The sequence below is a fragment of the Pelodiscus sinensis genome, chromosome 9 (assembly GCF_049634645.1).
Source record: "Pelodiscus sinensis isolate JC-2024 chromosome 9, ASM4963464v1, whole genome shotgun sequence".
Taxonomy (NCBI): domain Eukaryota; kingdom Metazoa; phylum Chordata; order Testudines; family Trionychidae; genus Pelodiscus; species Pelodiscus sinensis.
Window position 1 is genome coordinate 55982931 of NC_134719.1, and position 72089 is coordinate 56055019.

Consider the following 72089-nt stretch of genomic DNA (forward strand, 5'->3'; position numbering starts at 1 on the left):
GTCACAAAAGTCTGAATGTCTTACCTCCCTTATTTCATAGATATGTCACATGAGTAAGGGAAGGCTTTGTAGAGCAGCACTTAACTAGTGATTGAAGCATGTATTCAGCTTAGAAATCAACCTGAAGGAACCTAGTCCTTTAAACAAAAGGTTCTCCTTTGTGGTGTCCTAACACTGCACTGAATTGCACATCCAAAATGTGACCCGCATGCTCTTTCCCCAGAGGGAAGGAGGGGCTTTGGGACACAGAGTAATGTGATCATGTCACTCTGTTGTCCCTTTTGTAAATATATAGAGAGAAATATTCAGAAGTTTTCCCAATCAGGCCTCTGTTTTTGCATTTTTAAAAACTATTTGTATATGCATTTGTAACCTAAGTAAGGAAATGCTAGGAAGAATTTAGAAAATTTGGGGAAAGGTATGATTCATTAATGGCTAAGTAAAGAGAAAAAGCTTGTCATATATGAGCACCAGTATTCTTTATTGCAAGGAAGGTATAGTGAGTACTTTATGTAATGGAAGAGGTGGAGCTTTGAAACGTGGTATCCAGCTCATCTTTCTCCCAATTTCTTAAAACTGATGGAATTTATATGTCCAGTCTTACCTTAAAATACAACAGTGGAAACAATATTTTCCTTATGTAAACAGGCTTGGACAGATTGCAGAAACTGCTACGTATTTTTTGGTTAAGGCTGAGCTTCAAATTAAATTAGTATCAATTATATGTAAAAGGGTATTATGGATTGATTGAAAGTGTATTGAAATTGATCATAAATGCCATTTTAAACATTACATTGAAGTTTATGTATACTTCAGTGCAGTAGAAATATACACTCGTGAGAAAAAATATATGCTGTTCTAAGGGAAATAGAGTTTCCCTAAAACATCCCTTAAAATAAAATATCCTTTTTCATGTAGTTTTCTCTTATTTTCATTCCTTAATGGTGATCAACTTACAATAGCCACCATGTGACTATTGAGATTTACAGGGAGGCCAACAGAATTGCCAGGCCCCACAGAGCAAAATTGATCCTACCCACAAGCAAAATTTCTAGTAAATATGTATATATATAATGCTCATGAAATGCCTGAGCATTTGTCCTAACACTGCACTGCATTCCCAGAAAGGTCAGGGCCTCAGCAGAAGGGGTGGAGATGGAGCTAGCCTGCTTCTCCTCCACCTACCAGCCATTCGGTGCTGCCTGGAGTGTGAAGTGTGAGGCTCTGGTGGCGATTTAAAGTGCCTGGGGTAATTGTTCTTTTCTCTTTCCCATTGGCAGACCTCAGTATGTAGATTATAATGCTTAGCATCTATTTCACGCTTTGAAAGTTGGCTCAACTGAGTCAAGGGAGCAGTGATTTCCACAAGGTCTCAGTGTTAATGCTGGACACAGAGTTCATCAAGATTTCAAGAAAATTCAGCAAAACCGTATAAGACCTTCTTCACTGTTGTATTAATGCATCAGGCTTAAGGTTAAAAAAAGTCAGGGCTCAGAAATCATGAATTTCTTTGTTAGGGGCACGGAGGGGAATTGGGCGTGAGGTATGTATGTGCCTTTTAAATTATGGGCTTGAGGAGCTACATGCAGATGCTAATGTGAGGCGTTGTGGTGAATGCTGCAAACGTTTTGTTTGCATTAAAGCTGCTTTTCTCACAAACTCGTATGAGTTCAGCACCTGGAGCTTTCAGCGAAACCATGTAGCCCCGGACTGCTGCCAAGTTGTGACCGCTGGGAACTCTTTCCCTTAGGCAGTCTGGGCTCCTGTGCGGGCTGAGGACCTTGTGACAGGCAGCAGGAGCAATGGGGGTCAGAGCCCAGCAGAACAGCTTCCCCCACTCCTGCACTGGAGGGTAGCACTGCAGCCACCCTGACTGCCTAGAAGTAGGGCCCTTTACAGAACGCTCGGTCAGGACAACTCAAAAACGACAGGTTCCAGTGCGCAAGGCTCCCCGAGCAGCCAGCCGGCTCAGACCAATTCAGACTACAGCTCCCAGAAGGCCGTGCTCCCCCTAGATCTTAGCAGCCGGTCCGAGCTGGAGCGTTGCATGATGGAACTTGTAGTCCTCCGCACGCCATCTGCCTCATAGACTCATAGACTCATAGACTTTAAGGTCAGAAGGGACCATTATGATCATCTAGTCTGACCCCCTGCACAGTGCAGGCCACAGAATCTCGCCCACCCCTCTTAGAATAATCCTCTCACCTATGTCTCAGATATTGAAGCCTTCCAATACTTTGAAGGCCCCAACATGCAGAGAGTCCTTCAGCTGTGATCTGTGCCCAATGCTACAGAGGAAGGCGAAAAACCTCCAGGGCCTCTGCCAATCTACCCTGGAGGAAAATTCCTTCCTGACCCCAAATATGGCGATCAGCTAAACCCTGAGCATGTGGGCAAGACTCACCAGCCAGCCACCCAGAAAGTTCCCTATAGCAACTCCTATCATCCCTCCATTGACCTATTTCCAACTGGAAATGAATGGTCAATTAGTTACCAAGATCATGTTATTTCATCCAACCATCCCCTTATCATAGAATCAGAACTGGAAGAGACCTCAGAAGGTCGTCAAGTCCAGCCCTCCGCTCTAGGCAGGACCAATCCCATCTAAATCAACCCGGCCAGGGCTTTGTCAAGCCGAGACTTAAACACCTCTAGGGATGGAGACTCCACTACTTCCCTAGGTAACCCATTCCAATGCTTCACTACCCTCCTAGTAAAATAGTTTTTCCTAATATCCAATCTGGACCTCTCCCACCACAACTTGAGACCATTGCTCCTTGTTCTGCCATCTGTCACTACTGAGAACAGCCTCTCTCCATCCTCTTTGGAACCTCCCTTCAGGAAGTTGAAGGCTGCTATCAAGTCCCCCCTCACTCTTCGCTTCTGCAGACTAAACAGACCCAAGTCCCTCAGCCTCTCCTCGTAGGTCATATGCTCCAGACCCCTAATCATTTTGGTTGCCCTCCGCTGGACCCTCTCCAATGCGTCCGCATCCTTTTTGTAGTGGGGGGCCCAGAACTGGACACAGTACTCCAGATGTGGCCTCACCAAAGCCGAATAAAGGGGAATAATGACATCTCTGGATCTGCTGGCAATGCTCCTCTTAATGCATCCTAATATGCCATTAGCTTTCTTGGCTACAAGGGCACACTGTTGACTCATATCTAACTTCTCATCCACTGTAACCCCCAGGTCCTTTTCTGCAGAACTACTACTTAACCGGTTGGGTCCCCAGCCTGTAACTATGCTTGCCTCGACAGGCGCTGACCCCTCCTTTTGTCCACGTCTCACTCCACTCAAGTCTTATACCGGAATCACGTGGCACAAGCCGAACCCAGCCCCTTTTGCTCCGATTGGTCCACCGCGGCGCCACGTGATGTGTTGAACCCGGAAGCCGCGGGAGGAGACTGTTTCCTTGGCTACGCCACAGGAAAGCGGAGGGCAGTTCCCTTCCGTTTTCGCGTCGGCGGCGGCGGGGAGAGCGGCAGCCGCAGCAGGCGCCGCCAGCGAGAGGGGCGGGCGGCGAGGATGGGGCTGAGGCTGAGCCGGGCCTAGCGAGGCGGCGGGCAGCTGCTGCCATGAGCGGGGCTGCGGGTGGGGCCGGGAGGAGCGGGGACCCCGCAGCCCGCTGCGGGGGATGGAAGCTGCTGGCCTTGGGCCTTCTCTCCGCCTCGTCGATGCTGGCAGCCGCCCCGGGCGCGGGAGCCATGAGCAGGGAGGAGAAGCGCCGGCTCGGGTAAGCGGGGAGGCCCGGGCGGGGCGGGTGGTGCGCGCTCACCCTTGGGGCGGGCGGGAGCGGGCTATGGCACGCCCGGGTCTGGGGCTGCCTTGCCACTGCCCCCGGCTGTCAGCTCGCTCTGCCGGAGCTCAGCCTCTGGCCCCGTGCAAGGGGCGCGGACTTCGCGGCCGCCACCTCTCCCCGGGTGGGGACGGGGAGCGCAGCCCTATGGGGCCGCCTGGCTGCCCCCCTGCTTCTACCGGGGTGTGGCCGAGCCCCCCTCCGCCCATGCACGGCTCTCGTCCGCATCGCGCTGGTCGCCAGCACCATTAGCCACCGACCTACGTGACGTTCCCAGGCTTGGCTAAATCTGAGCGTGGTGGCTCGCTCCTCGGAGACGCGCTTTGATGACCTTGGACACCTGTCTTTTTGGTATGACAGCCCCAGTCACATCTGCCTCACTGTCAGGTCGTCATGTCCCGCCGGCATTTGACACTGTGTGCTCATGTAGATTGCAGTGTCAGGGATTGTACGTAGCTGTGGGTAACAGTCAAAGGTCAAAGCCATGCCCAATAGGTCTTCAGGTATTGGTCTAATGATGGCAGTGTTTCTGGAACAAGTCAAGGTTTAGAGTAATGATAAGATCTTTCATACTGATAAGAGTTGAGATGCATCCCTGCTCAGTCACTGTGAGCAATAAAACAAATTGCTTAGGGATCCCAAGTTGCATTTATATCTAACTAGAAGATGTACCCAGCATTGCTTGGGGTCCTTCACTCAATTCATTTTTCTTCATTTAAATCGTTGCTCCGGGATGGGGTAGGGGAGGAGAACTTCAAAGTTCAGGCTGCTCCAGGAACAGAGGACTACCCCAGTCCTCTCCATAGCTGCTGCAGCTCCTATGGGCCGGGGAGGGAAGGAGTGCATGTCTCCTGGTTGGGGCAGGTCCAGGTTCATCTGCCCCTTGCTCTCCCCAGGCATAGTGAGGAATACAGAAAACTACTGTACCCATCTCTGGCCCCTGATGCCCCCTTATGGTCACTGTACAGTATAACTATCTGCTCTTCATCCCATATCCCCTTGTTGCCTCCATGTGGTCATTATGTAGCAGAGTCTTCCCTTTCCCTTTTATCAGAAATAATCCCATTCTAGGCACATCCCGTTTTCCTGGAACAGCTAAGTTTAAATTACGACAAGAAGCAGCTGAATACCAAATTTGGTGGGTCTTGCTCTTATCGTTTAGGAGGAGTTCTTGAACAGACAAACAAATGCGCACTCAGACTAACTCTCTCAAATACATAATAGATTTGCTAATTATTCTTAAAACTCTTTTTATAGGTAGAGGATAATGAGTAGGTCAGTGATGAGGTATGTATTACAGTGCATAGAGTAGGATTTTTTAAAGGCATTTCTGCATTCTGATCACGATTGCCACGTTGTCACCTTGATAATTTCAGTACCTCTTTCATGCCTACTGTAATCTTCTGTAAAAGGAAGAAAGTAATATTTCACAAAGGTGTTGTGAAACTTCATTAGAGGTTCCATTATGGAGTTACTTGAACATTAGATAAGAGACTTTATTTAATTATGATGTGTCCTTATTGGATCTTTCATAGAAAGTTCTCAAAGCAATACTTGCAGTTATATGTTGCTAACATGGCTACCCAAGTGGTTTAGACTCCTTTTCCTGGCCTGTTTACGTTTTTAGGGACATTGTTTAACTTGTTATATTCTGCGTGCCATCTGATGAATTGGTGAGGTAGGATCTGTCAGTACAGGCAGAACTGTATTTAGACATTACAAACATATACAGGCAGTCCCCGGGTTACGTACAAGATAGGGACTGTAAGTTTGTTCTTAAGTTGAATCTGTATGTAAGTCGGAACTGGCGTCCAGATTCAGCCGCTGCTGAAACTGATCAGTTTCAACAGCGGCTGAATCTGGACGCCAGTTCTGACTTACATACAGATTCAACTTAAGAACCCCAGGCATCCCCAAGTCAGCTGCTGCTGAAACTGATCAGCGGCTGATTCCAGGAAGCCCGGGGCAGGGGCTTCCTGTAGTCAGCCACTGGTCAGTTTCAGCAGCGGCTGACTTGGGGACACCTGGGGCAGAGCAGCTGGGGTGCTGCTGGGTTGGTCCAGTAGCACGGCCGCTCCTCGGCGCTACTGGACCAACCCAGCAGCAGCCAAGCTGCTCTGCCCCAGGCGTCCTGATTCAGCCGCTGCTGAATCTGACCAGCAGTGGCTGAATCAGGACGCCTGGGGCAGAACAGCTGGGATGCTGCCCGGTTGGTCCGGTAGCGGCCAGAGCGGCGCTACGGGACCAACTGACAGCGCCCCAGCTGCTGTACCACAGGTGTCCGGAGCAAAGCCATGGAGCACGGGGGCAGTGGGACAGCCCAGACAGCTCGGGCTCCGTGGCTTTGCTCTGCTTTGTTCCCCGTCCCCCTGGTCTGCAGACCAGGGGGACGGGGATCAAAGCGGCGGAACACGCGGGCAGCCCAGACGCGTCTGGGCTGTCCACTGCCCACGTGCTCCGCGGCTTTGCTCTGCTTTGCGCCCCCCCCCCCCCCCCCCGTTCCCCTGGTCTGCAGACCAGGGGGAAGGGGGGGGAGGCAAAGCAGAGCCAAGCCGCGGAGGACGCGGCCAGCTGACAGCTGTCAGCTGACCGCGCGCTCCGCGGCTTGGCTCTGCTTGGCTCTGCTTTGCCCCCCCCCTCCCGTCCCCCTGGTCTGCAGACCCGGGGGGGGGGGGGGGGCAAAGCAGAGCGAAGCAGAGCCAAGCCGCGGAGCGCGCGATCAGCTGACAGCCCAGACGCGTCTGGGCTGTCAGTTGGCCGGGCGCTCCGCGGCTTGGCTCTGCTTTGCCCCCCCCCCCCCCGGTATGCAGACCAGGGGGACGGGGGGGGCGGGCAAAGCAGAGCCAAACCTCGGAGCGCGTGGGCAGCGGACAGCCCTGTCCGCTGCCCACGTGTTCCGCCGCTTTGCTTCCTCTCCCTGGTCTGCTGGAGACCAGGGAGAGGAACGGCCCCGTTTGTAACTGCGGATCCGACATAAGTCGGATCCGCGTAACTCGGGGACTGCCTGTACATAATATTAAAACCACTTTTTCTTTCCTTAGCAAAATTTTAATTGAGGGAAAATATGATACAGAGGTAGCTTTTGATTCCACTGACATGTAAAATAGATTTGGGTGTTGATGATACCAATTATCACAGAAGGAACACAGAACTGTGTTGTGGGGTTTCACTGAGTGAGGAGTGTGCCTCTTTACTGGCTTTCAGATAGACAAAGTGAGTGAGTTAATAACTTTTATTGAACTAGCTTCTGTTGATGAAAAGACAACTGTTTCCATCTAGGGATTTTAAATATTGGTTAATTGTTTATTGGTTACTTGAGTATTCTATAGGCCCTGGGGCTGGGGTCGGCAGCCACTGTGCTCTGGCCCCACTTCCGAGGAGTCCCCTGCCACTCCGTGCTGCTGTCTCTGTATCAGGGGCAGCAACGTGGGATGTCAGGCAAGAGCTGGTCCGCAAGGGGAGCCAGTTTAAAAAACAACTCCCCTCATGGACCCACTGCCTGTCACCCCACGCTGCTGCCTCTGATACAGAGGCAGCAGTGTGGGGTGGCAGCAGCCCTTGTTCCAGGGTGGGTTCTGAACTCCCAGACATGGCATGAGCAGGGACTGAGCTGGGCTGCCTGCCTGTCTGGCTCCTAATATACTTTAAATGCAGAGCTGCTGCAGGAGTAGGTCCTGGACCTGGTGCAATCCAGGACTGAGCTGAGCTACTGACCAACCTGTTACAAAAAATTTACCGTCAAGGCAGGCAGGGGGGAAATGCATGTAGTCTATCGCATTAACCAAAAAGCTTTTGCTTATCAGTTAATTGATTAATTGACTACGCTATTACACCCATATTTCCAACTACACAGAGCTCTTCTTCAGGTCTAGGAAAGAAACTCAAGGTGTCACAGCTAAATACAAGATCAAGCAGTTAGCACTATTCTAATCTAAGAGACCATTCAAGGTGAAGTGGCCTGTTTACATCCCTATAGTCATAGGACAAAAAGGGTTGTTAATGTTTGTGGTTATTGTAAATAAGCTAGAAATTCATTGTCTTCATTATGAACATTTTTTAGCATTTAGCAAAGTTAGGGATATAAACTCCTGGGCTCTTAGGCTAGCTGTACATTGGCACTTTACTGAGGGAAGGGGTAAGTTTCTGGCTTTGAGGGGGGGGGGGGGTTAAAAAAAACACTCTCCCACCGCCCAGCACAGCAAGTTAGTGCTGTAAAGTGCTAGTGTGACTCAGATGTTAGCTACTTCCCTCATGGAAGTGGTTTATATATTGCACTGGATGGGCTCTCTCCTAGTGCATGTGCCATGGCCATACTTTAAGTTTAAAGTGCTGCTGCAGCTGTGGTTTAAACTTTTAAGTGCAGACAAATGGCAGTAATAAGTGGATAACACCAACTACTGCAGGGGGAAAATAGGACTTTGTCCTTGGCATCTTGGAATGTAAAATGCTTAATTTCACATTAACTTCAGAGGGAGTTTTCCTTTTTGCAGTGAGGAAAACTCACTGAATTGGGAGAATTTGCCCATGAAGAAAATGTAGAGTATCTAGTAACCTGTTTCATCTGTTGAGTATAATACTTGTGATTTTAAAAAACAAAACAAAACTATATTGCACTGGAAAATTGTGTTTATGATTGGAAGGTCTTTTCTCTTTGCAAATGGAGTGCTCCCAGGAACAAATCCTTGCGCAATAAATTTAGGGACATAACACATTTTATTCAGAAGAAGGCCCAGGACTGGAGTAGCACTGGTATCATGGGACTGGCCTGTTCAGAATTAGTTTGCGCACCACCTGCTACTTTCGGATTAGCTTTAGATAATGTTACATTCCACTCTTTCATGAGGTCTAAACAGACCATAAAATATCTTGCCATTGGTTGTTCTACTTCATTAGCTTTACTTGGGCAAAGTTCCACAGATGAACTGAAGGGCATCGGTTATTAATCTCCAGAAATTAAACTATATAATACTTATATTGTGTTAAAGTTTGACAAGTAGAAGAGGAAATATTAAATTGATAATTCAGCAATTTTTTCGTGTTCCTTTTCTTAGGAATCAAGTGTTGGAAATGTTTGATCATGCTTATAGCAATTACATGGTAAGTAAAATCTTTTTCTTCAATTATGCTTCCACATTAATTAACATTTGTGTTGCATTTGTCCGTAATTTTGTTATCAACCTGAAAGATTAAAAAAAAATATGCTGAAACTCTTGGGGAAAGTTGAAGTTTGTATGTGTAGCTAATATAATTTTTTCTTGAAATGTCTCATTGCAAATGTGAAACATGAATGTGGAGGTAGTTATATCTGATCACAGGTAGCTAGGAATTCTGACCGATTATTTAACCTGTGCTTGATATTTCCCTCTCTAGATCTGAAATGCAGTAGCCTCTAAGGGTATGTCTACACTACAGTGTTATTTCAAAATATCTTATTTTGAAATAGTTAATTCAAAATAGCTTATTTCAAAATACCTTATTTTGAAATAGTTAATTTGAAATAACTCATTTCGAAATAACGTGTCTACACACAAAATGCATTTCAAAATAGCACGTTCACACTGAGTGGACTCTGAATCGCATTTAAGGCTGGCCGGAACCAGTTCCAGCGCTGTCTGGGGCTGCTGCCTGAGGCTATCTGAGGTCTGTGCTTAAAGCTGCCCTCCCCCCCCAGACAGCCAGTTCTCAGGTTTCCCTGCTTGCTTGTTTACATCGATGAGAGACAGCAAAGAATTTTCTCTTGGTGTGCTCTGGTTGCCCTCACTTGGGACACCACATCACTCTGCAGCCATAGGCGTGCGCAGCACATTTCATTAGGGTGTGCACCCAAAGAATTTTTTAGGTAAGCCTCATTGGCCACACCTCTGGAGGTAACATTCTCAGGGCAAGATGGACACATGACCAGAAGTAAAAGATGTAATGTAAACCCCTCCCCTTTCCCCCCGGACTTTTCCCACCATCCTCCTACCTTTAGGGATTAATTTGGCCCCACCAACCCCCCCCTCACGCAGCTATCCTGCAATTGCATTAAACCAGCGTGAGTGACATTAACTGGGGGGCGGAGAGGCTGGGGGAAGTGTTCCCTTTAAGAGTTTCCTCCCATGAGCAGAATTAATTTTGTGTTGTGCACCAGTACTGAGTTAATGTAGCTTGTTTGGATGTGGCACCCAAGTTAATAATACATATCTCAAACCTCTACCTTTTCCCTCTGCTGCCATGTCTCCTCTGCTTGCTCCATCAGCTCCCCTGGTGCCTGCTGCCCCCCAACCCCTCACCCTCCTCTGCTGTCCTGACTCCTGCCCTTCTCACTGCCCTCAGCCTTCCTGAGACCTGCCTCCCTCCCCCAGCCCTTCTCTCCCCCCTGTGCCCACTCCTCCAGTAGCCGCACTCTGATCATGTGAGTTACCCCTCCTCATCCTCTCTCCTAACACCTCCCTCTACACACCTGCCCTGCCGCTCTCCTCTGGTGCTGGTCCCTCCTCTGCAGGTCTCTGCCCTTCTGCTTTACCCCCAGAATCCCCTGGCACCTGCACCTTCCCTTAGCCCTGCACCCTCTGGTGCCTCCCCCTTCCCTCACTGTCCGTGCCCCCTTTGCCCTCTTTTTCCCTGATGCCTTCCCCCTCACCACCCTCTGCCCCCAGACCCCTCATGCCCCTGTGCCCTCACATGACTTGCTCCATCCCTGCCTTTCTCATGCCCATCTCTTTTTTTCAAGCCTTCTCCCAGAACCTCCTCTCTCCCTTCTAACCCCCAATACCCATACACTCTCCTCTCCCAGCATCACCCTGTCCCCCCTCCCACTGATACCTCCCCTCCTACCCTTTTCCTCATTGTCTCCACTTGGCCCCGTGGCATTTGTCTCCTCTACCCTGTCCCTTGGTGCCTTCCCCTTTCTTCTCCTGACCTGCTCCCCCCTCCCTCTTCCACTCCTTCCTCTTATTTTCCTCCCCTTCCCCTCCCTTATTTTTTTCCCCCTTCCCCTCCCTTACCTTACCTTTGGCTTCTGCCTTCCAGCTTGCGGGGCTGGAGTGAGAGTCGGCCCAAACTACAGGCCGGCCAGGCCATAGCCTGGGGCGTCCCCGGGGGGGTGGGCTGCGCAGTGCTGTTGGGCCAGGCGGGGTTGTCCTCGGGGGGGGGGGGCTGCATGGTGCTGCCGGGCCGGGCGGGGATGCCCCTGGGGGGGCCATGTGGTGCTGCTGCTGGAATGGGGTGGGGGCCTGGGCTGCAAAAATGGCTCTGGCCGGTGTGTGTAGTTGGGCCCCAGCTGCCTCTGGAGCTGGGCAGCGCGGTTTTAAGGTCCCAGACGTGACATCACGCCATGCCCAGGTGTCTCCCCTCTCACCTGTTATGCGGCGTTTGAGGATGCTGCGCATGCACTCTCTCTGCCCTACAGTGCCCTGTAGATGGCTGTGGGGAATTTAAAATGAGGGGCTGTGCTGTCCCCATCACAAATCCCCCTTGTAGCTGGCCCAAGACATTAGGGTGTGCCTGGGCACACCCCGTGCGCATGCCTATGTCTGGAGCATGGAGTCAGAGCTGCCCCTGGGCACTCTGGTGCTTCTCTTGGACTGCAAGCCTGGCTGCACTTTCTGTAAGCTGCCATCCAGGTTGCCCATGGGGGGGCTGTCAGTATCCAGGAGGCCCTGCGGGAGTGATTCCACCTCGAGGAGCACTAAGAGCCTCTCTGGTTTGCCCCATTGGAGGCTTGCGCCTCATTCCTCCCTCATGTCCTTCCACTTACTCTTCCCTAGCCTCCCTTCCTGATGTCAAATAAAATACACGTATTTTCAAAAATATAAACTGTTTATTTAACAAAACGAGGGGTGGTGGCGTATGAAACTCTGGGGAGACTGGGGAAAGGAGGTGGGGGAGGGGAGGAGACAGGGTGGGAGAGGGGAGGGGGAAACTGGAAGGGGGAAGCTCAGGGTGGGGGATCTTGCTGGGCCAGCCAACTGTCTCCTAGCACTCTGGTTGCGGGGGCTTTGGCGTCCCTGGGGGAATGGGGAGGAGGGTGTGCAGATTGAGGAGGGAGAGGCAGGAGGGGGAGAAGGAGGAGTGGGAGCAGGTGCTGGAGCGGCACGAGGCAGCACACTCTGCACCAGGGTCTGCAGATAGGCACAGATGGCACGATCCTGGGCAAGCAGCTCCTGCTGGAACTCCTGTTCGTCCTGCTCTCACTGCTCCATGGGGCGGTGCGGGGCGGTGCAGGGCTTGCAGGGCCCCCAGATGCTGGTCTTGGTACCCCTGCAGTGTTGCGGTGGACCTGCTGAGCCCTCAAGTGCGGGAGAATGTCTCGGGCGGGGTGCACCCCGCACATGCAGCTGGTGCGGCTGTGGAGAAAGAAGAGAAATGGTCAGTTCTCCCTGGGGACACAATGGGTGAAGCCCAGCCCCCCTCTGCGAGGCGAGGATGGCTGTGCCCTGCACTGTCAGAGCCGTTGTCCTTACACAGAGGCCGTGGTTGGAATGTCCGGCTATCCCCGGGAGTGGGAGCTGCCCCAGGACCGCACCCATGCCCCTGTGCTGTGTATAGTGTGGCCGAGGTTGGCGGGAGATGTCCCTTACCTCTGTGTAGAGGGGGCTTGTGAAGGGAGGGTGTTCCGCCCCGGGGTCAGGAGCATGTCATGTCTCTTAGACACACATGTGTGTGATCAGGCCACAGCCCCTGTGTGGCACGCAGCTGGAGCCACCTGCCCAGGGGTGGCACAGCACATGCTCACACATGCAGAGGTTGCTGCGTGATCCGTGGTAAGCAAGGCACACACGTGCAGTCCCATGTCTCTTTCCCCTTCCGGGGGGGGAGGGGCGGCGCAGAAGTGATGGCACTTACATGATGTGGCTTCCCCGAATGACCCTAGTGACTCCACTGCTGGGACAACTTGGGGGTACGGCTGATGTGACACCCTCTGTGGTGGCTCCTCCTCTGTGCCCTGGTCAGGGTCCTGCGGGCAGGTATCTTCTCCTGCGGAGGAGCTGCCCTGAGTGGCCCTGGCGTACACCTGCCGCAGCTCCTTAATGTTCATGCGCACCTGTTCTTTTGTGCACATGTGGCCTTTGTTGGCCAGGGTGCCAGCTGTGCGTCGGTAGACGGCGGCGTTCCTCCATGTAGTGCGGAGATCATGGACGTTGGAGGCCTTTCCTTCCCCCCCCCCCCCACCCTCAATGAGGTCCATGATCTCCACACTAGTCCAGGAAGGCACCTGCTGACTCTGGCTCCTGGCTGGTTCCTGGGAGCTGGGGGACTGGGCGGGGGACAGCTGGCTGGAACTGGCTGCCCTGCTCATTCTCTGGCCACTAGGTGAGGGGTAGCGACTGCTGGCAGGCCTGGCTCTGGCATACAGTGTGGCCAGAGTCTACCCCTTTAAGGGCTCCAGGCCTGGGGGAGAGGAGTAGAGTTTTCCTGGTTTGGCCCAGAGTGGCCACCAGGGGAAACTGGGAAGGGCTGGAGGCCCCCTCTTTTGGAATAAACGTCTACACAGCGCTTATTCCAAATTAGCTATTTCGAATTTGGCATTATTCCTTGTAGAATGAGGTTTACCAAATTCGAAATAAGTGCCCTGCTATTTCGATTTTATTTCGAAATAGCGGTTTGCCTGTAGAGACGCTAGGAAAGTTAATTCGAAATAATGGCTGTTATTTCAAATTAACTTTGATGTGTAGACATACCCTTAGAATTTAAGTATTTATGAAGGTAATTGTTAAGTTATGGGATACAAACATTTTAGAGGGAAGCAGAGATTGCAATACAGCCTTAAGGTCTGATTTTTTTTTTTTTCAGTTGGATTCTTATGGATGGCCTTGGAAGCTAAAAGCTAATGGGTCTCTTTACAGGTGAAGCTGGAAGTTTCTGATTGCAGGATCGAACCTTACTACATAAACCTGCTTGAAGTCTCCTCTTATAGATTTCCCACCATATCAGGAACAGTGTTCACTTGACTTATTTGGTGGTGTGAGACCTCTGAACAAAAAATTGCAAAAAACCTACAGACCAAGAACACTTAAAGTGTTATAAAATTCTAGTGAACATAAATAATATTGTGTTAGTGCTGGTGAATATTATATAAAAAAATGTATATATAGTCCTGCAGATAACTTTAAACATTAGGCCCACAAAGTGTAATCAATTATGTAACCTCATATTTGCCTTGTGATAGATACATTTATTGTAGATCATGCAGCCTCTGCTCACAAAAGTTCCATTTCAGTTAAACAGAACTGTAGCATCAGGCCCATACTGCATACCCTGGTGCTAAATAGGTAGTTGTAATATAATTATGGGATCCACAATTGTGACTCTTTACACAATGTGTATGAGTTGTAATTTAATGTTGTCAAAATAGTTTTAGGTCTCTTTCAGTTGTCTTTACATGTTGGACATGAGACTGCTCTGTTTAGGCAATCTTGTTATATCCTATTTATTAATTTTTACTCTGGAATAGGACCAAGCTATTTCAACAGTAGAATATCTGTATTTAAAATAAGTCATTGATAAGAATACAATATTAAAAGTACACTGTAATGAGAAACATTTTAGGGGGACAGGTGATCCTGCTAAATACACATTTGAAAATCTAAGAAGATTTAAGGTTTTTTCCAAACCAGTAAACGATATGCTATACTGACAAAAGTGATAAGGTAGATCAGGCCCTTTCTACACATTATTCTTACAATACATTAATCTAGTAAAGAATACACTTTTAACAAAAACATTTTGTTTTCATCACTGTATTTTGTCTGCTGGGCAGCATTTGTAACAGCACAGATCTTTATTTCATAAGTTGCACCTGCTCACACATGGGAAGCCAGTATCCCTTGAGAGAACCTTGCCTGTATGTCTCAGTATTATGATGTAATCTTTTAACTTCCATAAAGGTTAAAAGTTAACTAGATGTGTAAATAGAGAATGTATGCACCTGAGAGTCTTTGTCATTTATAAGTAACAAAAATATTAAAGCACAGAAGAGAAGTTATTGTGAGGACTGTTTTATAAAAAAGTTGAACTATGCGGACTATGAAGTGATACAGAATTGTCTGTCTGTTTTTTTTAAGTCAAGTAGTTGTTTTTGTTGAAATTGACTCTTTTCTACATTGCATAACAGTGTGACTAACAAGTGTCTTTGGATAGAGGAAATTTCAATTTAATTGTAATCTGACTACATAAAAATGTCTGGCTTTCACTCTTCTTTGCTCTCTTTATTGCTTTTTATAATATAACCTATGTTGCCTAACATAGGACACAACCCTTCAGTCAGATATTTGTGCTTTACTTTGCATCACTGTAAATTTGAAGATGAGAGACCTCTACAGTTGTGACTAAGGTTTGGGTTAAGAGGAAGTGTGACTTCACATATCCTGGAATTATGAATGTCAAAAGAATATTTAACTTGCCACGTATTCTAGAGCATTAAACAAACAAGTCACATTTAGTGTTTGTTTAACTTGAAGAAAAGATTTCAACTTTGATTCTGATAGCAAGAAAATTAAGTGGGGGTTGGGTTGATTTTTTTTTTCAGCATTTTTTGAGACAGGGAGCTGACAGTTTTTTATTTTCTATTTCTATTAACATTTTTGCCTTGATGTTGAGTGGATTAGGCTCAAATTTCATGTTTGTGTGCAAGAGGATATCTTCTATACTTTTTCATATGCCAGTTGGGAAGGCAGAAAGTGTTTTATTCCCTTACCAACAAGTATAATAACTAGCAGCATTTCCTCATACTCTTGTAGAAGGACATGTGAAAAGCCAGTTGTTTGTCCCTTGGGTCAGTAATCTTAGTCATACAGCACTGGCAGTATTTTGCATTTTTCATAAGTAGAATGTAACAAGGCTGTTCTTAACTTGCTGTCCTGATATTGACAAACAGGACTGTTTGCGCTATCAAGACACATTCTTATAAATTAAAGACATACATGTAGTTTGTGTGCCAAATTTTGCTTTATATATCTCTTCTTTACCTCACTGATCTCAGTTGAATCAAAGGGAGTATAACTTAAGACAGCATTTTGCCCCATACCCTTAACCCGTCTTTCAGTAGATGTAGATGACTAATCTGTATTCCCTCATTTTTCAGAAACATTTTTTTGTTTTGTTTTTGTGAGTAATGTTCCTTTTTCTGCCTGTCTTTGAAAGTAGCTTTTTCAAAATTACTTGATTGGCGCTCTCCATAATTTCAGCTAGTGATCTCTTAATTTTGAATTTGCATCTACTTCATAGTTTTAGTTTTTCAGGATAATTCTACAACATATTCAAAATGAGAGCTATACCCTGGTTCTTGGAGCTGAACTCAGGAAGACTAGAAGATGGTGATAGGATCACAGTTTTCAAAGAACAATAGGACATCAGTTGAAGAACAACACATACTTTTTCCCATTCCTCCTGTGTGTGGATAAACAGTCTCACTAATCTGTCACAGCACATATTTAGTTGGTTAAATGTTTACCCAGTAAACATCTCCCTTAACAGGTAATGCTTACTGGCTGATGGTTAACTGGTACCCGGGAATAGCCCTCTGCACGCAGCCCAGCCTAGGATAGGGACTGGCAGGAAATGGCCTGCGGTGGGTCTGCTCTAGCCTGGCCCCTCACCCGCACCCAGTTAAACAGTGTCTGCAGTGTGTTTACCCATTTAAACAGGATTTTACTTCCCTAATACTGTGTGTTCCACTGCATATATTCAGTTGCTGCAGTTTTGCATCCATCATACTACTCATTAGCTTTCTACTCTATTACTAGAATTAGATACTATAATAGAGCAAACAGTTTCCCAGTAGAACTGAGGTAGATCTATTCCATCACTAATTGTTCCCTCATTCTATACATCTTCTGGGACATCAACACCTTACACAACATTCGTTTTAAGTATTTTTTTAATCTGTGTAAAGTTGTATTTTCCTTATTACATTGATGATTCTCATAAATTCCAAAAACCCTAGGTCACTGTTCTTAAATAACAGTTATTTATGTTTTTATTTCCTTGTGTGTGTCATGCTGGTAGTGGTTTAAAAATAAAACTGCTGACAATTTAATTTGCTATGGAAAAGGCACTTTATTTTATTTTAGAATGGCATCGTGAATTCATAGAATTTTGCAAGCCCTAGTACATAATTTATTTGCCTATTCTTTCCTATATTGATTACAGGTCAAACCTCTCAAGTCCCACATGCTCTGGTTGAGCAACATCTGTGGTCTGTCATGATGTTGTTAGCCGGATGTCCACTTACCATGGGTGTGGCTAAGTTTCCCAAGGTTCCATAAAGTTTTAGTCACCTGTTGTGGCTTTTAGTGTTCTGTGCTATTATTTAGCTCTGATTTCCCCCAAAGGTCTTTTAAGAGCCCAGTTAATAGTGGAAGTTTTGGTAATGCTGCTAGACAATATTGACTTCCTGTGGTTCAGCAAATTCTCTGGTTCAGCACCAGTTAGGCTCCAAGTATGCCAGACTAGAGAGAATCAAACTGTACTTAGAAAAAATCTAGCACTTTATGTGCTTCTTAAAAAAGCCAGGAGCAAATTGCTTTTCAAAATTCTATTTTAAAAATAAACTTAAAAATCAAATCTTACCAGAGAGTAGCAAAATATTTTTGTGTATCACTCTTAGGTCAGTTTTGACTCTCCAACTTCAGTACCTTTTTAGTTTGGCAGTTACCAAAATTCTGAGTTAGGGCCTTATGGCTTGTTTCTGCTCACATTGAAATCATTTATAAAATTTTCATTGTCTTCAGCGTATGTCTATTTGATTCAATATACCTGACTTGAGCTATATTGACATTGTACTCTTCTATCAATCAGAAATATCAACAAAGTAGTGTTAGAGTAAAGCTGTTTTGCTAGAACATAGGAAAGTAAACCCTCTTTCCCTCCCTTATATCTGGAAAATGGCTATCATTTTCAAAAACTACTCCAAACTTGTCATGGTCTCAGTCTTTCCTCTTGTCTATATAGTCAATTGTTTTCCTTTGTGTTGCATGCTTAGTCATTTGGTTGTATTTTTTGTTTTGTGTTCTGACTTAGTTCTTTTCTCATTTTCACGGATTCTGTGACTTTGAACAAATTACATAGGGTAAAATTTTCAAAGAATCTAGGTCCAGTTTTTAGAAGTGTCTTAGTCTCTATCCCTTCGATTTTTTTCAGTGAAATTTAGGTTCCTAAGTAATGTAAGTACTTTAAAAAAATGTTATCCTTAACCTTTAATCTTCCTTGTCCCTGTTCTATAAAATGAGGCTAATTTTCACTCTTCTCCCCCCGCCCCCCCATTAATGTTGGATGGTAGATCTTCTCTTTAATGGGGGGAGGGAGGGAGAGGAGAGACTATTCCATTCAAAGCATAGATCTTATCCACCTCAGAAATGAAATCTCCTGTGCTTTGTGTTGCAGGAAACACAGGATGTACCTCAAGTGTTTGAGTTGAGCATTTATTTCAGAGATGCCATTAAGTACTCAAACGCTTGTTACTCTGGGACAGGGGATAGGGGCATTGCACTAAAGTACTAGCAGGCAGGCATATTTATGTGGTCTAACAGTTGTCAGCCACTAACCATGAAGAGGAAGCTGCTGCTGTGTTATTTTGAATTTATCCTGATAGAAGATACCTAGATTTTCATAAGTTTACTACAATTCTGCTCCCTTGCAACAGGTTGCAATGATTTAATTAAACTGAATTGTACTCTCCTTTATCTTTTGGTTTTGTTCTTACAGGAACATGCCTACCCAGCTGATGAGCTCATGCCTTTAACTTGCCGTGGACGGGTTCGGGGTCAGGAACCAAGTCGTGGGGACGTAGATGATGCCTTGGGAAAGTTAGTATTTGAAGCAGTGATCATCTCATATGAACATGCAAATATTAACACATTTTGCTACTAATACTTTACTTGATGCACACTCAAAAAGCTTGTTTGAGTTTCTAGTTGAACAAAAATGCAGAATTGTGTAAAACTGTAAATGAGAATGTGGGTGGGAACAAAACAGTGTATAGTAATTTCTATAACCGCTTTTCCCTCTCCTGCAATGAGGTTAACTGATGGGTTAGTTATGCCTTTGTCAAGAAAAAAAAATTGACCAGTCCTCATCAAATGGTATAACAGTTTAGAATAATTTTACATAGCACATTTTTAAAGAGAAATTGCTGATGCATCAGTGCACATCTAAGGCCACCTGTGAATTCATTGGGTGAAAAAGGTGTATATGGGTTCATGATAAGCTCTTCAGAGCAATGGACTGTTGGCCACTATGCTAGTTTAATACACAACATTTTAAATGTCAAAGTTTTCAAAGGTTGCTGCGGGGGGAGGGGGGGCGAGTGAAAACAACTCCTATCATCATAAGTGTAAACTATTACGTTGCTCCCATTCTGGTCAGACGAGTCGCAAATGTCTCTTCAAAAAATAATGGATTTAATTGTTGTGAGCATTTACACTTCTTCATAATTAAAAGCTAGCATTTTTTTAATCAACAGGCAATCTGATTGCATCTCATTATTGCTAAGATTTTTGGGTTAAAAATAATATAATCTCTACCAAAAACATATACAGAATTTTAATTATACATCTGGTTTAAATTTTATTTCATAGGTTTTCACTGACACTGATTGATACCTTGGACACTCTTGTGGTACGTTTGATCTGTTTTGCAATGTTGCATCTATGAATACTGTAACTATATTTATCTAGAATTCTGTTCTTTTGAAAGAAATGTGAAGTTAGGTAAGGAAACCCAGTAAAGTCTTATTCCATCAAAAATCGTCTATATTCTGTTGTAAAGGCCTGAAAACAATGGAACCCTTGGAATAGATTGTTTTAAAAAACATACTAAATCAGTTCCTTAGCCTTGTAGTTCATCCAAATGAAATGAATGCCTATTTTGTTCTTATTACATGTTATAACTTTAAAAAAATAATCTACATTTTCTTCCCCTATTAATGTAATTGTAAGGGCTTATCCATACTTAAAATGCTGCAGCGGCACAGCTGCACTGCTTCAGTGCAGACTCTCCCTGTGCAGATTGAAGGGAAATGTTCTTCTATCAGTCTATCTTCTATAGGTACTCCATGTCCATGCCAGGTGCTCTTTACAAAAATGATACAGTCCACTTAACTCATTGTTTGTGGATGTGGGGTAGGTATTTCGCACCCCTGAGTGATGTGGGTAGGCCAGGCTCATGTTAATCTGTTGACTGCATCAAAAAATTAAAAATTCTGTTCACAATATTTTAAAGTTCTGCAAAATTCTGTTTAGTGTTATTTTGTCTAATAAAATATTTAATCATGCCAGTTTCAGTTATTTTGGTAATTCCTTTCAAAATATCTAGTAACTATGCCAGCAACAATACAGACAACAAAAAAGATTACCTGTTTACTCTTATGTTTCTCTACCTCTCACCTAGGTGCCCGCCAAGCTCAGACAGAAGGTGCTTCTCCCCCTCAGAGACCTCTAACCCAAGCATCCACATGACCTCCCACCCAAAAACAAGATGCAGGGCACCTCCTGGCCTAGACCTCCACACCCCTCTCCCACAGCTTAGCTTTAGGGACACAGCCCAGCCCTGACACCCACACCACCAGAGGCCAGCCATGAGAGAGCCACCCCACGGTTCAGAGACCTGCCTCTCCATTCAGCAGTGTCCAGTCACAAGCTGGGGAACTGGACTCTACCAGGACCAGCGGCCACCTGCAGCTCTGTAATTCCAATACTGCAGGGAAAAAAGAAATTCTGCACAGAACATTCATTCTGTGTAAATTCTGCCAATCGCAGTACAGGTTGGACCTCCCTGGCCTGACACTGTTGGGATCTGACTAGTCAGATACAGTATGGCTGTTCTTATTTTCTTAGGCAACATTTAGGATTTCGTTTGCTGCGACTTAAGTCCTAGGAGATGTTTGTCTGTGATTGACCAGAGAAATCAAGTGGTTGGGAATATTAGGAACATTCTTATTCTTATGTGCATTTGGCCATAAATCACTTATCTTATTTTCAGCTATAATAGCAGGGATGAATTTGAACTGTGGAGTTCAGTTCCAGATTTCACACAATGTAGAATGCAGGTGGTAGAAAATAAGAATGGTGGTACTGCCATCTTTCATAGGAAAACACTGACTTACAATGCAGTGTTGTGAAAGAAAGTAATAAAAGTGAGTAACCATCAGACATATTTTCAATGAACTATTTTCTGTTAAAGACTTCTTTGTCATTCAGATACGTCACTAGCAAAAAACATTGACAGCTATTCACATAATATATCAGACTACAATATGGTCAAGCAGGAAAGCAATTTGAGCCATCTTTATGTCCTGTTTTAAACTTGTTGAACTTTATATCATACTTGGATGACTCTACTAGCACTTTTTGAAGTTGATCACTTTCACAGTATCAGAACCTAACATAACTTAAGTTGTTCATTTTTTTTTTCTAGGTGTTAAATAAAACCAAAGAGTTTGAAGATGCTGTAAAAAATGTGATAAAAGATGTTAATTTAGATAATGACATAGTTGTATCAGTATTTGAAACTAACATAAGAGTCCTTGGGTAAGTAACTAGCTTTCTTCATTTTCCACTTAAGATGTGATCTCAAATTTTTGTCCTGTCAAACATAGCTTTCATTTCCGCTTCAGCTGATACTGAGAATGGTGGTTCTATTGGATCACCAGATTTAACTTCTGTTATAGCAAAGCTTTTGAATGTTTAGGAAGGAACTGATAATAGCCATCAGATGAAGTTGTCCATACCAGCAGAAGAGCTTTTTTTCAATAGTGGCCGACAACCTGTGTCTCAAAACTTATTTTCCTTGCATAAATATAGCCTCAAAGCTAAGATTATGTTGTCAAACATTTGATATACACTATATCAGATTTCTCTAGTTCATAAAGTACAATTTATGCAATCACGTGGGTTTTAGTTATTTATGTTTTTGCGTAATAAATAGTGCAAAACATATTAAGTCTGTGGCTAAGGGATAATTCTGAAATGTGATAATCATTCTTGAATTAAGAACACAGACAATGCATCTGTTTGTTTAAAAGAATCATTTTGTTGCTCACAGGTTCCCTCAACCTTGTTTATAGATACTAAACAATATGCCCCTCTGAACTCAAATGACTTAACTACATTTCCAAAAGGTTTTCACATAAAATTAATTGACAATCAAGATTTGATTACTTGGGGCTTATGTACACATCATTTCATTAGGCTCACGATAACCTATAAGATAGTGACTTCTGCCTTATCCATGTGCAGGGTTAGTCATCTAGTTCTCTTCAATAATCTACTTCTTCAGTATGTTCTGTAAAATGTAGGGTTGCCAGATGGTTTAACCAAAAATGCTAACCCCCCCCCCCAAAAAAGGGAAAAAATTGTTTGGGGGGGAGGGGAAAGAGGGAGCCCAAAGTTGTTGAGGAGGGAAAAGAAAATAGACCCCGAGAGTTAAGCCAAAAAAACCCCAGCATGGCCCCTTTAAGAAATGCTTTTGAGGCTTTGTGGCCCTAACAAGCTGCTGGCAGCTGTCCGCCATCTTGTCTTCCTGCTTCTGGCCAGACTGCTCCCCTGCAGAACCAGGTAAGCACCTGGTATTTTTGCCTCCTGCCCAGGAAAAAATCAGAAAATACTGGTCATTTTAGGTGTCTGGTATTTTCTGAATTGTTTTACCGGATAGGAGGTGGTTTTACCGGATACCTGGCTACCCTAGTGAAATGGTGTAAGGAAGAATTTATTGTTAATCTTATCAACACTCTTTTTATGTCTGTAATCTACAAGTTAAAAAAAATCACCCTACCCATTAAATGCTTGACTTTTTTTTTTCTGCCAAAGGTACACCACAGCTTCCAATGACTCAAATTAGAATTGTGTGTTCTTAGCACTTCTGAAATACTCACCACAATTGTTTATATAGTGCTTGTCACAAATAATATAACTTATTGCATTGCTGTGACTTAATGATGTGAAATACACGTGGTCATATTTTCTTGTGTTTAGAGGTCTATTAGGTGGGCACTCTGTGGCAATTATGCTGAAAGAGAAAGGTGAATACATGCAGTGGTACAGTGGTGAACTTCTGCACATGGCAAAACAACTGGGCTACAAACTTCTACCTGCTTTTAACACTACTAGTGGTCTCCCTTATCCAAGAGTAAGTGTTTTATAATCCAGATCACCTCACACTATAGGCAAAACTTTGTTAATATTTCAGGAAGCTACTTCATAAAGAAGGCGAGAACCTTATTTTTGACAGATTATGCATTAATTTATTTGTATCTAGGATCAGAAAATAACTCAGTTGTGAAATAAATACAGGTTGTCCTTGCTTACTAGGCTGGAGAGGCATTTGGCACAGAACTAATTTACACTTTTTTTTTTATAAGTCTTTTTGTATTAATGACACTTGCAGGTATAAACATGATTGATACTTGTCTTTTCCATACATTGAATAACAAAAATGAATTAATATTTTGTGATCAGTGCTAGCTTATTTCTTAAATTTTGCTTTGGGCTATCTAAGCTTGATAGAGCAAACTTGGAGAAATAACATGATCATTAGAGATAGCAAAACTCATGAAACCATTGGCAATTAGTATCCTGCACCTCTTTTCATATGTTTAATATTTTATTGAAATGTTACTTAAAACTTTACTGATGTATCCTCTACAGCTTAGTTAATTGGGAGTGTTCAGTATGTACTTTTGGGTTTAACTCAAAATTCACCTAACTTTCATAGTTGCCTATTTTAAAAAAAGTCTCCAGTCTACAAATATTATGTTGAGGGGTTTAATTTGACATTTTTCTTTATATTCGGAATTTTTTATGGCATACTCTTAACTCATTGGTTAATTATGAGTCAGAGCAGGGACTTGAGCTTGAGTCTTCCATATTACACTGAGTGGCTGTTGAATATATTAAATTCTCTCTCACTTTTCATAAATCTTTTTGGAAGATATCCATTTGATCTGATGCAGAATGAGAACATTTTTTGAAATCTTGAACTTTTTATGTGGGCTGCAAAACAGCTTCCCATTCAGCTCTATTTCTAAGTGACTTAAGCACTTTTGAAAATTTTATCCAACATACCTTTTTGCACCAGTAAAGTTAAAAGAATGGTTGTGATATCAGGTGAGACAAGATTAATGTTTTGGTTTTTAATTAGAACAAATAAAGAACTGAGAATACAGTTCCTAATTTTTAATCTCTCCCATTGTCGATTTGTGTATATATTTGCAGCTAGTAAAAGATACAAACTCTACTTTCTTTTAGGTGAATTTAAAATTTGGTTTAAGAAGTCCAGAAGCTCGAACAGGAACAGAGACTGATACCTGTACAGCTTGTGCAGGTACCTTGATACTTGAATTTGCTGCTCTAAGCCGATTCACAGGAACATCAATATTTGAGGTTTGCTTTCTATGGTCTTTTATTTATTGGGGTTAGATTTTGAATTGCGTGCTTTTACATTTTTGTATTGCTAATATAAATTCATGGAAGAAGAATGAACTTGTTTCAAATTAGTTGTATTTGGATTTTGCATCTTTTAGCTTTACTGTGCACAAGGATGAAGTACATTTCCAGAAACACTTAAATTAATATGGCACATTAATATGGCATATCTAATCAAGTACTATATTCAGAAAGTTCTAGAAGGTAATTTATAATACAAATAGTAGTATCGATAGAAACTAAGCAAACTTAATATAATGAGTGAGATTAATAGACTCTCTCCAAGGTGCTTGGATAAAGTTGCTATTATTTCGTTAAACTACTGTTGAAGAGACTTTAGGCATGTGGCATTTAAAGCGCACTTCTGTTGTGAAAGTTAACTCCATTAATTAGGGATATGGTTAATTGGTAAGCCTCGCCTCTACTGGGTTCCACAGCGGGCGGGGGGGAGGGGGAGCGCACTCCAGCCCAGTCCCCAAGCCCTGTTTAGGTGGTTAACCGATTAAACACAATGTTTAATCAGATAACTGATTAAACAGGATTTTACATCCATACTATTGATTTCATTTGGTGCCTTTAGTGCTTGTGCTGTGGGAAGGAGTATAACTCTTGTTTATTCCATTTTTCCACACCAGTGATGATTTTAAAGATCTCTTTCATATCCCCCTTAGTTCAAATGCCCTCTAATTACACTTCAGTTAAAATTTTTGCTTGGTTGGTTGTTGCAGGAATATGCACGGAAGGCTCTCGATTTTCTTTGGGAAAAAAGACAACGCAACAGCAATTTAGTGGGAGTCACCATTAATATACATACTGGAGACTGGGTCCGCAAAGGTACGTGATTTTGACTGTAAGACCCATGATCACATACAGCTCATTGGAGGCTAAATTATTTTAAAATACTGTTAGGGAGGCAAGTAGATTTGTGGACTTTTGGATCTGAAGGAACCAAATATAATGAGGCCTATGTTTTTCTCTATAACAATATGTTGCCTTGAAATCAGTTTTTGTTTCAAGGAAAGAAATCCCCAATTTCCTTGGCGCTGAGAGATTTCTCAGCATTAAACTTTTAAAGAATTGGAATCCAGTATAAATAAGAGTCAGTTGTGTTTTTAAGGCCAATAAAAATATTTTTCTACAATGGAATCAAACACTTGACTTAACAGCATCCCTGAGCATAGTTTAATGTTCAAATATACTAGAACCTATTTTTAAACAAGTAGGAAAATACTGCACACCACTCAATGCAGTTTTTCATTAATCCACATGCCACTTGTTGCATCCTTGTTTGTCTTGAATATCCCCTCTTTTCTTTATTCAAATAATAGCCAATGTCATCGAATTGTAAATGAGCCATTGAAAATTTTTATCCATGTAACTATTTAAAGTAAAAAATACAGTACTTCTGTATTTTTGTGCTATTTCTAGATAGTGGAGTTGGAGCAGGAATAGACTCATATTATGAATATTTATTAAAAGCCTATGTCTTGCTTGGAGATGACAGTTTCCTGGAAAGATTTAACACAGTAAGTTCATTTAACTTTTTGCTCAAGTATTTTCCCTATTTAATAATCACTTAGTGTTATCTATTAGCCTGCAAAGTGCATAGCGGGAAACTTATAACTTTCTCAAACTCTTGCAGTGCCCACAGTGCTAATTCTTCCTGTTATGTTTTGTAGCCAAACTTGGGCTGACTAGTATACCCACATAATATAATCTCTTTGTTTGCATCCCATACTAGTATAGTCATAATTAAGGAAGGCTCCATTGAGACTCACTTTGGAGCTAACGGGTGCTACTTCTACACTGCTTTACAGAAAACTCTTATCAATGAAAGGCCTTTCTTATCACAAAGTAAGCTAAAAATTCTCAGAGCAACAGATGGTGTTTCATGTAGCATGGCACAGCCAGAAGTACACAGACACTAAGCCAGCCCAGTGATTATATAACTATAACCTGCAAAAATATACGTGGCCTGTTTCAAAGGTCTTTTAGAGGTAGAAACTGATAAATGTTTTGAAAATCGTGACATTTTTTCATTAAAATAATACAAATGAAATGGATTTTCTGAATTCTTGCAGGCAATATAGAAGTCAGAACCACACAGAGTTAAGAGCCTGTCAACCGTAAAAATTGATAATGGTAATATGTATAGCTGCCATTATAACAATTTAATTGGGCTTTCTATTTGTTCAGCCCATGATAAAGTATTATCTCCTAAACTCCTCATCTGAAGGCTGAGGACTTTGCATTGCAGGCCTTACAGTTTTAAATATAAACACAAGTAAGACAGCTATCTAGGGAAGAAGAGAGGTTAGGAGCAGGTAAGCAGTCAAACCAAAGTATTTTTTCAAATCTTTACAGCATTTAGCCCCATTCAGTGCTTTCTTTTCTTTATAAATGCATTTTGTAGTTCTCTGCTTCAGCCAAAGTAAGTGAGAAACTAAAGCCATTTTTATTGCTGTCAGGTAGCTTAAAAATCATGGCACAGGAGCTAGTCAAAGCAAATGAGGTACAGTAGCCAAGCAGAGGAAAAAACTTGCATATTCATAGTAATGATTGCTGAATATATTTGTGAATGTGTATGTGTATATAATTATGCAATAATTATTCAGGCTTTTGCATTCTGATTGCCATAACTAGGAACTGTGTATTTTAAATATCAATATCATGAATTGCAAGGGTGCTTTTTTCAGGGACCATTACCTTACTGAAATAAAATACAGCAAACTACTGGGTTTTCATGTCTCTTTTGAAAGAAAAGTGAGCTCATGATATTTGTTTTTGTTAGCACTATGATGCCATAATGAGGTACATTAGTCAACCACCTCTACTGCTTGATGTTCATATTCACAAACCAATGCTAAATGCTCGGACCTGGATGGACTCGTTGCTTGCATTCTTCCCAGGCTTGCAGGTAAGATTTCTAAAATCTCCAGTTCTCAGATCACATTAAATGGACTTATGAATACTTGTTCATAAAAATATATAAAAATTACATAATTGTAATTTAAACTCTATATTTTTTTAAATATTACATGATGTGGAAGAATTTGTTTGCCTTTGTTTTCTCTGCTGGTTCTATTAAATCATTATTTCCAGGTCTATGCTGACTGTTAAGAAGGGGAAACTGACTGATCTTTCCTACCCTTTCAGTATTCACCTGGCTCTCCTTCCGTTGCCTTTACAATCATATGAGCCATTCTGGGTTCCTGAGGAGTTTTATATATCTGATTGAGACTCTGTTTCAAAACCAATATCAAAATATGAACGAAATGGAACAAGTCCCTTCAAGTCTTGGGCTACAGATGCATTTTGTAACATCTGTCACAAACCTGGCCATGTATGATCCTGCAATCTTTCCCATAAGTCAGTTATGCTTTCTATGAAATAGTTGTCTCTTAGGGGTTGCGGTCACTCATCCGTTTCCTATCCCATACTAAGCCCAACCCCCCCCCCCCCCCAAAAAAAAACCCCCGTAAAGTCAGCAGATCATACACTGAAACAGAGGGTTATGATTTACTGTATTGTGAATGCTGGAAATGTACCCATTCAAGTGTAGTCTTGTACAGGTACATGCCTGACTTGTGTATTTGTCGTTCTTGATTTGTAGGTATTGAAAGGTGACATTAGACCTGCTATTGAAACTCATGAGATGTTATATCAAGTGATAAAAAAGCATAACTTTCTTCCTGAGGTAAGGCAGAAGGTTATGTAAACAGACTAATCTCAGTTCAAGTAATTCCAGACATTAATTTGGAAAAAGTACTAAACATAACACACACTTTTTTTTAAAAAAAACCTGGTTTTAGCATTCTTTTGACAACTTGCAACGCAACCCTCCCCCCCTCCAAACAGAAGAGTCGTTTTGGATATGAAACATTTTTCCCTGAGATATTGTAACTACTAATAGCAGGGAAACAATTACTGTAACACAGAAGTGATGATAATTTTTTTTTTTTAAACTGAGCTTAAATCGCAACATACTAGTTTGCAAAGTTTATATAATGTTGATATGACATTATCTTGGTGATATAATGGCTTTATGTTAGTAAATCAGACTGACTTTTCATTTCCTTACATTTCTTGGCTAAATCCATTGGAGAAGTAACCCATTCAGGGCCATATTTGTCTAGCCTTTTTAAAAAATATCCATATGGGTATTTTGTTGAGCCTGAAAATAGGTAAATTGCACACATAACCTGTTTGCCTGTATACAAGCTATACTGGAACATTTGCAAAACACTTGAAAATTTGATCCTTGCTCTTCAGTGGACAGAGGCTCTCTTGTTTTTCCTAGTACTTTTATGATATACATCAGTGGTCCCCAATGCGGCCCATGGTGCCCGCCGAGTGATCAGGGCCGGCCCTACCCCGGGCACGCAGCACATGGGCAGCGCCAGCCCCAGGTGCACGGCAGCCCCAAAAGGTTGGGGACCACTGATGTACATATTCATGCCATAGGTGGCTGCTTGCCTGTCCTAGCATTCAGAGATAACAAGTCAGTTATGTTTTGTTTTTGATACAAACAAACCTTAATATACTAGATCTCTACCTTTACTACACTTGATGAGTGAACAAGTTTGAATGTCTGACTTCATCCCACCTAGAAGTATCCAGAATAGAGCCCAATAAATCACATGGGCACAAAGGGATTAATTTTAAACTCTGGCTTTAGTTTGCAGTAATTTCACTGTCTGAATAATATTGATGTACATAAGATCAGAATCAGGCTCTTGTCCTCAGAACATTATTCTCTGTTAAGTTGTGGTGGGGTGTTTTTTTTTTTTTTTTTTTTTGGGGGGGGGGATTTTTTAAGAAATCGTCTGACAGGAATCCTAGAACAATTTTGGATAGGGGCTTTTTATAATGAGAAATGAAAATGAGAGAGAAACCAGAAGAGCTTGTTGATCAGGACTTTCACCCTTCTTTGTTTTGGTGAATTATTAGTTTAGATATCAAAACAATCTGTACATTTTATGCCTACATTTATTTATTGCTATTCTTTGTTCCTAAGGCTTTCACAACAGATTTCAGGGTTCATTGGGCTCAGCATCCTTTAAGACCAGAATTTGCAGAAAGCACCTATTTCTTATATAAAGTAAGAGCACTTTCTTCATCTCTTTGTCTTTTAGACACTTGATACTAAGGTTTGGATTTTATTGGAACTGCATGCTAAAGCTGAAAGTAGAACTGGATCCCATCTTATCCACTGGGGTCAAGAGTTAAATAATACAGCATGCAAGCGAGATGTAGGCAACTCTTGTTATTAGAAAATGTCTTTGGAGTTTTGCTTTATAAGGCAAGAGTTTTCAAAATACAAAGGGGCCAAATCCCTTCCGAGTCAGTGACATTTGGGTGTCTGAGGCCCAGAGTTTTAAAGGTATTTAGGCATTGCTGCACTCAGCACTACAAGGCTTAAGTTTTGTTTTCAGATACCTTTAAAAATCTGGGCATATCTCCTGTTTTCCTTTTGATTGTTCTAGCATAGTATACATTGTCCATACAGTGTAAATGGTAATGCATTGTATTAGAAAATAATTTTCTGAATATGGCTCTTCTCTTTCAAAACAACATATATATGCACATCCCCACCTCTAAGGGGAGGGGAGTAGAGGATATGGGGACACTGGGGTTAAATATCAAACCTCACAAACCCCTATGGTAAGGCTGCATGCCTAATGGTCAGAGTCTGTGTAACGGCCCTTTAGGCCATGCAACCCTATAGCAGTCACCAGTACCAAGAGCTTTGCTAGCTTGGGAGCAACATAAGTTGAAGGGGTCCACCCCAGAGCTGTGGCAGATGGATTCCTCACTGAGCCAGTGGACCTCACTGAAATAGGCTGAGCTCACCTGGGTGGGGGATAACCACTCACGTATCTTACGTGGTAGTGTGACAGTCCCTGCAGCCTCGGAGTCCCCAGGTTCCTCAGCTCTGGCCGCTCCTTGGTGCTCGGTCGGCTGTGGAGGCTTATTTCGATCTACAGGGTCTTCCGCCTCCACCAATGAGGACTGTGGCTGATTCTCTGCTGGACCTCCCTTCCTCTCCATCATCCAGCCCAGTCTGAGCTGTGTTGCTTCCTTAAGCATGCCCACTTTGGCTGTGCGGGGCAGGACGACTTCTGCCCATAGTGTGGTGATAATCCCTTCCGGCCTAGTGTGGGATATACACCCTGTCACACAATGACAAATTAAATTTAATGGAAGTGAAAAAAGGCAACATACCAAAAACGAATACATCTAATACTGTGTATCTTTCCTAAAAATAGGCTACTGGGGACCCTTATTACCTAGAAGTAGGAAAAACACTAATTGAAAATTTAAACAAATATGCTAGAGTGCCTTGTGGATTTGCTGCGATGAAGGATGTTCGTACGGGAAGCCATGAGGACAGGTAAGCATGTAGTGATTTTTAAGTTTATTATAAAATGTACAAGGAGCCTGAACTTCTTTTTATGCATTTTCAGATTAACTGAATTTTGGATAAATACTGGTAGTGCATTTTGTGTTCATTTAAATAAACTAACCCTCAGATTATGCACATTTGATCTGATGTTAATGGAATCAGTAGTTTAACTGCCTTAAACACTTTTATACTTATAGCCTTAAATTATAACCCTTTTGTGTTAGTGAAGACAGCCTATTCTGATATATTCGTTATATATTTTTAATAAAACTTGATGTTTAAAAAGATTAAATTTGAAGTATATTTTATTTGAAAAACTTTGATGCTCGAATTCTCAAGATGTTTGTTATTGTTGCTGTTGCTATTACAACGCTACTTTTCCATTGAACTTTTGGAACTGTTGTTTCCCTTTGTAAATATAATTCTTCTTCAGGGAGTGTCCCTATTGGTGCTCCACCATAGGTGCTTTAGCGCCGCTGAGCCCAAGACCGGAGATTTGTGACAACAGTGCCCCTGGCCAGCCACGCATGCAAGAAGTCGGTGTGTGTTCTGAGAAGGCTACTGCGCATGCGCAGCCAGCCACCTCACCCGTTACAGATGAGCGTTCAGCCACCACATCAATTCCCACCAGTTACATCTTTGCTGACACAACGAAACAGTCAAATTTGCCATCCACAAGTTACACCTCTGGGCATGGATGTTTGCTAAAGGACCTTTCCAGAAGCAGTACAACTCATCCTTATAAATTCCAGTCGACCAGCAACAAGAAAGACATATGGTCAAAAATGGAAAACGTTCACAGCCTGATGTATAGCTCACAACCATGAACCACTCCACATGGGAGTATCTCACATTCTACAATACTTATTAGAACTACATAATGTAGGTCTCTTCATGAGTACCCTCAGGGTGCACCTTGTTTCCATTTCCGCTCTATATGCTCCTGTACAAGGACACACAATTTTCACACACCATTGGTCAAACGCTTTATGTGGGTTCTACCCAACATGTTTCCCCCAGACAAGGAACCAATCCCAGCAAGGGATTTGTACCTTATACTGAAGGTGCTCATGGGGGTAAGCCCTTTGAGCCTCTTGCCACCTGTTCACTTTTACATCTATCAATGAAAGTAGCTTTCCTTGTGGCAGTCACCTCTGCAAGATGTGTTAGTGAATAGCAGCCTTAATGGTGGATCCACCATACACAATATTTCACAAGGATAAGGTCACACTTAGGACTCATACCAAATTCCTACTTACTGCGTTTCACTGCAATGAGCCCATATACTTACTGTTTTCTTCCCTAAACCGCACAAGGACAATAAAGAAGCAGCTCTCCATACCCTGGATGTCCACAGAGCACTGGCATTCTACTACAGTGGTCAAAGCCAGTTTTCCAAAAGGGCTGTTTGCAGTGGCGGCCCATCCATATAGGCGAACTAGGCAGTTGCCTAGGGTGCCAAGTTAAATGGGGCGCCAAATGGTGGTGCAATATCATTGAGGGGTCTGGAGGTGGGGGTGCCGATTGCATGGTTTGCCTAGGGTGCCAGTTGCTGGCAGCTAGTCTAGGGCTGCCCCTGGGTTTGTCTCATCTAAAGTGTTCACTGGGGTTGCCTATATCAAAACAAAGACTCTCAAAATGGGTGTCTGGTTGCATTAAACTAGCTTATACCATAGCTCAGAGCGCCCCCACCAACTGTGCAATCTCACTCAGCAATGGCAGCCACAGTGGCATTCCTACAGGGTGTCCCAACAGAACAGGGCCGTCGCATGGGTGTCAACTCATACCTTCACGCAACATTATGCACTACAGACATTCGCTGAGTCAGAGACCACATTTGGCCACACAATTATCTCTAACTCACAGGCTCAGCATTCCAAGCTCTCTTCCTCCGACTACCACTTCGTAATCACCTAAGGTAGAACACCCATGGGGACACTCCTCAAAGAGGAAGGGAAGGTTACTCACCTGTATAATAACTGGAGTTCTTCAAGATGGCTGTCCTTGTGGGTGCTCCACCTCCCCTCTGCTTCGGAATACAGCACATCCGGGTCAGAGAAAAAAACTGAGGAGAGGGGGCTGGTTGCGCATGTGCAGCAGTCTACTCAGAACACACACGGGCTTCTTGCGTACGTGGCTGGCCAGGGGCACTGTTGTCACAAATCTCCGGTCTCAGACTCAGCAGCGCTGAAGCATCTAAGGTGGAGCACTCATGGGCACAACCATCTTGGGGGCATCATTGGGAAGGAAGAATGCAGTCTGGATTGCTTTTTGATGAGGAAAGAGGCTGCAGGGAGTAGTCAGGGCTGAACAGTACCTCCCCCTGCACTCTCCAGCCTATGTTCGGCCCAAGCTTAGGACAACCTTGTGCTTCTATTCTGCTCAGACAAATATAGCTTTGCTGCCCTGCTTCCATCCTTTCTCCTCATGACAGAAGAGCAGCCAAGCTAAACCTGAGCAGCACAGCAACCGTGTGCACCAGGTCACAGTGCCTGGAGAGGCGAGCTAAGCCCAGCCATGCAGGACAGGATCTGCAGCTGTGGGGAAGGCATTGGCAAACAGGATTAGACCCTGTTTGATTTTCTTTCCTACTATGAGAAATCTGGAATGCTAAGTATCATTAACTATTTGGAAACTGAATATCCTGTGATTGTTTTTACTGCCACTTTGAGAAGTATCAGTGTTCTAAAGCCATCTTTTCTTTTTCTCTCTCACCACATAGAATGGATTCTTTCTTCCTGGCTGAGATGTTTAAATACCTTTACCTGCTCTTTGCTGATAAGGAAGATATAATTTTTGATATAGAAGATTATATCTTTACTACAGAGGCTCATCTATTACCTTTGTGGCTCTCCACTACAAACCAAACAGTATCTAAAAAAAATACAGTGAGTTGACTCTTTAAAATTTGAATCTATTTTTAATAGCATTTAATGTGGTTTTAATTGGAAAAAATCAGAGTAAATGGTAAGTTTAAGCAATATAAGATTTTTGACAGATGTTTATTACATACAAACTGTTTCCTCATTACAGTAATTAGTGGCACCCATGAGCACTATCATTTTTTCCCATGATCAAGCCTGTTTTTAGGTACAGGTTGAACCTCTCTTGTCCGGCAACCTCCAGTAGGACCACAGACAGCCGCTGGGGATCAGGAAGCCAGTGCCCCCGGGAGAACCCTCACCTCCCCTGGTCCAGCAAACTCCCTCGTCTAGGACCAGTCAGGTCCCAAGGGTGCAGGATCAGGGAGATCCAACCTGTGTTTATAACTCAACCATAAAACATTGCTCCAGTCCAGGAACTTGGCAGAAAGGTCACAGAACACACTTGCTGGTAATAAACCAACCAATAAAACCCTGGTCTTCAGTTAGTGTTCTGAATACAAAAAATAACTTGGTAAATTAAATTTACCCTATAGTTAAAACAGGAAATATATTAGAGCTATACCAAACAAGAAAAGGTGTGATTTTTTTTTTTTTTTTTTTTAATTTTAGGGGAAAAATAAAATGCTGAGTCAGCCTGCTGATCTAGGAATCCCAAGTGAGCTTTTCAGATGTAGGGCCAGGTCCTCAGCTGGTGTAAAGGGTTGAAATCAGTTGAACTATGGCAAATACCAGAAGTTGAGGCTCAGGCTCTTAGGGTGTGTCTACTCAGCAAAGTTATTTCGGAATAACGGCTGTTATTCCAAAATAAGTATGCGAGCAGCTACACAGCAATTCCGTTATTTTGAAATAATTTCGAAATAAATGACGGCTGATTCCAACTTCTGTAAACCTCATTCTATGAAGACTAATGCCCCTTCTGATATTTTGGAATAGGGGCTGTGTAGGTACTCCACTTCTGCTATTTTGAAATAGCCCCTCACCAGGGCCATTCTAAGTTATTCCTCTTGGGGCTCTAAATCAAGAGATCACATCTGCATTAGGAAGCCTGCCTCGGACTAATTTTGAGGCTTCCCTGTAATGTAGACGTGCTATTTCAAAATACTATTTTGGAATAACTATTCTGGAATAGCTTATTCCAATATAACTGTGCAGTGTAGACGTAGCCCCAGGGTCCTGCTCCCCAGGCCAAATGGGAACCTGTTGAAATCGCATACTCAGACTCTGCTGGAAGTGGTCGTGATAGAGTTTAAACAGTGCTTTTCTTTCATCTTCAGACATGGGTCTTTCCAGCAGCAGTAGCTGCCAGGCTAAATAGATAAATAATTCTCTCACTTTCTTAGCTGTCACCTATGGATAGCCCTCTTGTTAAATTGCCATTATTTTGACTTAGTGTGGTCACTCTTGGATAAGTTCTTCATATCCTTTACTTAGTGTTTTCTCCTAGCAATGTGCACTTTATGGCTGAGCATTCTATAGCACAACAGGGTGTTGCGAGTTATGTGGCCCAAACTAAAGGCTCCCAAGTGCGCATTAATGTAGTGCTTTCAACAAGCATTATGCTAAGGTGTAATATGGAACTTTGAGTTCATGACAGCAGATCAGTTAGTTACTGTGTAACGCATTGATGTGCTTTAGAAATCACACCCACAACACTGTGCATCTGTGCTGTGTAGACAAGCTTTAAGACACTCAGGGTATGTTTACAGTCTAATAAAAGACCTCTGGCTGCCTAGAGCCTGAACCACTACATTGCAACTTTAAGCCCTGCAAGCCTGTGTGACATGATCAGGTTTTGAGACTTGGTGCCATTGAAACTGGAGTGCCTCAGATCAGTTATGGAAAACTGAGGTCACAGACTATTTCTGGCTGAGGACTTTCTTCCTGGAGAACGTAATCTATTAAAGCAAAGCTTCACAGCTATACTGAGTGAATCCAACATTGAAAATGAAGGAAATACTGCCCTAGGAACCTGAAGACCAATGACTTTGAGATTAGACTTGTAAAATAATTTGTAGTGAGCCATATAGCAGCAGTTTTCAAGCTTTAGCAACCCAAAGACACCCCCCCCCCCCATTTTGACTTAAATGTTGGGTTCCCCTGTCCCACTCTGCCCCTGCTTGCTCTGTCCCTCCTCCCTCTTACTTCCTGTCCCTCATGCTCACTCATTTTCATCAGGGTTGGGGTGAGGGCTGTAGCTGGGGGTAAAGGCTTCTGGGTAAGGTTGGAGATGAGGGGCTTTAGGCTGAGACAGGGCGTTCAGGTGCAGGGGCATGAGGGCTTCTGCTAGAGGTATGGGCTCTGGTGTGGGGCCAGGGATGAGGGATTTTGGTGCAAGGAGGGGGCTCCAGGCTGAGGCATGATGTTGGGGGGGGGGGTACAGGCTCTGAGAGGGAGTTGGAGTGCAGATGGGGACACTGGACTGGGGCATGGGATTGGGATGGGGATGGGCTTTACTGCAGCATGTCCCTGCAGCTCCTAAGTGTGTGGGCAGCCAGGGTGCCTCCACATTCTTCCCTTGTGCTCGCAGGCCCCATTGGTTATAGTTCCTGGCTATTGGGAGCTGCTGAGGTGGTTCTTGAGTGAGGTCAGCATGCAAAGCTTTCCTGGATGCCCATGCACCTAGGGCTGCATGGTACCTGGGAGCGGCACACAACCAGGGCAGGTGGGGAGTCTGTTTTAGCCCCAGGGAGGGAGAGGAGTTGATCAGCAGGGACCTCAGGTTCCCCTGTGGACTCTCAGGAGTCCACAGACTTCAGGTTGAGAAATGCTGCTTTTTAAAATTCATTAACTCATTGCATGTAAGCCTTAATTAACAAAAATTGGCCATGTTCCCTCATAGCTGTCTGCGCTTTCATCGCTCTGCTCTCCTTTTCCCAGGAGTTTGGCTGCCCCCAAAACCTTTGAGAAAAGCAACATTAGTAACAATAAAAGATAAGCATGGATTAAAAGGGACAGAACTTGTAAAAAGAAGTTGTACTAATAACTGTAGAAAATCTTTGAAATTCTGCATAGGGAGTATAACTTGTCCTGTATAGAAGGCAGAATATTTCCTTGATGGTAGCTGTGTATACCTGTTGGGGTATGAAGCAGGGTTTCCTAAAATCAGTAAAAACTCAGAGGGAAATCAGGGCTGAGATGTGAAAGTAAACTAAATATAAGCCGTGTTTAATCTACTAAATATTGATGAAGTCGAGTTTCATTGAAACATCTGTCCAAGTTACCAATATCTGAATAAGGTAAAGGGAAGGGAAAGATCCCATTTGAAATAGATTTCAGGAATTGGAAGAATTTGTAAAATAAACATAGTTATTGGAATGAAAACACTGATCATTTTAAAATGCTTGATTGCAATAGATGAGAAGGAGAAACACATCTTAATAGGCTGCATTGCTTACATTTATTCTAAGATACCATGGCAGCCACTTGAAATATCTTCGCCCGGCCTACTGCATTATTAGCAAGGTGACCTGCTGATGTTTCATTATTTAGTTTGATAGAAGATAGTGGGGGAGCAGTTTTCCTGGGCCTTAGTTTGTAACATTGCAGACTTTAGGTGGCTTGACTCTATTTATTTTATGTTGGTCATACTTCTAACAATAATTACTCAGTTACTTTGTACGGATGGGATGTCCCTCATAGAGGGGATTTGCTGGACCCAGGGAGATCTCTCCCAACATGGTTCATGCTGCCTGTTGCCTCCACCCCTGCCTCATGGCTTGGCTTCCCTCCCCATACTTGGGCTTCCTGGTCCAGGAACATCCGTGGTCCTGCCGGACCATGGATGTTGCCAGACCACAGAGTCCCAGTTAGGGGAGGTACAACCTGTATGTAGCAATTTCTTCCAGTAAAATAACTTTGTTATGCCTTGGCAACTTAAACATTTTTTCTGGAGCCTTTTTATTGTCCTTTAAATAGTGGGTCTTAGAGAATTATTGTTGATAAATAACATTAAATGACTTTTTTCTTGCAGGTGTTTTGTAAGTGGATAAGAATTATACTCATTTCACAGATGGGGAAACTGTAATGAAGTTAAATGATTTGCCTGGGATCACTCAAAGTCATTTGCAGAGCCAGGAACAGATATATTGTCTAAACCCATGCAGTTCTTATGCTACAGTAAAATAGTGCTATTTGCAAATGTTAATAACTAAGCTCTTCCTTTCAAAGAAAAACCAATGTCATTTGCTTTACAGTTAGTCTGGTTTGAAAGTAGTTGATATTTCCACCTGTAAATTTCCTTGATTGTAACATATAGATTGTGGGGAAGGGAATACTTACAGCAAAAGACACTGTGTTTCCTTTTCTGAGAGAGCAAGAAGTTACATAGAGTGCCAGTATTTGATTTGCTTCAGCTTGAAAGCATCACTTACCAATAGAGGGCATAATCCTTCAATTTCTGTAACTAGTTTTGTTTAATTGGCACTTCTGTTTCTGGACATTGTGAATACAAAGATAACCTTCCAAATAGAAACCAAGACAGGACTGCATTTGAGCCCTCTGATACACAGCCTTGGTGCATTTGCTGCTGTTCATATCATTGTCTAATTGCAGCAAAATAGACTCAAGACCAGCATTATGTGTTTTATTTTGTACTAACTGGGAATGTTAGGAAGACAGAAAGTAAGAGCTGTTCAGAAAGGAAAATAATATAAAGATGGAGACTAGGGGACACTTTAAATGTTAAAGGCTTCAAAAAATAACACTTAAAATTTTATACACGTGCCAACAAGTTAGCAAAAAAGCAGGCAACTCAAAGTCTTACTGCTCCTCACTAGTAATTGCAGTTCAACATATCTTCCTGCCTTCAACTATTGTATGTATACAAGTAACTTCAGATTATGCCATCTGTTGTTGGATGATATTTTCCTTTGATAAGAAATTTTGAGTAATTGAGCTTCTTAATAGGTAATATGTTTTCTATGTTATAGACAACGGAATACATGGAGCTGGATGACAGTAACTTTGAATGGACATGTCCAAACACCCAGATTCTCTTCCCGAATGATCCTACATATGCTCAGAGTATCCGTGAACCTTTGAAAAATGTGGTGGATAAGAGCTGTCCTAGGGGCATTGCCAGAGTGTAAGATGGATGTTTTATATCTTCTGTTGCTAGGAATGACCAGAAAATTGGTGGTGGTTCAATTTGTTAGAAAAACAAGCCTTCCCCTCCCCTTTGCATCTATCAGAGAGATATGGTTACTTTGTTCACAAGAAGGTATTCCTTTTGCCTCTGCATAGGCAGGAAAGCTAGCTGTATTTCCTACCAGTGGTCAGCTAAATTCTAGCTGTTAATTATATAAAAGTAGAAGGAGTCCAGCACGAGTCACAGCTCCTAAATTGGGATTGGAGACTGGCTATTAAAAAAAATAACTTGTAAACTGAGCAAAGAGGTTTTGAAATCATTAATAGGAAAATTGTTTCATTTCTATAGTCACCCGAATAACCACTTTTCCTTTGCTTTTTCATGAATTCCACTGTAGATAATCTTGTATATACTTTAGGTTCTGTAAATTTTTTTAAAAAATCTGCCTTTGAGATTACTGCAATATTTACACAAGTGAAAATTAAGTGGGCCAATAAATAGTTACGGGAAAACTGGTTCTTCTGTTTTTATTTAAACTTATATTGGTAATAAATGAAAATGCTGAACATTTCGAAAAGATGCTGAATAGTGCTGGCTCACACTTTAACCAGGATACTGATAACAGTTTTAAGTAATCAATGTTACACACACCTGTGATCATCCTTGCACTCTAAAACTGTTTGGGAAGTTCATAGTGTTTTACAAAAATTACAATTTTAGGGTAAAACTTTACTAGGGTAAAACTTTACTATCAGCTTTGTTTGCTAGAACTTTAATTTTCAGTTGAGATACGCCAGTGTAATTTTCCTATATTTGAAGATAGGAGTGGGTTCTGATGGCTTTGTGTATATTATATATCTCTGGCTTTTGATAACTCTCACATGTAAATCTGTTAGATAATTTAACTTATGTACTAGTTTGAAACTTTGGTCCTTACTGTCTTTGGCAGAGAGGAGAGTTTTGGGAATGGACCTAAACCACCACTAAGAGCCAGGGATTTTATGGCCAGTAACCCTGAGCATTTGGAGATACTGAAGAAGATGGGAGTCAGTTTGATTCATCTCAAAGATGGAAGAGTACAATTAGTGCAGCATGCAATTCAAGTAAGTCCCATATATATTTATAGAATCCTTGGATGTATCCTGGCCCACTGAAATGAAAAAAATTCCCAATAACTGCAATAGGGGCAGACTGCATCCTGTGGCTTTACTGTAGTCTACTCCCACAGTTTGGGTTGCTTAGAAAGGGAATGCTGAAGCTTTTAAAAGTCATTTTTATCTTCGCTTTGTTGCTTCCTCTGATATTTTTAAACAGGGGGCTTAAGTTTTTGCTTTGTTTTTTCAACTTTGTCTTGTAAGTAAGTACCATAATCATCACTTGTTAAAACCAGTCTAACACTCTTAGAAATCAAAATGTGAATTGTTATTGAAACCTAAATATGGAAATGAATAACATAATCAGTAATCCTTACATTTGTTTAATTGGGTATCACATGCAGTGTGTGTGTTGCTGTCCATAAACTTAGTGAACTTAAGTTATACATTTAAAAACTCATAACTGCATTGTAGAAGGGTTTTTTGTTGTTTTTTTGGGGGGGGGGGAGGGAGCTGGGTTGGTTTTGTATGTCTGTGGTTTTGAGATTTTTGTTGGTTTTTTTTTTTTAAACTGCCAGTTTTGGCACCTGAAGAATCAGAGAAGCATGATCAGAGGTGCAGTTTTTCAGTGTGATCAGCAGTGTTATCAAATTTCCAATACATGCATCTGATGAAGTGGGTCTTTGCCCACGAAAGCTTATGCCCCAACACTTCAGTTAGTCTATAAGGTGCCACAGGACTCCTCGCCACTTTTGCAGATTCAGACTAACACGGCTACCCCTCTGATTCATAAAAGCCGAGAAACTTATCTTAGACCTAGATCACTCTAATATACTGTTGGCACATTTGCATGTATGATGTAAATGCCATCTATAAATTGGCATTAAATAGACATGAAATTAAAGTGTGTCTCTAGAGATGTCAGTGCATGTAATGTAACATAGTAAGCCAACGCTTCATTTTCAAGTGGATTATCTCAAATACATTTGAAATACAGGTTGAATCTCTCTAGTTGAGCACTCTGAGGACCTGACTGGTGCCGAGCCAGAGAATTTGCTGGCTGGACCACAGGAGGTCAGCAATGTCTAGCAACATTACCAGCACTTCCACTGCTTATTGGGATGTTGAAAGAGATGTAGGGGTAAATCAGAGCTAAATAACAGCACAGAACCAGGGCTGGTGGCTGTAAACAAACTTTATGGGACCATGAGAAAGTTGGCCACACCCGTGATAAGTGGACATTTGGCTAAGTAAATCATACCAGACCAAGGGTGTATCCAGACGAGAGAAGTTCAACCTCTATTTGGCACTCGCTGTACCACAGAATTAGCATTTATACCTTGGCCTTATCAAAATTCCACAAGGCCATGGTTTAGAGCACAACCTTATTTTCAGAGTTGAAGAAAAACTTGAATGCTATCGAATAATTACCCACTATCGTAAAGTGAAAAATATTAAAGGGCACATAAAAGGTGCAGTAGAAATACAGAAGTATTATAATTGTCAGATAGTCTTTGCAAATACACTCTTAGCAGTATGACAACCTTAATATATGGCTTCTGTGTCTTCCAGAAATTGCTAATTGGTTTTGTTTCTAGTGTGACTATTTGACACAGAAATAATTCGGAGTTTCCTTTAATATTTTTCTACTTATCTGATAAAGCATAATCAGTTTCTCTCTACAAACAGTATTTTATTTGAAGAATGCTTTAAAAGTATGAATTTACCACACATTCCAGATCAGCAAAATAATTCATATATTTTACACTAGTCCAGACACTAGTTTTTCACTTATGTTGTCAAGTTGTCTAAAATTTAAACTAAAAATAATGAGTAGATGAAGTCAAAACTTTTTTCCATTATCTTATTGTAAACAATTATATTTCTGATAAGGAAAAATTATGTTCAGAATTTTTTTATTTTTAATAAGTCTGCACTGCCTAACTTTGGCATTTCTCATACCGGGCAATGAGGATCAAGTTAGTTCCCATTTTGTTCAGCCATCTCTTTCTTAGAAGGTTGGCTACCACAGTGACCTTTCAGGAATTCACCAGCAGCAGTAAAACTTTGGTTCTGCAAAATATTTAAGCTACTACCCCTAATGTCTTTACTCCTTAGGCAGCAAGTTCACTTGATGCTGAAGATGGTTTGCGATTCATGCAGGAAATGATTGAACTATCTAGTCAACAACAAAAGGAGCAGCAGCTACCACCACGTGCTGTTCAAATTGTTTCCCACCCGTTCTTTGGCAGAGTAGTATTGACAGCTGGGCCAGCGCAATTTGGAATGGACCTGTCCAAACACAACATAGGGGTATGTATATAGTCTAAGGCTTGTCACATGATTTGCTCTTGAATTTTATTTTTGTGCAGCCTTTCGTGCATTAGTCTTAATTTTATAGTATTGCATTTTATTTCAGTAGTCAGCTACTATTTGTAGGTTTATAATAGGCATTTAAAATAGCTGGAATATTAGATTGTGTGGCTTTTTCTTCTGACTCAGATACTATAGCCTTCACACACAGGCGTTCTAGTTATTTTCTGAATGCTATTAGTAGATATAATTCTTGGGGGAGGGGCCAGTGTAAGGGAAGAGAGTTTAAGCTGCTAGGATTCAGCATATCTGCCACACATTTGTGAATTTACGATATTTTAAAAGTTTAACAGAGGGTAGATTCTCCTTAGACACTTCCTTTGGATTTCTGATGGGCTTTCTGGATAAAGAGAAAATGGAGAGAAATTACTTATTGCATTTAATGTTAATGTCAAAACTCCTATTAACTTCAACAGGGGTAAATTCCAGCTCAACGGGTATCCTTAGAACTTTGTTTTATAGTTAAAGTATATCTGTGTACTCATATGGTTTATAATCTTAACCATGACTATTCTGTATTTTGTGGAATATACTTAAAAGGCTTTTTATAAGAGCATGGATTTAATCTCTGGAACCTCTTAGGTTTGTAGTATGGTGTGACCGAGTCCGGGGTAGGGGCCTTGCGCCCTCCCCCCTTGAGGCCGTCTCGCTCCTGGTCGCTAATGTTTCCCACACCTCACGCTGGTGCGATTTGTGTTCTGTGCACGATGTTTGCCACGTTCCAAGTGCGAGCACAAAGAGTTCGTTGCTCTCCGGGACAGAGGGAGAGGGGGGCCTGGGCCCAACCTCACTCGGAGGCCCGGGCCCATGGCCCTAAGGACTCAGATCTTCCGTGATCCGGTCCGGCTGACGGCGTACAGCCAAAACGCGCCAGCCCACTAACCTCTTATGGTTGTGCCCTGGGCTGCTTCCTCTCCCCCTTTTACCTGTGCCTGTCTGCTGGATGAGGTGGGGGCTCGGACGCCCTCGCCCTTCCCCCTAACCCCTCTGGCCTGGAACCTAGAGGCTAACCTCACCCCAGGTCTTCAGGGTGTCCCCAGAGCGGTTGCCAGTTGGGGGATTCGGCTCCCTGGAGCCATGTCAATTTCGCCTCAGCCCCCTCCCCCCCCCCCCCCCCACGGCGGCAGCATTTTTAAACGCCCCACTGCTTCCAGCGCTCTCAGGCCGTTCTGAGGTCGGGGGGGGAGGGGGAGTCCCGCCCTCTCCATAATGTCCACGCTATTGCTTGCTCCGGACCCCGGGCTCACCCGCTGCGCGGGAGCACCTAGCATACCACTGGTGCCCCGCACCTTGTGCCCCAAACAGGGCTTGCCCACCGGGGGCTTCGGTGCAGGACAGGGGCATCCTGTCACACATGGGATACTAAATCAGTGCAAATAAATTAATTTAAAAATTGACTTCCGTGACAGATTCTCAAAAAGTGGTCTAAAGACTCTAAGACAACAGTCCTTTAGTATACTGGGAAAATATAGATGTCTTTTTGGGATGATTGGAAAAAATTAAAAGGCAGGAAATATTTAGTTGCTTAAACTTTAAATCAATTACATCTCTCAAACAGACAAGAGGATTTGTTGCAACCAGTAAACCTTACAATGGATGCTCGGAGATCACTAATCCTGAAGCACTGAAGGAGAAAATTGCTTTGATGCAGAGAGGCCAGTGCATGTTTGCTGAAAAGGCGAGAAACATCCAAAAAGCTGGAGCAATAGGAGGCATTGTTATTGGTAAATAAAACTCTCCTTATTGTTTTGTACAAATGTAACTTGTGTTTCACCAAGATTGTTTAGATTATATATAAACATATTTTCAAGTCTGGGAGGCATCTGTTATGTTCTTGTGAGCAGTTAGTACAAGGTACAAAAATCCTGTTGGAACAAATGAAATGGGTACCGTATTTTCTGGCGTATAAGACGACTTTTTATACTAAAAAACATCCCCCAAAAATCGGGGGTCGTCTTGTACGCCGGGTATAAACATACTGTAGCTTCGGCTACATACAGAACGTCCTTGTGCTGATACTGTATGTACCACGCTGAGCCAATCACGGCAAGCGGTGTCATCTATTAATGCATACAAAGCCTGCTTGGATTGGCTGAGTCAGAGAGGCGGGCTATTACCACCTTTGCCAATCCAAGCAGGCTTTGTATGAACATGATGAGGATTTTGAAGGATTTTAAGTACTGGTAAGTCAAAACCATTTTAATTAAAATTATTTAAATCAAATCTGATGTTATTAAATGGTGTTGCCTCGGAAGGGAGGGTAGTCTTATACGGCGAGTATAGGCCAAAACCTATGTTTTAACTGGAAAATTAGGGGGTCGTCTTGTACACCCAGTCGCCTTATACGCTGGAAAATACGGTATATTTCATATCGTACTTGCACACACAAATGGAGCCAGTCAGAAACCTACTAGTGAAGAAATTCAGTGAGTAATTAGAAGTTATAATTAACTCTTGTTTGCAGCTGAAGGTTGTTCATCCTATCTTCTTTAGTTCTTGTTTTTTTCCCAGCTAGTTGGTACATTTTTTTTCTCTAGAAATACTATTTACATTCCTTATTAAAAGTTAACTATCATTTCAGTATAGCAGTTCTGAAGTGATGTACATTGAGACCTTTTACATCCAGGAACACATGTGCTTGTGAAACAGCTTTTTCCTTCTAAATCCAGCATCATTCTTGACTTTCCACAGACAGGCAGGCACCCACCAGCTGTTGAACTTTGAGGTAAATTGAAAATACAAAATTAAAACTGTTTGAGAGCTGCCAAAGAATATTCCCTGCCACCCATCTCTCATGCAAGCAAATAGAACTGAAATACATTCCGCCTTTCAACTATCTTGCTTCTGTCCACTAGGAAATAAGGTTAGAAAATGGTGGGAATTCTAATTAAACTATAGCACGTTCTCTGAAATTCCCACACTAGCTATTCACGCTACCTTTAACCTGTGACGTGAGTGCATCAGTTTGATCTGAATATATCTTGCTTACTCTGACTTTCTGTTGCTTAGATGACAATGAGGGAAGCAGTAGCGACACTGCTCCTCTATTCCAAATGGCGGGTGATGGAAAGAATACAGATGATATCAAAATCCCCATGCTCTTCCTGTTCAACAAAGAAGGAAATATTATACTTGATGCAATCCAGGAATACGAGGCTGTAGAAGTGCTTCTCTCAGATAAAGCAAAAGACAGAGGTAAGGGCAAAGCCATACATGTCTTAGATTATTACTTACCTGTTGATGTGACATGAAATATGAATCAGTGGTTCTTCTTTGCTAGCTGGAAAAAAAATAAGTGAATTGAGATTGAGAAAATTCCGCTGTCTGAACTAGGGATGTAAGATCCCATTTAATTATGTTTAACCAGTTAACAGATCAAAGGAGGTGTGGGTGGCCAGGGCAGTCCCTGCCTGTGGGGCACCTGGGTTCCCTGCAGGCAGAGGCTGCCTTGGATGCTGTGGCAGGCCCTTCTGCAGAGCTGGAGTAGCTGTTCCAGTCACCTTAGGCCCATGGTCACCAACCAGTAGATCGCGATCTACCAGTAGATCTCAGGGGCTCTAAGAGTAGCTCTTGAGCCCTCTCTGAACTGCGTGCCTACACAGTACATTTACATTGGATTTCCTCATTTGAGGAGCAGCTACTCACCAAGCAACAACACAGGTGAGTAGCTGCGAGGAATGGTGGGAGCTGGGAGGTCGGGAGGGCTGAAACATCCCAGCCAGCTGACTGTGGCTTTCACAGCTGGAGCTAGGCGCAACCTCCCTGGGCTGAGCGCAGGACAGCTGGGCTGGAGCAAAGAGAAGCGGCTGCCCGGCCAGCTGGCCATGGCGCTCAGCCAGGGTGCACCAAGCTCCACGTGGGCTGGCGCAGAGGAGAAGCTCCCTGGCCAGCTGGCTGTGGCGTTCAGCCCAGAGGAAGCTGAACCGCGCTCCAGCTGATTGGGCGGCTTCCCCTCTGCGCCTGCCCACGTGGAGCTTGGTGGCACCCTGGATGAGCACCATGGCCAGCTGGCCGGGCAGCCGCTTTTCTTCGCTCCAGTCCGGAGGGAGCGCGCGTCAGAGGCTTCCCTCCGTGGCTGGTGTAGGAAACTCCCTGCCCCCAACCTTGTTCCCTCTCCTCTGCCCCAAACTTGTCCCCTGCCCTCCTGGCCTCCTGTTCCCTCTCCCTTGCCCCCCCGACCTCACTGCAGAAACCTGCCCCCCCTGCAGAAACTTGTCCCCCAGCACCTTGCCCCCCCGCTGAAACCAGTTCCTTCTGACACCCTGTCTCATACTACAGAAACCTGTCCCCCTGCTCCCCTCTGCAGAAACCTTTCCCCCCCAGCACCTGTCCCCTGCTGCAGAAACCTATCCTGGCACCCTGTCCCCCCAAGTGCCCATCTGGCCACAACCACTCCTGCGCTCCCCTTTCCCCAGACCCTAGATCTATCAAACACTGGAACCTCATGCCCTCAGCCCCTCACATACCCCAACCCAAATTCCTGCACCCTCACATCCGCAAGCCTGTGGCTTGCTTAGTATCCCAACACTGCCCAGCCTGGAGCCCCCTCCCCGAGCCAGTGTCCCCTTCTCCACCTCCTCCTGCATCCAGATTTCCTCCCAGAGCTTGCACCTCTCACCCCTTCCCACACCCAAATCCCTCATTCCCACCCCAGAGCCTACACATCCTGTCTCAACACAGCAAGGGTCCAGCTAGACTGCAGGGCTGTGTCTACATTGGCACCCCTTTCCGGAAAAGGGATGCTAATGAGACACTTCGGAATTGCAAATTCCGTGGGGGATTTAAATATCCCCCGCGGCATTTGCATGAACATGGCTGCCGCTTTTTTCCGGCTCAGGGTTTTGCCGGAGAAAAGCGCCAGTCTAGACGGGATCTTGCGGAAAATAAGCCCTTTTCCGGAAGATCCCTTATTCCTACTTAATAAAGGGCTTATTTTCCACAAGATCCCGTCTAGACTGGCGCTTTTCTCCGGCAAAACCCCGAGCCGGAAAAAAGCGGCAGCCGTGTTCATGCAAATGCCGCGGGGGATATTTAAATCCCCCGCGGAATTTGCAATTCCGAAGTGTCTCATTAGCATCCCTTTTTCGGAAAGGGGTGCCAATATAGACACAGCCCAGGAGTTTTTCAAGATTCTGGAGAGATCCCAGAAAAACTCTTCTACATCCAGGGTTGCGTTTGTTCTTCTGCTTTTTAAGTGGAAGAGCAAACAGGCTCTTTTGGTCACCCCTATATTCCTCTTTCCACAAGGGTGGAAAAAGAAGTGTTTTTTTTTCTGACATTTGGTCCAGTGTAGACAGGCCAAATGTTGGAAAAACCTCTTCCTACAGAAGAATAAAAAAAAAAAAATCAGCAGTATAAGGATTGGGGATAGCAAGTGATGGAGAGGAGGAAAATAGAGAGGGCGGGGCTTCATGGAAGGGGAGGGGCGGTAGATCTTGGCTTGGTCTGTCATTTAAAAAGTGATCTTGGGTGTAAAAAGTTTGGAGACCACTGCCCTAGGCTAACCAGAAGTGGTAAGCATTACCCTATAAGGGTGATGCTTACTGGTTAACCTTTCACATCCCTAGCCTGGCCTTCTAGTTTGTTTGAACACTAACAATAGTTTCATTCAAACTGTAACAGTCTGTTAGTCTTCCAGTACATGTCCAAATTATTTAACTTGAAACTCTTTACACAATGTCCCTAATGGAAAAAGTTAGCATGATGATTGTAGTTTAACATCTTTTGAAAGCTAAATAATACATGTGACTAGCAGTACTTGAAAGTTGTTTTAATATTGTGGTCTCCTAAACCCCTTTCCTTGAAGAGGGTTTTCATACTCTGCTTTAATATCAAGCCTTGCATATGCTTCTCAGTTCCAAATGAGTTTCTTCGTATCTGTAAATATAGACCTGATTTTTTTTCCCCTGTAAAGGCTAGCCAGAAGTGGTTCTTAGTGAGATTAAAGTTGCCAGCACCAGTGACTTTACATAAATAAAGATTAGCACATTCATTTTCCCTCATCAGATATATAAAGTTACAGCACTTCCAGATGCCTCACATGGATTCCTTCATGTTCACCTATTTATACCAATAGGTGAGCTGTTCAAAGTACTACTTGGCTATTAAATTATTTCTGGAGCAACTGCATTATAAAAAATCCAATCTTTTGCTTTCACCAAACACAACAGGATATTATTATTATATTATGGATTTTAATGTGTGTATGTGCTTTTTCTCCTCGTGCTATCATTGGAATTTCAGCAACAATATTTAAAGGTAAAATGATTCCAAACTACATTATTGATAGCAGTAAGTATCTTATATTAATAATCAAAGTTATACAGTCTGACTACCTAGAATTCTTGAAAACTGTATGCTTTATTTAGCCGTGTCAGTTTTCTTTGGATTTGAAAGTTTATGTAATTGAACCGGAAGCACCTTCTGATATTACCACAATGGGGAGCTAAGGCAGGGTCTTGTTTTATGTGGTAATATGTCTGAATTTCAGTTTAAAAGAATAAATCAAGACTTTTCACACTTATCAAATGAAAACCTTGTGGCTGTACTAAACTCGAGTCTCATAACTTAAGGGTGGTGATGAACTAGAGTGTGCACTCATGACTAAGAGATGGCAGCCCTGACACAGTAGCCAAGCCTACTTAACAGCTACAGCAGCTATTACCTTGAATTCACTAAACTTACACAGAAATGATCAATTAACTTTTCACCTTTTGCAAATACTGTTCTTTAATTATAATGCACAGTGCCTAAGAGGAACTAAGATCACACTAATAAAATCTGTGCTTTCATAAGGTCTGGAACAAGATCAAAAGGAGAAGATTGAAAATACAATTAGATGTTCATTTTCCAGTGTGTTTCAGTTGTATTTTGAAAGTACTTTCAAAATTCTTTTTTTTTTTTTTTTAAATAAAGATTTGGAAATGGAAAACATGGACCAGAAGTCATCTGAAAATGATTCACACAGGCAGAGATCAGAAGAGACCTCAAGAAATCAGGACCTTGACTTGGTCAGTCAAGAGCCTGAAGGAGAAGAAACTTCTGAGGTTACTCACCTTGATGTAAATAGTGACAGTGTTTCCATTTCAAACCAGGAGTCCTGTATCACAGAAATCCATGAGGCTAATATTCAGGAGACTGAAAGTACAGAATTAGATATCAAGTCTCAGGACCAATCTCCGACTGAGACAGATTCTAACTCCAATTGGGATAATAAAGTCCAGCCTATGGAATCCATATTAGCAGATTGGAATGAAGATATAGAAGCATTTGAAATGATGGAAAAGGATGAACTATGACTTCTAATAATTTATTTGTGGATCAACAAAATGGTGAATTTGTTGGGTAAAAGTGAGGCCCTAATATCTAAGAATTAGAAATTGTTCAGTATTGTGATGAGCAACCAGGTTTCACCTGGATAATATAATAGAAACCCAGCACGTGTTATAATTTATATGGTTTTAATTTTTCCTGTTTCGAAATGGGAATGTGCAATTGAACGGTTTGTATGGCTCTGTTGCATGGTGCTGTAACACAGAAGGTTTCATTCAGGGACTTAGATTTCTGCATTCCAGGCTTCCAGAGAACAGATTGCCTTGGCCTCTGGAAAGGTAGAAAGTTGAATGTAAATGGGATTAATGTACCACTTTTGGCTGGTTATAGCACTTGAAGGCCATAATCAAAGACTATTCTAGTTACAGATGCAGTTTCAACTGATAAAGGCCTTTATAGAGAGAGAGAGAGGTGAAGATGTGAGACATTTTCAGCTGTACTGTCTTTAAGACCCACTAGGAACAGCTTGATTTGTCCTGACATTTTATATCCTAATAAGATATGGCAGTGTTGCTCATCACTTCGTTAATCTGAAGAATGACCAAGATTACTTGGATTTTTCCTCATGTTCTTATTTCAACTAGAGAGGCTGCATAAACCAAAGGTAACATGCTCTATCAGGAAGCTCTTTTAGGAAAATTAAGAAGGTTTTGCTAAGTAGAGGATTAGGACTTAAATGTTCACAGTGATTATGAAGATTGCCACTTAAATGCATTTTGCCCAATTTCCTTTAATTAATACATTTTTCCTTTTTGGCTTTCCATGCTTAAAGCCATCACGCTTAAAATTACCCCAAAACACAGAACTTAGTATCTATTTTCAGCGAAAAATAATGCTCAATAGATGAGAAATTTAACAACTTGTTTTCTTTACAAGTACGTATGTCAGCCTTACACCACCTCTTTTACCTATGTAACACTTTGGGCAAGAAGGCCAGTATCAGTAGTGAAGTAAAATTGTTTACCTTTAGCTGTTGGGTCCATAATTCAAAATTTAGTGGTGTGAAGTCAAAGAATAATTGATATACTTCAGGGCCCAGGTTTTTTTTTTTTTTTTTTTTTTTTTTTTACAGGTAAGTATTTATCATGTTTTCAGAAGTATCCTCTAATTAAACCACAAATCTGTTTGAGCAGTTATATTTTGGACACAATTAAGCTAACTGCCAAAAATTTAGTTTAAGTTGAAATACAGATATAGGTTTTAGTTAATTAGGGTTCAATTTAGTATCTCATTAATCTGATTTTCCTTTTAAAAGAGTAACTTGATTTAACACTGCCTATATTATGCACCAGACTAAAACTGAAAGTTTATATATTTATATGTAGTCTTTATAAAGACAGAACGCTGTATCCCTGTCTGAAGTGCACCTTTCATTTTTATTGGTGAGTCTGTGCCGAATATGCAAATGCCAGTCAGTACAGCCATACTGTATTGTACTTATGTATATTCATGGACAATTACAAGTCCCAGACGAATGTTGTATACATGTAATCTGGTAGTGACACTTGCTCTCATGAGTATCAAAATGCACATGCACCTTTCAGAGCATGGTAGTCAATCATATGATACAGAGAGTAACAATTTAATTGAATAGATTTGTAATTAACTTAGAGTGAAGCAGTGGGGTACTATTTAATAAGTGTCCTTTTAAAATGTAGTTTGTTTCTTTGCACAAGTAACAATGGAGATTTGGGCTTAATCTATTGGTACAGTGCTGAAGTGAAACACTTTTCTCATTTTAGATGGAGGGGTTGATTTTTTTTTTTAAAGGGTGGGAGTGTTTTTCAAAATCTTTTAAGTGTCCTTTGTAACTTGGGTGACCGGATGGTGGAATTGTGACATGCCCAATATGGCCACAGAATCTGTTGACTTCAGTGAGGGTTTTTCTGAGCCAAAGGTGACGTGACTGCAAGTGGCCAGTTGCACCATTGGGTGGTGCCATTCAGAAATTCTAAGTCTGAAAAGAACTTTGTGCCATTGATGAGGGTTTTTTTTGCAAACTCTCCTGCATGTAGATTACTCTAATAAGCTGTACAGGTTCTGCATTTATTTCTACAGAGAGACTAGGGAAGGGAGTTGCATTTAGATATTTTTAATGATTGTAGGTGAAGTGGTTCTCAAATTAAATCGTAACAGCTGAAGTTTTCAGTTCCTTCGTGCAGAACAGGATTTAGTTTTAACTCTAACCTTTGTCTTTATTAGTAGAAGTTTGCGCTCTAATTCTCCCTGTCAATACAAGGTCACAGTAATATATGGACTGATTAACCTTACATTATGTGTAAATACCTGCACAACAGTTCTGACAGTCACAGACATATTCCCTCCTTTCAAGTCAGGGCTTAAGAGAATCTCTTGATAATATTTTTGAAGCTTTTCTTGAGTGGTGGTCTACCTCAGATAAATGTTGTTCCCTTTTTTTGAGATACTTTAAGTTTTACTTTTAAGTGATTGACAGCCATTGAACCATAGTTTAAGGAACTGCATCAGGTAAAGTTGACCTTTTGGGAAAGAGAAGGATAAATTGGGGGACAATTTTATTCATGTTTTTTTTCCCCACTTAGGAAAGACACAAAGAGGTTAAAACTAAAGTGATTTCCATCTTTTTCTATCACTCTCAAAATACAACTTTCTGTTAACACCATTTTAAAAAGCAAACAGAATGTGTGATTGAACAGAAGATAATTTTGTAGCAGGGAATAAGGTATACTTTGCAAATTTTTAAAAACTCTCATTGTGTTTAGAGAATATTGCTCTTGCATCACTAAGTCAATATCATAGCTATATTTCCTTGCTCTTATTGTGATATTTGGTTAACTAGAACACTGAAGAGTTTAGGATTCTTATTTAGAAATAGATCTTATTCCCTCACAATTCAAAGTAGCCAATTTGAGGTTAGAGGAGTATTCTCTATTTATATTTACTCTTTCGTAATGAAGTTTTAAAATAAGGTAAGCCCCTCTGCCCGCCATGGTTTTAGCTGAAGACTTCGTGTTAGTGAAATACAGTATTGATCATAGTAAATGTTAAAAGGACATCTTATGCAAAGGCTTCAGTCAGAACATAGAAAAAACATTCTGTGAATGAAATATTGTATGTTCAGATTTTATAGGATTTTTTTACCAGCCCAATTTACATCTGTATATTTTCTTATGATGTAACTTATGAAATATCTAACAGGTGCTGTACACTACTGTTGGGTTTTATTGTCTGATAAGTGTATACAATATTTCTAAGGGCAACTGTGTACTGTGATGTAAAAGTCTGGGCTAAAATGTATATAATCCTTGTATATACCTGTGTACTGGATTATAATTGCAGACTGTAAAGATTTAATAAATATGTAAATATTCTGGTCAACCCACATAAAGAATCAAACAATATTTCTTTGAAAATTGCCTGCATCATCCATATCGTCTCCCTGACTTTCTGGAAAGCCTTACCATTAGGGCTCTATGCACATCTGTGTCAGTACCAAAGGCTATAGGAGCCATTTCCTTCTGGCAGCCAAAGAATCTAGTCAATCTCCTCTAAGCTGTTCTCTGCATTTGAGCTATAAATCTTCCAATTTAAATACTACTTGTGTCCCACTCCTGAGGAATTATCACTCCGTACCAGGTATGGCTAATGTGGTATCCATGGTGAACACATACAGAGCTTTGGTTGGGCCGGGCAGATGCTCTATTTGTGGTACTTGGCAAAGGACCCTGTGCTTTGTTGGCATAGACAAGAGCAGAGCACCCATCCTCTCAAATCCAGGTCTCCTGCAAGGCTCCAGAAAGCATTAATAGCCTCACATCTAGCTGGACTTTAGCCTGTGTGTGGTAGGGTCTTCATCACATGAAGTCTTTTACTCAAGGGTGGATGTAAGCTCTAGGGTCATCCCTGCAGCCAATGGCTTGTAATAGCGGTAATAAGTTCTGCATTTTTTTCTTAACTCTGAATCCTCAAGCATGTAGGAACCTAGTTGTTCTATCAGAATGCAGGGACCTTCTCAGCTACTGGCTCCCCTCTTAACTAGCCAGAGAGGTGGCTCAGCAGGGGAAGAGGGTGCTAAGTTCTTGCCCAGGGAGCTGCTGTCCTAGAGAGTCAGGGCACAGATAAGTTGGAAATAGCTTCCCTTCCCACCACTCCATAGCTGAGGGTCAGAGACGCTTCCCTGGGTCAGTGCTGTGGGGGATTTTGGCACATGCAGGGCTTGGCTCCTTCTGGCCAGAAGGTCTTGAGCTTTCCCCAGGTTCCTTCCTTCCTGCAGGTGAGAGGATTATTCCAGGAGTGAGTGGGTGAGATTCTGTGGCCTGTGTTGTGCAGGGGGTCAGACTAGATGATCATCATGGTCCCTTCTGCCCTTCACAGTCTGAGTGGAGGGGAATACTCAGACTTTGGTGAGCTGAATGATCTGAGCAAGGACTGGTTCCCTGCACGGTGCTGGGAGCAGGACTCATCTTGCCAATGGGGTGATGAAGGAAGAGCAAGGGGGGGAAGGGACACAGCACGGAGAGCATGTAAAGAGCCAATGGATGGGCAGCAGCGATGACATGTACCCAGCCACCACCTGCCTGCACTCACCAGAGACTGCAGCAAGTGCTGGATGGAAATGGGACAGGATGGGGGGGCTTGCTAGCCAAAAGGAGGCACCCAGACCCACACGTTGAGGCTTTGCCTGACCTCCAGCTTCACACCCCCCCCATCAACCATTAGACCTCCCCCCAACTCCCTGCTGGTGGATGGCAAGCAAGGAACGCCCCAGTAGTAGGACCCACTAATAATGATGGAGGGGGGAAGAAGATAAATAAGGAACACTTAAAAAATGGGCAAAGTAGGGACACCTGCACAAGGGCTTTAACTACAGGACTGTCCCTTTAAAAACAGGGCATCTAGTCCTACTATTAATAAGCGGGCTTACACTTCATATACAAGACTAGAAATCCCTGAAATACTGTTGGGCTACGTCTTGACGGGCATGATTTTCCAGAAATGCTTTTAATGGAAAAGTTTTCTGTTAAAAGCATTTTCGGAAAAGAGCGTCTAGATTGGCAGGACACTTTTCTGCAAAAGCACTTTTTGCAGAAAAGCGGCCGTGGCCACTCTAGACGCGCTTTTGCACCAAAAAGCCCTGATCGCCATTTTCGCCATCGGGGCTTTTTTGCGCAAAACAAATCTTAGCTATCTACACTGGCCATTTTGCGCAATAGGGACTATTGCCTGAACGGGAGCAGCATAGTATTTCCGCAAAAAGCTCTGATTTCTTACAGTAGGAAGTCATTGCTTTTGCGGAAATTCAAGCGGCCAGTGTAGACAGCTGGCAAGTTTTTCCAGAAAAGCAGCTGATTTTCTGGAAAAACTGGCCAGTCTAGACACAGCCTTGGGGTACTGAAGTCATAACAGGTCAGGTTTGTAAGTGCAAGAGTTACCAAGAAATTGTGATGCTTCTTCCATGCTGCAAAATGGAAAAGATTCTGTCCTGGGGCTGTCTGCAAACACACTGGGCTTGGGTCCCCTGCTGCAGGTTCCCTTTCAGTCATTTTGCAGAGGCCAACATGCCCTTCCATCTGGCCATAGACTCACAACTTAAGCAAACCCTTTTCAGGTAGCTTTCCACCCTTCCTGTTTTGATGACATGGGTGAGTGGGAATATTTAAATTAGTGGAGGGGTCCCTTCCTACACAATGTTCCTACAGATAAAGTGACCTTCCATCCACACGAAGTTTTTATCTAACAGACTCAACCTCCCAAGCAAACCCACAGGAATTGCTAACAGTGTCCCTGCCCAGGTCGACAGTACTGACATATCAGTATAACTATATCCCAGGGGTGTGAAAATCCACCACGGTGAGTGACAATCCTACCAAGCTAAGCCTCCGTGCGGTCAATGGGGGACATCTCCTGTCAATGTGGTTACTGCCTTCGATAGAGGTGGACCAACTATGCTGATGGGAGAAGATCTTCCATCAGCACAGGAGCATCTTCACCTAAGTGCTATAGTGGAACAGATGCCCCAATGCAGCATTTGAAGTGTAGACTTTTCCTAAGCTAAGCAGCTTGTACTTCCAGAGAGCACTTCACTATTATCTTAGCATATTTTGTTAAATTAAAAAGTCCTCTTGTTCATGTGTAGCTGGTGGGTATAAACCCACAGGCATGTGTCACTTGCATCAAGAATTTTTACAATGTAAGGGTTGTCACAGTTCTCAAGCTACTGAGCCAAAGCAATCAGAACTGAGCAAATAATTGGTTTTCTAGACTGGGGGCCAACCAAAAGATCCCTTTCAAAATATCTGTTTGGGAAGAAAAAAAAGCCTCTGAACATTTCAGAAATGAAAAAGAGGGAAAACAATCATTTCAGCCATAAAACAGTTTGCTTTTTTGCTGAAATGTTTACATTTGTTTTAACTATAGCTAATTTTCAAATGAAAAGTGAAGAATTGAAACGTCATTGCTAAATGGTTAAACTAAGCAGCTCAGAATATCTAAAAATATTTTTGGCCAAAAGTCTCTGAATTCAGTTTCACAGCCCCTTTCCCCAAAAAATGCATTTTCCAGCTTCTGTACTATTAATTGAAAAAAAATTACCTGGCTCTAATCACTACTGCTTGTCTCCTGTACTGAAATACACAGCTGCTACAGAGCATTCTTCCATTCTATCCATTCTTTCACATACAATTTCTCCTTAGGTATAGCTTCAGCATCTGATGTTCATTGTGGTGGTTTGTCTTTAATTAATTAGCTCTTCGACAAGGATAACTGCTACTCAAATTTTCAGGAATGTGACTGTAAAGGCAATACTCAAAGTTAGCCATTTACTCAGTTGTAATGAGTTCTTTAATTTGATTCCCTGTACAGCTCCACATGATCCAGCCCCACTTCTTTTAAGTCCAAGTGATGGAGTTCAAATTAAAAATCAATCCGCCCATAACTCCTGTAGAATTTTGGATTTGAACATTCAGTGCACAAGGAATTTGTACACCCATCGTTCTCACAGCCAAAGATCACACAGGAGTTCCAGCTAAGCCTGTTGATCTTCCAATTTGAAGCAAAACACCTGTTTAAGGGACTGTATTGACTAGAACAGTCAATCTTCCTATGTAAAGCAGACTTGTTGTTACTGCTCTTCAGGATTCCTGTAAAAACTCCCAATACTGGCAAAAGTGCAATTTAAAATGAAATGATGCAGGCACTCCAAATACATTTTGGGGCTCTGAGAGATCAGTCTGCAGGTTAATCCTATCTAATGTCTTCATCTACATGTTTTGTTAGTCTTTAAGGTACTACTAGATTATTTGCTGTTTTTAAAGTTTTTAACATCTTCACGTAGGACGAGTCAGAAGAAAACAGCACTTTAAGGGTAAGGATGCGTTACTGTCACAACACTTCCCAAATTTATCAAAACAAAAATTAATTGTAAATTGCCACAGAAATGGTGGCTCTTTGAGTTGGCTGGATGCTCAGGCCGAGTGACTTGAATAGCAGTGTCCAGCTGGGTTGCATAAATTTCCAGCCCAGTAAGGAGTAGCCCAACTGACATAAAGGGGAACATAATAAAGTAAATGAGCTTTGGTCTTGCAATGTGCTACAAAAAACAAATGAAAAGTTAATGAAACTTTGGCACGTAACAGTTCTTACATAATGGGTTGGGTCTTACCACATTATATACTGCACTCCATTCTGGGCACCTTGTTGCCAGAAAGACAGACTGACTGGAGGAAGAAGTCAGAGGAGAGCAATATACATTGTTATGGGACTGGGAGCATTTAACTCATGAGAAAAAATCAGAGGGAAAAACTTGATTCTCCAAGAATCTGACATGTGTAGACACCATAGGGAGGAGCAGAATATGAAGACAAGAAAAATTTAAAGATCAGGGAAAAGTTGCCCAACCTCTACCAGTAGCAATAATCCAAGGAAAATAGTGAAAAATCCCTATTCCCAGAGACATTTAATTTTAGATTGGACAGAACACTCAAGTGTTGTGTAGGAAAGTCAGATGAACTAAGAGGGTGCCCTAACCAGCCTTGTGTGTAGCCCCTCAGGGTTTGCAGAAGACTTCTAGGGGGTACATCAACTTATCTAGATATTTGCAGAGTTTTACAATAGGCTACATAAAAAAACCCACTAGCAACATCAGTACAAACTTAACATTTCATACATTCAAGAACTTCTTTATACTGCTCTATACACTTAGGCCACATCTTCACTACAGGGAAGATTGACACTGTGGTGATTGATCTTCTGGAGTTTGAACACTGAGGGTGCTCCCGTTGACATCAGTACTCCTCAATTCCCACTGTGGAAACGGCGCTTAAGGTCTAATTAAGTTACGTCGACTCCAGCTGGAGGTGCATATCTTTTCAACCTTCCAGGTAAGTATAGACAACGTTTTCTACACTGAAATGCAAGTACAATAGTTATATCCCAATTGATTTATTGTGTAACTATATGGTAACAATGAGAAAATAGCAATTTTTCAGTGTGCGCCCCGGAACGTCCATATTTTTGTGACTTATTGTATAAGCAAGTGGTTTTTAAGTGAAATGAAACTTGGTGGAAATCAAGACAAACCAGACTTCTGCAAGGGGCTCAGTAGAGTTTGAGAGCCACTGAGCTAAGATGTCCTTTCTGGCTCATCAGATAGAATACCTTAGTTTGACTTTGATTGGGATTTTTTTTTTGTACATTAGCTTTTTTTTTTAAACTGCATGATGCAAGCAGTTCTTTATACACATGCACTGAGTAATAACATTACTGCCCATTGTGTAAGTATTAATACCGACTAAAGAAAGAGTAACCTTTTAAATTAGTCATTCTTTTGCATAACTTCCTACAACCGGCTAATTTTGCTAAAACACATTGCCACAGCAAGACCCCAAATCCCTCTAGTCCAGTGAAAGCAATAGCAAGGTGAGTAGTTGTGACATTTCAGCCAGTAGAGGGCAGGTGTTCTGCACAAACCAAGCCAGTCGTTTGATTCCAAAGCGAGATGTAGTTGAGTCCTCTTTGCCAATGCTCCATGTGCTGACCGTGAGTAAAGGAAGTGAAAGTTATAGTCAGGTCTTCTATATTTATTAATAACAAAAATGCACAGATCTCATTCGGACAAGAGTGAGGAGAGAGTTAAAGAAAACAGTCACAGAACAGGGCTTGTTTTCATGAATCTGCTTTTGCTATTGAGCATATAATTCCCTGAAACCATCAGTGACTTCCGTGGGACCTCTCACCCAATGCAGGATTGTATGAGCTCATGTACTCTATTGACAGAAACCAGGATTTCATAATATATTAAGTGGCTCTATTTACAGGCATGTTGGTTTCAGTAGAAATGGGTCCCATACATATTGCTTACCTCTTAATAGACTGGCAGACAGAATTCCAGCTGTTTATGCTTTTATCATTTTAAGTGACATGTTTAGATTATTTTGGAATAATTTTTTGTGTTTGATCTGGAATATACCCTTTAGCTTGCACTAAACTTTCATACATTTGAACTCAAGAATAAGGACTAACACTAAAATTTCTTATAAAATTAAATCTACAAAAATCATACTTCATTAGCACTTAGTGTATGGCCAGCCCCTTGGACATGCTAGAGGAGCAGGTCCTCTCAGAGAATGACAGAGGCCCAGGCCTCTTTGAGTTTAGATGCCCCAGCCCAACTCCAGCCTCCCGCCATATCTAACTTCTCAACCACAGGGTCATACTAAAATCAAAAGAATATATGAAAATGAAAACTTGAGACATTTGTGTGTTAACAAATCATTATACCAATAGCATATATATATTAAAAATGTAACTTTAATTATGAGTTTCCACTGCAAGCAAAACTCTTCATTTTAGGAATGCTTTTCTTGCTTTGTTATGTGCAAACTCGTTTATAATTGAAGAAAAAAAGAATTTATATGCAACATCACTGTTAATGTTAAGCATTGCAAGCCCATTCAAATGCTCTTGTCCCATTGTAGAACAATGATAGTTCTTGTTTTAACATGCTGAATGTACATTCACCTGTAGCCACTGATGAAGAGAGACTGACAAAATGCAACTATGATATTAGGAAATACAGCTGACAGGCCAAAATAGAATATTTCTTGAAGCAGTTCTTTTGGCTTGCAGTCTGATTTAAAGTTGGTGGAATTTATACATTTCAGGAAGATGATCTCATCACAGAAATCTCTTGAAATTTCGTCATCATACCTTTGCTGAAGTTGTTCAGCTGCTGAATATAGATCTTTATCACTTAGTTCCCTGAACTCCCAAAGGAATCCAAAAAGGGTACATATTTGTCACAATGACTCAAATCGACGTGTAAGACCAGATTTGATGGAGTCAATAACAAAACAAAATACAGGCAGTCCCCGGGTTATGTACAAGATAGGGGCTGTAGGTTTGTTCTTAAGTTGAATTTGTATGTAAGTCGGAACTGGTACATATTGTAGGGGAAACTCTAGCCAAACATTTCTCCAGAGCTCAGTTTTATTCTCCCACACTTCACTTCCCTCAGTCCTTTATTCTCAAGCTGAGGTGTCTACTGAGAAAAGCCGCTACGCGTCTCCCTGGTCTGCTGGGGGGGCGGCACTAGCTTCGCGTCTCCCTGGTATGCTGGGGAGAAGCAGCTAGTGTGGGGTTGCCTCACCCTGTTTGTAAGTAGGGATCCGATGTAAGTCGGATCCATGTAACCCAGGGACTGCCTGTAACCCCAAAACATTGACTTGATCGTGTCTTTCTGCATCAGATTGAAATGTTAGGCTGTGAAACCTCAGATGAAACCTCAATACTCTGTGTTATTGATTTGGATTCAGAAAGGATTGTGTCCCACTGATCACAAATCTTTTGAATATCTTTAAGTCGTCGTTCAGTGTTATCCCTCTCAACATCTAATGTAACATTCTAATGAAGCAATGTAATGCGTGCTTCAATTACAAGATTAGTTTTCTGGGTCATTTTTAGCAGCTTCATCCACATGGACAATATTAAAATGCATTCAAATTTGGATGTATACTTCTGAATTGACTTAAACCAGTTGCACGGCATTTGGAGTCTATGAGAGAGGCTTTAAGTGAGCTTGAATCTCTTACTCTCACAGCAAAGGCTCACACAGAGCTTAACACTATTAATTTGTGCTGACCATCTCTTCCCTTCGTGCTTTGAAGGGAAACAGGCAGATGAAGCTTTGGAAGAGTTTTTGTCAGCAGATGAGTGGAAAAAGCATGATTTTCAGCATCTTTCAGTATATTACTTGGAATCTGAAAACAACTAACTTTGAGAAACGACTGCATTTGAGCAACATTGTTCTTATCAAGAAGTCCAGTATCAGGTTCTGATGCCACTGTTGTTACACTGTGTCCTGTGCTAGTCATAAGTTCTTGCTCTTGCTGCACAGCATCTCCAAGGTCCTCATTTTCTGCCTGCAGTGTCTAAATTGAGCATAGATTCTGCATCTATCACTACTGTTGGCATTCCCATGTCTTGATTAACGACCTCCTCATTTTGAGGCAGTGGCATTTAATCATCATTTGTGGGTACAAAGTTTTCATCATCAGAACTGGAAGTGTGGCTGTCAGTATGGTCATCGTCTAATGGCTGAGGTTTCTTTTCTATGAGAAATGATGTTATTGGCTTTAAACTCTGAACTGCTGCTTCACTCTGTTGCTTTCACCATCTCTTACTTGCACCACTTTCAAATCCTCACTTCATTTTTATAAAGAGGTTCTTTTAAAACACAGTAACACACAAATTTATTTGCTAAAGATTACTGGTTATACAAAATTTTAATTGTATATGCTTAACAATGAATATTATATAATAATGGTTTGGGGGTGTTATTTACTACATCCCTTCTAGCTTTATTTCAAAGTCTTGAAATTTCATCTGCTAACATGTTCCCATTATTAAATTCCTCTAATAACTGGTGCGTTATTATGAACATGAACATGGGGTGATTGCCAGATTCGATATAAAGTTTATTAAACAAATAGAATTAAAAGTTTACTATCACAAAAGATCCTTTAAAGGTGAATCTAGAACAGGACAAAGAGCTAGCTTACAGCTGAGCCTGATATGATTATTGTATACGAGAAAAAACAGGAATACAAAAATCAACTATGCACAGATAAACATCTAATTTAGTGGTTAAACTCACCCTCAAACCAAGCAAAATTACTTAATTACTTCTGTGATAGAAATGTAGCCGTGTTAGTCTGGGGTAGTTGAAGCAAAATGCAGGACAATGTAGCACTTTAAAGACTAACAAGATGGTTTATTAGATGATGAGCTTTCGTGGGTCAGACCCACTTCCTCAGATCAAATAGTGGAAGAAAGTAGTCACAACCATATATACCAAAGGATACAATTAAAAAAAATGAACAAATATGAAAAGGACAAATCACATTGCAGAACAGAAGGGGGATGCGGGGGGTGGGAAGGGGGAGGAAGGAAGGTAAGTGTCTGTGAATTGCTGATATTAAAGGTAGGGAGAGTGGGATGTTTGTGAGTTAATGGTATTACAGGTGATAATTGGGGAAACTGTCTTGGTAATGGGTGAGAAAGTTCAAAGTCTTGTTAAGTCCTTGTTGGCAAGTGTCGAATTTTAACATGAATGACAGTTCAGAGGATTCCCTTTCAAGTGCAGATGTAAAAGGTCTTTGTAGCAGAATGCAGGTGGCTAAGTCATTTAGAGAGTGTCCTTTCTGGTTAAAGTGGCAAGAAACTGTTTTCTCTTTGTGATCTTGTCTGATATCTGTTTTGTGGGCATTAATCCTTTGGCGAAGTGTCTGAGATGTTTGTCCAATGTACATAGCAGACGGACACTTTCGGCACATGATAGCATAGATTATATTTCTGGATGCGCAGGAATATGTGTTCTTGATCTTATAACTCACTTGGTTAGGTCCAATAATGGTATCAGCAGAATGGATATGTGGACAAAGCTGGCAACGGGGTTTGTTGCAAGGGAAGGTACCAGGGTTGGTATTAGTGTGGTATGTCCTGTGGTGGTTGGTAAGAATCATCTTGAGGTTAGGTGGTTGTCTATAGGAGACTATGGGTCAGACTATGGGTCAGACCCATAGTCTCCTATAGACAACCACCTAACCTCAAGATGATTCTTACCAACCACCACAGGACATACCACACTAATACCAACCCTGGTACCTTCCCTTGCAACAAACCCCGTTGCCAGCTTTGTCCACATATCCATTCTGCTGATACCATTATTGGACCTAACCAAGTGAGTTATAAGATCAAGAACACATATTCCTGCGCATCCAGAAATATAATCTATGCTATCATGTGCCGAAAGTGTCCGTCTGCTATGTACATTGGACAAACATCTCAGACACTTCGCCAAAGGATTAATGCCCACAAAACAGATATCAGACAAGATCACAAAGAGAAAACAGTTTCTTGCCACTTTAACCAGAAAGGACACTCTCTAAATGACTTAGCCACCTGCATTCTGCTACAAAGACCTTTTACATCTGCACTTGAAAGGGAATCCTCTGAACTGTCATTCATGTTAAAATTCGACACTTGCCAACAAGGACTTAACAAGACTTTGAACTTTCTCACCCATTACCAAGACAGTTTCCCCAATTATCACCTGTAATACCATTAACTCACAAACATCCCACTCTCCCTACCTTTAATATCAGCAATTCACAGACACTTACCTTCCTTCCTCCCCCTTCCCACCCCCCCCCCGCATCCCCCTTCTGTTCTGCAATGTGATTTGTCCTTTTCATATTTGTTCATTTTTTTTAATTGTATCCTTTGGTATATATGGTTGTGACTACTTTCTTCCACTATTTGATCTGAGGAAGTGGGTCTGGCCCACGAAAGCTCATCATCTAATAAACCATCTTGTTAGTCTTTAAAGTGCTACATTGTCCTGCATTTTGCTTTAATTACTTCTGTTACCGTAATCACAAATAGTTTGGTAGCACTTTAAAGACTAACAAAACATGTAGATGGTATCATGAGCTTTTGTGGACACAGCCACCTTATTCAGATGTGGGCTGTGCCCACAAAAGCTCATGATACCGTCTACATGTTTTGTTAGTCTTTAAAGTGCTACCAGACTATCTGTTGTTTTTTACGTTTATACTGTATAGACTAACTCGGCTACCCCTTCGATCGTTAATTACAACTTTCAAATCCTATAAACTATGCAAAGACTATAAACAGCTACTCCTGTCTCTAGTCATGCAGATGAAAACTCGGATGTGACCAAAAAATTGGCAAAGGCCCGAGTTTCCATAATGATTTAAATCAATGTCTTGCAGGTATATTTAGCTTCTCTGTTATAATTTCAAGGTGTATAATAAATGGAAATGACTTGCTAGAAAAATGTCAAAATTTGAGGCCTCTGTCTCCTGAGGCACAGGCCAAATGGCCCTCCTGGTCCCCCCTCTGAGGCCTGGCTAGGAAACCTCAATATGCATTTTCTTCACATTTTAGCTTTAGAACAATCAGGCTGTTGGGATCTCTTTTATCGTACTATTTAACTGGCAGAGATGAGTAACAGACAAATATCGTGCAACATGTGGTGTTGGAAATGGGAGGCAGGCCTCCCAATTCCCCATGATCTGATTTACCCACTCTTCTCTGAAGGGAGAGGTGGGTTAATGTTAGAATATGAATACTAGGAGGATGGTATAAGAGTGCAGCTTAATATAGTTTCTTCTACTCCAGACACAAAACAGTGCTGCTCAGAGAGACTTACAGTTGCTTTTTTCAGTAGCTAATTGCTCCAACATGGGCTGAAACACCTGCAACTACTGCAGACAAACCTCGGGCAACATGATAGCTTTCCTTGCCAGGGAACAGCCACTAGCGCATAGCTAGGTGAAATTCGCAGCCCCATATTTGATGCTGCACTGAAAGCATTTTGCTAATAATCTGCTCCAAATTCTAGAGTCTGTTCAGTCTTGCATGGGGTTTAACAAACCAAACATCCTGTAAAGAAACAAGGGGTGCATTCTCCTGGATTCTGCTGGAGAATTTGTGAGGAAGTCTAGGCACAAAGGCTCAAATCTTCTCCCCTGCACAAAGCCTGAGTTAAACAAGCTTTGTGCAGACGGGTTTCACACGGGCTGGAGGAGAATCAATCCTTCCCTTTTTTCTTCTCAGCAGCACATTTTGGCTGCTATGGCAGAGATCCTGCCCTTACCTCACCCTGCTCCAATACAAGACTTCATGTTACTGGGGACGGTGCTCCCACAAAGGAAACACTAACGAATACAATCCCTGCTCCTGCACTTCTTATGAGCCAGCAACACCTCACCCATCCTCCACCTTATTGGAAAGAGTTACATGGGTCTGATTCCATCCACCTGCGTGAGAAATCATTAACTCTACCACTGGGGCCCAGGCTCCCCACAAAGGAACTTCTCAAAGAATCAATACGGGAAGATTCATCCCCAATAAATTCTGTTCCTTAACTCCACTCCATAGATATGCCAATAAATGGAGGAGTAAGGCCCAGGCATATCACTGGGGTCTCTGGCTAGGAGAACTAGTAGTTTCTCCTTTGTGGCCCATTACTAACCAGGAGGATTGGTTATTTCACACCTGATGTCTAATGGGCCTTTATATAAATGGATTTTATACTTATGTGGCAAGCTCTTTGCCTGGAATTGAAAACTGATTGGAAGGATTCCACAAGCCTCCCAGTTAGTAATGGCAATGACATAGGGAAGGATCGGAGAGAAGTCCTGGAGGCCAAATTTAGGCTGCTAGCAAAGAGATTGAAATCTAGGATGTCAATGGTAGAGTTCTCTGAAATGCTTCCACTTCTACATGCAGGGCCAGGTAGACAAACAGAACTACCAGGTCTCAATGAGTGGATGAGACAATGGTGTAGGAAGGAGATGTTTAGATTTATTAGGTACTAGGGAAACTTTTGGGATCGGGGGAGCCTATACAGGCAGGACAGGCTCCACCTAAACCAAAATGGAACCAGATTGCTGGCACTTAACATTAAAAAGGTTGTAGAGCAGTTTTTAAACTAAGGGTCGGGGAAAAGCCGACAGGTGAGGAGGAGCATATGGATTGGACAGACACATCTTCTAGGCGAGGATCTATTAATAGAAGTTCTTTACATCCTAGTAAAGAGGAGAAGATGGAAAATGATAAAATATGGTAAGACCAGATGAGAAACAAATGAAAGAGTCAGAATCAATCACATCAGGTAATGGCATCACAGAAACTTGGTGGAATGAAGAAAATCAATAGGACACAGCATTATCAGGGTACAAAATATATTGGAAGGACAGAGCAAGTCATGCTGGTGGGGGAGTGGCATTATATGTGAAAGAAAATGTAGAACCAAATGAAGTAAAAATCATAAATGAACCAAACTGTTCCATAGGATCTTTATGAATACTAATTCCATGCTCTAATATGAATATAGCAGAAGGGATATATTACCGACCACCTGACCAGGATAGTGATAGTGACTGTGAAATGCTAAGGGATGTTAGGCTATAAAAATTTAAAAAAAAAAAAACCTCAATAATGGTGGGGGATTTCAACTATCCTCATATTGACTGGGTACACATCACCTTAGGACGGGATACAGAGATAAAGTTTTTTGACACCTTAAAAGACTGCTTCTTCAGGCAGCTGGTTCTGGAACCCACAAGAGGAGAGGCTATTCTTGATTTAGTCCTAAGTGGACTGTAGGATCTGGTCCAAGAGGTGACTGTATCTGGACTGCGTGGAAATAGTGACTATAGTATTAAATTTAACATCCCTGTGGTGGGAAAAACACCTCAGCAGCCCAACATTATGGCATTTAATTTCAGAAAGAGAATCTACACAAAAATGAAGTGGTAAGTTAAACAGAAATTAAAAGTTATAGTGCCAAAATAAAATCCCTGCAAGCTGCATGAAAACTTTTCAAAGACACCATAACAGAGGTTCAACTTAAATGTATGCCCTAAATCAAAAAGCAGTAAGAGAACCAAAAAAAGGGCCATCAAGGCTTAACAACCAAATAAAAGAAGCAGCGAGAAGTAAAAAGGCATCATTTAAAGAGTAGGAGTTAATCCTAATGATGAAAATAGAAAGGAACATAAACTCTGTCAAATGAAGTGTAAAAATATAATTACAAAGCCAAAAAGAAATCTGAAGAACAGCTAGCCAAAAACTCAAAAAGTACTTTAAAAAATTGCTATTATGTCAGAAGCAGGAAGTGGGGCCCCTGTATGACTGAGATGCTAAAGCAGCGCTCACCCAATAGGGTTATTGCTCTTCACGGCTGAAGATGTTGGGGGGATTCCCAAACCTGAGCCATTCTTTTTAGGTGACTAATCTGAGGAATTGTCCCAGATTGAGGTGTTGTTAGACAAAGTTTTGGAACAAACTGATAAACTTAACAGTAACAAGTCGCCAGGACCAGATGGCATTCACCCAAGAGTTCTGGAAGAACTCAAATGTGAAATTGCAGAACTACTAACTGTGGCAAGTACCACATTGTTAAATCTAGAGCTGATCCTGGTAATTACAGACCTATGATAAGCCTAACTTCAGTACTGGGCAAATTGGTTGAAACTATAGTAAAGAACAGAATTGTCAGACACAAACATAATTTGTTGGGGGAAAGTGAACATGGTTTCTGTAAAGGAAAATCATGCCTCACTAATCTACTAGAATTCTTTCAGGAGGTCAACAAGCATGTGGCCAGGGGATTCAGTGGATATAGTGTACTTAGATTTCCAGGAAGCCTTTGAAAAAGTCCCTCACCAAAGGCTCTTAAGTAAAGTAAGCTGTTATGGGATAAAGAGAAAGGTCCTCTCATGAACTGAGAAATGGTTAAAAGATAGGAAACAAGGAGTGGGAATAAATTATCAGTTTTTAGAATGGAGAGAGATAACTGGCGGTGTCCCACAGAGATCTGTATTGGGATCAATCTAATTCAATATATTCATAAATGAGCTAGAGAAAGGGGTAAACAGCAAGGTGGCAAAATTTGCCAATGATACTAAACTGCTCTAGATAGTGAAGACCAAAGCAGACTGTAAAGAGCATCAAAAGAATCTTACATAACTACGTGACGGGGCAACAAAATGGCAGATGAATTTTAATATTGATAAATGCAAGTAATACACATTGGAAAACATAATCCTGACTATAAGTATAAAATGATGGGGAGTAAATTAGTTACTACCACTCAAGAGAGAGGTCTTGGAGTCATTGTGAATAGTTCTCTGAAAACATCCACAAAATGTGCAGTAGTAGTCAAAAAAGCAAACAGAATGTTAGGAATCATTAAAAATGGGATAGAGACTTATTGCCCCTATATAAATCCATGGTATGCCCATATCTTGAATACTGCATGCAGATGTGGTCACCTCATCTAAAAAAACCCCAAAAACAAACCCGAAACCCAAACCAAAAACAAACCCCTCCTACCCCAAAAAAACACCAACCTGATATCTTGGCACTGGAAGGGGTGGTGGTGGGAGGAGGGACTGAGGGAAGGAGGAGATGGCCCCCAAGGCGGGTACCTTGTCCACTGCCCCACTCTAGGAGCCCCCCTTCCTCCCAACATTCTGGGCCCAGAAAAGCTCAGAAAAGGGCAACAAAAATTATTAGAGGTTAGGAATGGTTGCCTTATGAAGAAAGATTAAGAAGACTGGGACTTCTCTTCTTAAAAAAGAGAAGGCTAAGGGAGGATATGATCGAGAGCATGACTGGTGTAGAGAAAGTAAATAAAGAAAAGTTATTTACTTGTTCTCATAACACAAGAAGTAGGAGTCACCAAATGAAATTAATAGGTAGCAAGTTTAAAACAAGGAAGAAGAGAGATTTCTTCGCACAATGCACAACCTGTGGAACTCCTTGCCAAAGGATGTTATGAAGACCAGGACTTTAAAAAGGTTCAGAAAGAACTAGATAGATTCATGGCTATTAGCCAGGATGGGTAGAAATGGGGTCCCTAGCCTCTGTTTGTCAGAAGCGGGGAATGGGTGGCAGAAGAGGATCACGTGATGATTACCTGTTCCGTTCGTTCCCTCTGGGGCACCTGGCATTGGCCACAGTAGGAAGACAAAAGCGACAAGGAGTCCTGTAGCACCTTATAGACTAACAGATGTATTGGAGCATAAGCTTTCGTGGGCAAAGCCATCTGTTAGTCCAATACATCTGTTAGTCTATAAGGTGCTACAGGACTCCTTGTCGCTTTTGCAGATCCAGACTAACACGGCTACCCCTCTGATAGTTGGAAGACAGGATATTGGGCTACATGGAGCTTTGGTCTGACCCAGTACGACTCTTCTTATATTCTTAGGGAGAAATGCAAACCACACACATGGGGATAACCTGTAAGTAAAGCGTGATTGCTGTTCTAGAAAGATGATGTAAAGAAAGTGGCAATCAGGAATAGCTCAAAGTAATGTCATCATGGAGTTAATATGCCAATGTGGGGGAGATAGTGAAGCTGCTATGACACAAACAGCCTCTTCAAAAGGCTGACGGCCTAGAGTTTTACCAGCTGGACAGAAATGGAAATTAAGCAACATGCCAAAGATAGGAAGAAAATTATTCTGAGGCCCTCAAATTAAGAAACCTGTGGAAGATTCCTACACAAATCTATGATTTTCAGAAAGAAAGGGTGGATTAAAATGAGTTTAAAAGTTACCCAAAGGAAAGTGAGAGGGAGGGGTGAGGAGGAGGAGGTGATTGGGGATGAATGTTGTTAACCAAGTACACTCAGCCTAAGCAAGGAGAGAAGAGTCTGAGGTGACATTCACTGCCACAGAGGAGCTACATAAGGATGTTCACACTAAACAAGTTACCTGCAAAGAGGAGCACTAGCAGAACAGCCATTCAAGGCTCTTCTGTGCCCTTGGGGGAAGAGGAGAATTTGCAGGAACCCCAAGCAAGGTGGCCTAGAGGATCTATTTGAGGGCAGAGGATAGGTTCAAGAGTCACGTTACCCAGAGCTAGTGGCCCAAAACTCTCAGCAGAGAGGCAGCTGATGCTAATCTAGCCCAACCACAGAGAGCGCAGTGATGGGAACAGTGCATGCCTTGCTACTGTTAGATCAGTGTCAAACCCCTTCTGCCTGGAGGTCTGAATTCCATTTCTAATTGTGGTCCATTGATCCAGGTATACATACATTTAGGACTATGCAGCTAGAGTGGATCTCCCCAGAGATGTCAAAGAGAAGTTTTCCACAAAGATGAAGGGTGAAATAACTGAACTTTCCATTCACTCTTATTTGTTCAATGACTTATGTCGTATCACTTAATAGGAAAATACATTTGCTTTAAGGAGCCTCACTCTCTGCCCTTTGTCTCCCTCTTCATTGTCTTTGTTTCCACTCACTCTTCTTTCCCTGCAACTATTCCCAAGTCCCACTCCCCTTTCCAGTTCATCCCCTAATGCAGTGGTTCTCATACCATGGTCTGTGGATCACTACTGGTCTGCGACCATCTTGAAGGAGGGCCATAGACTCTAAACGCTCACCCCCCCCAGCCTGCACTGGTGCTCCAGAGCTCTTCCCCCCGCCAAGGTTGGTGTGCTAGTGCAAGCTTCCTGCTGGGGGGGGGGGGGGACCCTGAGCCTTGCAGGACAGATTTGGCTCACGGGGACAGGAAGCAACTCTGAGTACTGCCACTGCCCATCCGCCCCGGATAGGGGAACAGCAGTGCAGGAAACCACTCACATGGAGGCTTTCCCTGCTGCTCTGATTGGCTGGAATCCTGGTCAATGGGAGCAGTGGGGGTGGTGCCTCAGGTCAGCAGGGGATGTGGAACAGGTAAGTGCCTCCCTAATACCCTTCATGCCCAGACCCCACCCCCCATCCTGCTCTCATATCTTCTCTCCTGCCCACTCCACCTCAACTCCAGCCTGCTCCTGCTCCCTCCCTCCCTCCCACCCAGACTCATACCCTCAGCCTGCTCCTTCACGCATTTTGTCATCATGGGTGTTGGCTGGTGGGTTTGCATTGAGCAGGGTGGGCCGCAGGCCAAAAAGTTTGAGAACCACTGTCCTAATGCAATAGTTAAATGTTGGCATTAACATATTGTTGCTGCGCATCACAATTCACATCCCAGTGTGACTGGAAGAGACGGAAGAGTCCTCACCTTTCAGAGCCATTTGTCCAGGTTGTCAGCAGACTCCGGCAGACATCACTCTCAGTCTACTCAGGGTCGGCAGGTTCGCCTTATGCGTGAGGCCCGGCAACGTGGGGTTTTCTAAATAAAGTTGAGACTGTGCTCAATCACTTGCAGGCCAGGTGTTTTGACACCCTTGAGCTAGACAAATACTGTTGGGAGCCCTGCCTACAAAATAGGGTGAGGCACTCCATGCCTCAGCCTCCAGTCATGCTGAGCTCTGCCTACCCAAAAGGGGGTGACTTGGGCTGTATGGTTATATTATCTGCTCGTGATGCTCACCCACACCCCTGGTTAGCTGCCAAGGATGCAAGCTGGCAGCCCTACCATGTAGATGTTGCATCTGTTCTATGCCTCTCAAGGCACAGCAAGCTTGTTCTTCTGAAACCCCAAGGCCTGCAAAGCAGCCTGACTCAGCCAAGTGTCCTCGAGTTCCTGGGGCAGCCGGCAGATAAACACACGCTGGGCATCCCTGCAATGCTGGCTGCAGCGCGCGCACATCCTGCGCCTGGAGCTCACCTGCCTCCACTCCCCACTGAAGTGCAGATCTGCCCTGCGTTTCCATAGCAACCAGCTCTGCTTGGGCCCAGCCGGGGAGGAGACGGACTCATTCTTTATTTGGGATTTGCCCTATCGCTGAAGCTCGCTGGAAGTTTGCTGAAGCATTTCTCGTGGTAGAAATGCACGACCGCTCCCCGGGCGCTGCTCACAACATAGGCAGTGAGGGGCGCCATAACACTTTCCGGTGTGCTTGCCTGTGGCTGGGGCGAGAAAGGACTCATGCGGTGTCTCCTACAGCACCACTGCCCAGAGCTGGGGGAACAAACCATCAACCGACCAGCTTCCAGGCTGCCCCTCAGCTCAGACGCTGGAAATATCCTAACTGCGCAGGGACACTAACAGCGAGACACGTCTCTCAGTGTCCCAAAGCAGTGCTCCCCAGGGGGAAGGGAGATACTGTTATTTCTGACCCAATATTTCAGCTGCTGCAGATCACCCCCTTTCTTCTCCCCTTAGTTTGTCTCTTCTTGCTTTCCTCCCTGGTTTAGTTTTCCTGTTCTTCCCCTTTTCCTTCCTTTATTCCCTTCCATCTCCTCCTTTCATGCTGGTCTGCTCCTATCCCCCCTTCCTTGATTTTTCCCCCCACTTCTTCCATTCCCTTTGTTTCTTCTCTCCCTTCTCCCGTGTTCCCCTCACCCCACTTTCCCTGCTGCCCCAGCTTGTAGGCAGCTTCCTGGCTGTGAGCGCCCCAGCTGGCCTGGGGCAGGAAGGAGGCAGCCCCTGTGAGCCAGGCTGGTTGTCGGGATGGGGGCCAGGCTCAGCGAAGGGTGGTGCTGGCCACAGGGCTGGGGGGTGGGTCACTTTTGGCTGGGGGAAGGGAAAGGGAAACAGCAGCACAGAGCGCTAGCAAGCTGGGTCAGCAGAGGAGGCTCAGAGAGTTTCCTGTCTCCCACAGGAAGCCGGTGCTGGTGCTCCAATCTTTGTTGTCTCATAGGAAATTTTTGAGAAAGAGAGAGAGATTTCCCCCAGTCGGACATTGATTTTTGGCACTGCCCTCTCTCTTCCCTCTGACTGTTCACAGCTGAGAGAGAGGAACTGGATTAA

General features: G+C 42.6%; 1 protein-coding gene across 2 annotated transcripts; it reads left to right on the plus strand.

The window, feature by feature from the left end:
- Nucleotides 1-3422: 3422 nt before the first annotated feature.
- Nucleotides 3423-49485, plus strand: EDEM3 (ER degradation enhancing alpha-mannosidase like protein 3). Of its 2 annotated transcripts, none has more exons than XM_075936767.1 (20): nucleotides 3423-3736; nucleotides 8851-8896; nucleotides 18485-18585; nucleotides 19357-19396; nucleotides 21194-21306; nucleotides 22750-22903; nucleotides 24022-24156; nucleotides 24927-25032; nucleotides 25627-25724; nucleotides 26990-27115; nucleotides 27812-27895; nucleotides 29216-29299; nucleotides 30468-30592; nucleotides 33327-33492; nucleotides 38418-38572; nucleotides 39525-39678; nucleotides 41788-41982; nucleotides 43601-43766; nucleotides 45052-45237; nucleotides 48958-49485. In XM_075936767.1, exons 1-20 carry the CDS (start codon nucleotides 3579-3581, stop codon nucleotides 49338-49340), a joined length of 2775 nt encoding a protein of 924 aa, XP_075792882.1. In that variant the 5' UTR covers nucleotides 3423-3578; the 3' UTR covers nucleotides 49341-49485. The 2 variants fall into 2 exon arrangements, with proteins under 2 accessions (XP_075792882.1, XP_075792883.1); XM_075936768.1 differs by lacking the exon at nucleotides 48958-49485 and adding an exon at nucleotides 48049-48930.
- Nucleotides 49486-72089: the final 22604 nt, after the last annotated feature.

What these genes read in the sequence shown, in the direction of transcription:
- EDEM3 (XM_075936767.1), top strand. Translation starts at nt 3,579, where the DNA reads ATGAGCGGGGCTGCGGGTGGGGCCGGGAGGAGCGGGGACCCCGCAGCC. An exon ending in GAGGAGAAGCGCCGGCTCGG is followed by an intron (nt 3,737 to 8,850) that starts GTAAGCGGGGAG and finishes TCCTTTTCTTAG; the next exon opens with GAATCAAGTGTTGGAAATGT. An exon ending in ATACCTTGGACACTCTTGTG is followed by an intron (nt 19,397 to 21,193) that starts GTACGTTTGATC and finishes TTTTTTTTCTAG; the next exon opens with GTGTTAAATAAAACCAAAGA.